This window comes from Cygnus atratus, chromosome 6 (genome assembly GCF_013377495.2).
Source record: "Cygnus atratus isolate AKBS03 ecotype Queensland, Australia chromosome 6, CAtr_DNAZoo_HiC_assembly, whole genome shotgun sequence".
Lineage (NCBI taxonomy): Eukaryota > Metazoa > Chordata > Aves > Anseriformes > Anatidae > Cygnus > Cygnus atratus.
This window is the reverse complement of record NC_066367.1, coordinates 17,474,373-17,545,000: the sequence shown is the minus strand read 5'-3', so window position 1 is coordinate 17,545,000 and position 70,628 is coordinate 17,474,373. Positions and strand designations below refer to the sequence as shown.

General features: G+C 37.1%; 1 protein-coding gene across 6 annotated transcripts; it reads right to left on the bottom strand.

Moving 5' to 3' along the window:
• Positions 1–13,082: 13,082 nt before the first annotated feature.
• On the bottom strand, positions 13,083–52,713 carry LNPK (lunapark, ER junction formation factor). 6 transcript variants are annotated; one of them, XM_035567470.2, is made up of 13 exons: positions 52,606–52,713; positions 48,721–48,802; positions 47,509–47,553; positions 46,134–46,321; positions 42,822–42,880; positions 39,658–39,698; positions 33,159–33,239; positions 33,019–33,070; positions 27,131–27,355; positions 22,625–22,730; positions 21,863–21,933; positions 20,406–20,576; positions 13,083–14,040 (listed from the first exon to the last, which is right to left on the bottom strand). In XM_035567470.2, the coding sequence occupies exons 2-13, from the start codon at positions 48,745–48,747 to the stop codon at positions 13,844–13,846; spliced, it is 1,263 nt and encodes a 420-aa protein (XP_035423363.1). In that variant the 5' UTR covers positions 48,748–48,802; positions 52,606–52,713; the 3' UTR covers positions 13,083–13,843. The 6 variants fall into 6 exon arrangements, with proteins under 6 accessions (XP_035423363.1, XP_035423394.1, XP_035423369.1 ...); XM_035567501.2 differs by having other exon boundaries at positions 47,509–47,550; XM_035567476.2 differs by lacking the exon at positions 52,606–52,713 and adding an exon at positions 52,182–52,348.
• Positions 52,714–70,628: the final 17,915 nt, after the last annotated feature.

The following is a 70,628-nucleotide window of genomic DNA, read 5'->3' as shown; positions in this document are numbered from 1 at the left end:
CTGGGATTAAGGAAAGTACAGACCACGCTGCATGTAAGAGTTTATAAAAACCACTGATAGGCACTTTAATAAATTAATTTTAGACAGTGATATGTTTTTGGCTACAAGTTAATACTTCTATTGCTTCTGAGACTGAATATCATATTTCTAGCATACCTGGTATTATGGGTGATTTAACTCCTTATTAGTCAGTGATTTATGATAATCATAGCTTGAATTTTGAGCATGGCCAAGCTCACGTCTGTGACAGTAGAAGACTGACATGTTCTGCAATGATCAGTTCAAGTCCCAGGACACAGCCTGCCCAGAACAAAGTGCTTCCAGGAGAAGAATCTCAGACCTCCATATTAGCCATGTTCCCTTTACCCAAGGGAAAGTACCCAAAAGACTGTTTGGGGTTTTTTGGTGCTGTTCATTTTTCCTGTTCCTCCCTCACTCCCTGCCCCCAATATTTTTTTATTCAATAAAAGCAATCAATCAGCTCTTCTAGAGCTCTTCTATTCAATTAGCTCTTCTATTCAATCAGCTCTTCTAGAGACATTCCATGGCACTCCAATGAGTAATCAAATGTAATACCTATGCTGAAGTGTGCTAGGACTATAAGACACCAAGTGGAAATGAAAACTGCCTTTTCTCCTCAAGATCTTCTGGCCTCACACAGGAATGACACCCAAAATTTACCAATTAAAAAAAAAAAAAGGATGAATGATCCAACACTGTTAAACACTCCCTATGAGGAGTAAGCAAGGGCAAGCAGTCCACACAAGTCCTTGCTCCATCCAGTGCCAAGAGTTCTGACAGCCAGCAGGTAGGTAAATGCCTTGCCCACAACCAAGGAATCGTCAATTAAGCACATAGAAATAATTGCTTTTATCAAAAGTGCTGACAAATTAAATTCATAATTACTTGGACAAATACTACATTAAAACAAAATTTGAGGAAGTAAATGATGCAGTAAAGTCAGATTCAATTAAAATCATGGTGATATCCTTTCATGGCTATACATAATGTCCTTGTCATTAAGAAATGAAAAATTATGGGTAGACATATCATGTTGTATTGAAGCACTTAAGCCTTTTGCCAAAGAGAAACCTGAAATCAATCTTGGGTGGATTAATAGTGCTGGAATTTTTTAGGACCTAATATTACCATGTTCAGTCCTCCTTGTATTTGCTCTACAGAAATATCCATGCAGACTATTCCAGGCATCACATTCTCAGTTATCACCACCACTGTTGTATACAACAGTGAATGTATGTAACTATAACTCAAAAATAACTTTTCTAGAATTCAGCCCCTGACCCTGGCAATGACTCCCTGCTCAAAACCTTTTTTTTACTCAATGAAAAGAGACTCACTCAACGAAATGCTATTAGACTAAATAAACCCCTTATGTGTTCAAGTTTTGTTTGGATATCAAAATAAAATACCAAGAAATATTCTATTCCAGTTTTGTATAAGATCCAAGGATAGGTTTTTATTAAAACATTTTTTTAAAGGTTAAGGTTGACAAGTAAAAACAAATGCTTTTTTCTCTATTAAACACATGCTTATTTACAAAATACATGCCTCTTGTACCCTGCAAATATATCATAAAATTTAGCCTGACATGGAGTCCTTTGGCTGAGAATCCTTATGAAATTATTATTTAAGCTGTTTTTAACCAGTTCTGTGGACAGCAGAAGTCTCAAGCATAACAAGTGAGGAAAGAAATTCTGCCCAAACACATTTTGCCTTCAGGACATATATTTCTTGACAGCAGCTGAAAGCCAACTCCCTTGATGAGCTGTGTTTCAGGCGGTGTCCAGTCACAGGCTTACTTGGTCAGTCCTGGTCAATGGGGCATCTGTAGAGCTGGGGTGTCACACTCCAACCTTGCTGCCAGGGAATTTTTCCCCATCTCAGCTTTCACCTTGATGGAGGAAATTAAAGTGGATCCAGCATTCATACTCTGATGAGTGCACTTCTGGAAGCCACTAGGCTTTGAAGAATTCCCATTCATCCTCAGTATGACAGCCTTGGGCAGAATCTGCAGGGAGCAAGATCCAGGCAGCACACACCCTTGTTTCCTTTGTTCCTCCCTGACCATCAGCACATCACCTGTGGAAGGCTCAGACAGCTCTTAAGCTCATTTTTCACTGCGGCACTACCATCTCAGGTGGAAATCTCAAGGCTTGACCCAGGACTCACAGTTCCAAAAGGACTGCTGGACACCCCAGCACCACTTTGAGCATTCAGATATTTAATTTAAACATGTCCATGTTTAGCAAATGAGCTTTTGGATATTTGATAACTTTACCAAGCTACCTTCTAAGTCCATGAGCAAAGATGATAGAGAATCAGCATTAGTGTTTGAGGTAAGGTAAAAGGAGAGCAAGACATTCTTGTACATTTGTTATGCATATTTTGGGGAGTTATAAAACTTTAGTTTTGCAAAGCAATTTTCTGACTTACACTGACAAACAAATCTGATTTGAAAAATCTTACATCAGCAAGGTTGGTTTGCAGATGTTATTTGCACCATTTATTTATCAAAAATAACTAGAAAATGTTTTTAAAACATCATTTCAAACTGTACAAATAGGAATGTGACATGGGCTGTCTGTTTTACTTATACTGTTTTACTGCTTCATATTCTGAGCAAACAGAGAGGCTATTTTCCCCAGGGGTTCAGGAGGGCATACTATTTCATTTCTTCAGAAAATTGTTTCTCTGGATTTCAATCTTTTTAGCTAGATATGACAAAATATAATATCACGAACACTTATGTTTTTTATCAACTCTATTTTCAAAGCATAAATAATAGATCAGTATACATTTATGTCAGGTGACCAAGTCTTATTTCAGAAATCAAATAAGCATTTTGCAATTTTTAAATGATGCTGTACATTTTCACAACAGATCATTATGTCTTTAAAATGCTTTCAAAAGACCGATTTATAAGCATAGACCGATTTTGAAAATATTTCACTAGTGTTAATAATACCTCGCTCAGGTGGCATTCAATTTTCTGAATCCTTGGGTTAATGAGGCAAATAAATCAAAATTAAATTGGCCTTGGAAAAAAAAAATCTAACAAAAATTGCATCTATCACATTATACATCCTGAGACCCATTCGGTCCTGCTCACAATGACTAACAATATTCCAGCGCCCAGAATCACTGCACTTACTCATAATGCATCTTGTGAAAGTTCTTAAAGCAGCTGAGATTTTAAAATCAAATTGATCCGACTTCCATGACAAGATGAACATAATGCCTTATTATAATATACTGGGAGTATTCTCCAGTAACTTGTACATAGCCTTCGTTAAGTAGTTTCCATCAAGTGCCCCTAGATTTCATCTGCTCACCATTTGGTCAATAATCTAACAGTCTCCCTCCAGAAGGATTTCACCACTGCAAACTTGTTTTAAGATAACCCTTAAAAAGAAAAATATATTCTGCAACCAGACTGTCATTCATTGTCTCTTTAAAAAAAAGCCCCAGCAACACAAAGCTATAGCCAAATAGCTGAAACAAACAAAAATTCTAGCATTTTTTGGGGAAAAACAAACAGTTCCACTCATATTGTTAGAGAAGGAACAGTGAAAAAATATTACATTCGCTCCTTTCTCTAAAATATGAAAGGAAATATTTTCCAGATATTAAAAAAGGGATTCTACTGCTGAGGAATACCAGTGCTGTCAGTTCTTTATTTTAAAGAAGATTACTATTATGTTATACAGTATTGTTTACAGAGATGAATAAACGATGCCTAAGTTGTTACTAGAAGTAATAAATTCAGCATGAGCAAATAAGAACCAACAGATACTGACAGGTAACAATGCAGGGGTGCTATTGTTACTTGCAGCCAGAGTCACCTGCCTGCACAGTGGCATCCTTTGGCTGAGGGAAACTCCCAAGGGAAATGGAGCCCCCACTGATGAGCTTCCACACCCTGCTGCTGGACCCACATGCACCAGGTGAGTCAGCACCACAGACAGTAGCTTGGTCTACAAACTGCTCTGCTTTCTAGCCTTTTTCTCCTCAAGATTTCCACATACATGCTATTTACAAGTGTTTTTTTTTTAAATGGAAAATACTGCACTTTTTTTCCCCCCACAAAATAAGCTAGTACTAGTAACTACTAGTAACATTCAAAATTAAGGAAAGCATGCAAAAAAGTTATTTTTGGACAGGTTGCAAGTAACACAACAGCACAGAAGCATGTTTGCAGAACTTCCCCAGGCAGCACCTTACTCATGGCTTTGCAGAAGTTGTATCATCAAGAGCTTGATTAGGACTAACTTATGTAACAATCTAATGCATTTGTTTTGCTTCTCCTCCCAGAGGAGGAGCAACGCTATCGAGTCATGAGTTTTCTAGCCATTGGTAGAAAGTCTGCCAGCACAACCCCTCCATCTTGATGGAACTTCCACTAGAAAAGCTTATGTTTATGACCAGGTGCAAATCCAGCGAGCACATGCAAGGTATAGTAAGGCTTCACTCAGTCCGCATTCCACACCAGCCTCTTCAGCCATCTGCCTCCTGAGCAACTGTCCCAAAAAGGCCAAACCTTACTGTGGATTAGGTATGGAGTTTTGAGAGCTTAAAGAAGCCATTATAAAAGGCGTCATTATAAAAGGTGTTGATTTCACCTCAATCTAGAACAGCACTCTTCCCAGCTCTCGAATTACAAATCTTCTTCACAGAGGAGAAAGTTCAGTATGCAACTCAAGCAAGCCAACAATGTTCAATGCCTGGCTGCTGAAGAAGCAGATATTTTAGAAGAACAAGGAGTTCTACTTCAAGTTATTCCTTTGAGTTTTGTTCAAGGTGGACAGCACTAACGCAAAGTCACCATGCAATGGTTATTCAGTTGCTTGCTTAGAATAATTTTATTCTGCTTAATTTTATTCTGATTTTTAGTCCACAGAACAGAAGACAACTGGCATCAGCTCTCACTTCCTCAGATTTCTACAGGTTTTGGGCTTTTTTTTTTTTTAAAGAATTTTTAAGTTTGATTTGGGTTTTTATAGTGCCTGCCAGTTAGGCACCACCATTATGCAAATATTTTATAACAGGTGAGATAGAAAACCCAGAAACTAAACCAAGTTTCCGCTCAAGAAAAAGATGAAACATTGAAAAGATGAAACACTGCTGGAGCAACTAAATCAGCCTTGTAAAAAAAATCAACACATGGTGACTGACATACTCTCATATGCTCTGAAAGACAGTTAAAAGCATGTAGACTCATATTACCATCATGCATGTGACTATCATGAATATTATTATGAGTGATGTGAACACTTTTTTTTAACTGCTTGCAGGATGGGGCTCTTTAGCCATAAATCAGAATATGAAAATTACTTTGGAACACAACAAAAAAGGGTTAAAGGGACTCGCAGGAAAAAAAAGGCATTGTAAAATAGCCAATGGCACACTGAACCAGCGTTAATTCAAAAGCCAAGATTCATTTGAAAACATCCACCTGTAAATCAAAGTCTCCAAAGATTAATTTCCACATTTACCCTATTTGCAAAATATTTAACTTAGAAGCATCCTTTTTTTTTTCCAAATAATTGCTTACAAGATGAGAACTAAAACACAATCTCAAGTGTAGTAAAGGTAATTGCTGCACTTACTGCTCATGTCATGTTGATGTATTACTATGTATCAAAGGTCACAGTTCTGTACTCATACATTATCAAATTTGAAAGAGCAATATTCGATTCTGACCAACCTTTAAACTGCCCAGAATGTGTGTGAAAATGGATGTAGGGCTAACTTGGGTTTTAAAAAAAATGAACCCATGTTTCGGAAGCTGAGGGGTCAATCAGCCAGACTGACAGGGTTAGGTGTCAGTTCTGTGCGTCTAATACTCCTTTAGATTATCAATGAGATGCAGTACACTGATCACAAGCTAAAGCAGCTGTACTAATGAAAATGAAACCGGCTGAAAAAATTAGGTAATACAGGCCCGTGACACAGGGCAGTACCTTGTGGACAATAATGCAAGAATAAGGACATAAATCACCATTTAGATACAATAAAACCTATACTAACCCCCCTGAAATGTGTTTGCCGATGGAATCACTGGCAAAAATCAGCATCTTCACAACTCCACGGTCCTCCCATGAAGTTGCCACACTTTTTTTTATACCAAGTCAAAGTAGGCATCCAATGCCTCTATTTCACTGCACATTTGCAGCCGTGTGCCAGGCTGACCTGTGAGGGTGGCTGGCTGCTGATGCCATCAGCCAGGAATTCTCCCAACTGTTAGCAGTGCAGATAAATGGGGCTTATCAGAACTTACTCAACCCTGAACAACTTTCTTTTTCTACCTATGCCACTCCAGCTGTGGGGATGGAGTTGCACTAAGGAAGCAGGGAGACCTCCCCCATCCTTGTTTGGTAGTATACGAGGGCCTTAAATAAATATGAAATCCAAGTTGATTGAGTACAGCTAGCACAGAATGAACTACTATAGAGAACCATCACCTTAAAAACCATGCATCGCTACTATGCAAAGAGCCAAAGAGCAACCTGCCTCTTATTCTCACCACCAATCTGAATCAGGTGAATATTCAATAGCTTTTTCAGAATCATGCTTTTCCATAAGAAATTACACAAACGGCAAAGGGAACATTTTTCAACAACTGGCTATATGATTTCATACCTTTAAGGATTTGCTTAATTTGGTAAAATACCAGATTTCAAAAGGTGGCAAAAGTTTAAATATTTCCTCAATTACAAGCAGAAAAGCTAAGAACAACATTTTCATGAAGTCTATCAGACCTTCAGAATTCACACTAATCAATGTCTTTGTCACTGGTTTTAATGGAGGTTCATCCTCAGCTGATATAACTTCTTATCAAGGCCATTACTAGGATTCAGACGATACTTCTGAATAAAGATACTATTTATACCGCATACTACATAAACACACAATATTTACAACAATTTACACAATATTTACAATGCAACAACAAGGCTATTACAACAGAAACAAACTATAAATATACAGGATCTCCTGTTTAAATAAAAACTATGTACAAAATATACAGGATATAAGTACAAACATCCCTTAAGAAATACCAACTTTCATATTACTTCTAAAACATCATGTAAAATAATTTTTTTTGTGTGTGTGTGAAATGTTGTATGCTAAGAAATTCAGAATTAAGTTTCCTCAACTGAGTAGAACTCCTTGACTCAACTGAGTAGAACTCCTTGAAGCAATGCAAGGAATTAGAGGGCAGACCATTTCAGGATAGATGAAAGGTCTGTTGTTGCTTGAGTGTTCTACAAATGTAGCATCTCTATTTTCATTTAGGCAGCTAAATGGAGAGAGAGAGAGAGAGAGAATTATTTCAATGTAAGTTACAAATTTAGAGTTGAATTTGAATTTACAAATTGAATACCCCAAATTGCTGGATCTCCAGTATTTGCCCCCCCTTGTTCTCTCCTGTATATCTGATTTCAGAATTTTGCTGCATGTACTTTTCTCAGGCAATTGCAATGTTCCTTTTGCATATTATTCTTGTCACACAACAGAAGGAGAATACATGATTTAACAGTGGAAAAGGCTTACAAAACACTTTAAAAAAATTAGTAATTGCTCACTGAAAATACTTAGCAGTGCAGTGCCAGGTGTGTACAGAAGCCTGGAATTATGTTTATTCCCACAGTGACAATGGTGAGAAATAAGCAGTGTTATAAGAACTGGTCAGGACCCTCCCTTCTATGTAAAAATTAAGTCCTGATCAAATTGATTTTATGCAACCTTGGAAGGGCTATATTATGATTCAGTGCTTCAGATTTTGCACTGTTGCCAAGTTAGATAATCTATCAAGAATCTTAGGAGTGTTTGCTTTTATCTCAAAACCCCAAGGTTTGGGAGCAAATTATTGTATAATCAATATGTTTCATTTTAAAACCCTTCTCTCTATCCTGCCCATCATACACCTCTGTAGGTCTTATTCTTGCAGAGGAAAGATTGAATGTGACCTGACAGGACCCCAGAGAGGTTCACAAATCAAAAGCAATGGTGAAGAGAAGTCAAATTCCTTGAGACTCATGATCAGAAGGGACAGTTTTTTTTTTTTTTTTAATTAATGCTGGAGGGCAGCAGTTCTTATTGTTAAAAGCTACAACCACCTCGTTGCATACACAAACTACCAATAGAGATCAAGTGCAAAGCAATTCCAGCCTACTCAGGATGCCGTCTTTTCCTCTGAAGAGACGGATTTCAGAGCATGAAGTACTCAACTTCAGACTACCAGACAATCTCAAGCACTGAACTCTTCTGATGGAAGTTTAGGTTTTCCTCTGACAGTTGTGAAGCATGGTGTGTGAACACACCAAGACCTCGAATCCAAAGCCCTGTGCCTATCAGCCCAGTAAGGACATAATCAAGAAGGTGAGGAATTAAAACCAAATCATCATCCTCCACAAACTCAAAAACTTCCAGTTCATGGTCTTTGGTGGAGTTGACAGAGGAGATCACTGCCACAGATTGCTAATTACCAGTTTTCACAAACATTTTAATTGTATCAAAACTTTCTGGCAAAAACTCTTCTATGAAGTATCACCCAGGTCCCATCATTTAATACATTAAGTCAAAAAAGACAGGAGAGGCAAACAACATGAAAAAGAATCCACTGGTAACCAAATAGCCTCCTATTGACCTCTCATTCTCGAGCTCCATTTTAAACCCCTTGCCCTCCGCAAGGCTGGTTGGCCAAATTACTAGGAACTTCCAAATTTCCAGTCTCTTCCAGAGTCTTTTCACAGTCAACTCACTTTCTTCTGAGTTTTAATATATTATGCTTGTAGTTTTTTAAAAAATGTTTGCAGTGTACAGATTATTTATGTGAAACTTCAGCAGCTCACTGTGACAAGAATCTAGACAGGTTTGCACTTACTACTTTCAGAAAGTAATCTAAACACAAGATGCTGAGACACTAACTTTTAACCACAGGACTGGACATGTGACTGAACAGGAAAAAACATACTATTAAAAAACAATCAGCAATACATGGAAGGAAGTGAGAGTAAAGATTTTGCTTCAAGGTACTGATCAAATGACATTTGCCAACAATGTTGCTAAATCATATCCATCAGGGTTATTTTCTAGTGAAACATTCACAGAAAGGCCATACCCCTGTGGATTGTCTTCCTCATTGCGGAAGACCTGACAAGCTTCTTCTGGAGTGAGGTTTTATTTATAAAGTTAAAAAAAATCTTTCACTACTCTTGTACTGAAGACTTGAAGATGAATTTTCAACAATTATTGAATAATTAACAGCTTCCTCTAACCTACTCACCCATTACCACGGATTCACAAGTGCACAAGTATTGCTAAGAAAATACGGTATGGAACCACAGACAAGAGGGAGAAGTATTCTTTTTTTCCCCCAAGCCTCTAAAGGTTAATGTGTTATAAATAGTAATTACTATTAGTTTCACTAATCCTAGAAGTTGAAAAAAGTTTAAGTTTTTGTTTAATTGAAAGGAGGAGCAACTTTCTGCTGTTGTCCTCAAGAAGTAGCTAGGCAGTGGTACTCTACCAAGTTATCAGTCAGTCACTTATTTTGGGATTAATTCTAAAAAGCAAACAAGCTTTTTGTTCTTTGTTGTTGTTGTTAATTGCGAAGACATACTGTTTCTGACATAAGAATTTACTAATCTGGGGTATGTACTGCCATGCAATAATAGCCAAACCCTGCTACATTTTCTAGAAATTTTCAAGGTCTTACCTTCTGTAAGTGCTTTAAGGCCTTGTCCTGTCAGACAAAACTTTCCAATCCCCTCCCACCTGCTGCCCCAATTGGGTTTACCCCACTGTTCTTTAAACCCTTCCATCGGCTGGAGTACTCAGTACTGCTGCAGTACTCCTGTACCACAGCCTTCTTGATCTTGACCTCGAGGCAAGCAAATACACCCCTAGTTACATGCTTTTGATAACTTCTAGACCAGTCCATAAATGAAGACAGCTTCCACATCACTTTTGTTTGCTTTTCCTTGCAAGCTTCTACTTTTCCTCCTTGTAGACTGAACAGCTCTTGAGACAAACCACTTTCTTAATAGAATTCCACTAAATGATCTATTTCTGTCAAAATGTCTAAGGGCAATCAATTATGTTCTCCTTCAGAGTAGGTATTACTGTAAGAAGTAGCATTCCCTTATTTCCCTGTTCTGAAGTGTTCTTAGTAACACTTAAATTTGACCAACTGACTCACTTCAATTTATTTTGAACTAGAGCACTCGTTTGTCTTTAATGGCAGATTGTACATAACCAAGATAATTCCTCTGTAATACAACTATTTGGATAAAAGGAAACCTCTGCAATTACTCACAGTATTTCAGAAGCAATAAAAACCTAGCACCAACAAATTTCCCAAGTACTACTTCACTACTCCACTTCAAGATTTTGTTCTCCATCCAGGCCGCAGGAAGAAAGGGAGCTTGTATAAAATTTCCCACAAGTGTGATTTTCTCTGGACCCAGCTTTCTAGTATTTTTGAAATAAAATGTGATTCAAGTACATACTAGGAAGTCAGAATACAGCCAAAACATGGAACCATAGTATTTTTCCTGTGCTTTCTTCCATCCCCCCCCACCCCCAATCATTCATGAGGCAGTCTGCAATTGGATTAAATATCACCAGCAATTAGCAAGTTTGCTCTGCATAATCCTACTTCAAGTTTTTCAGTGTCACAGACATGACTAAGTGTGGCTATTCAAAATCTAAGCTCTGTTTTCTTGGCATGTATTTTTAGATTTTGATCTAGTTCCTCTAGGACAGAGTATCTTTCTTACTATTGACTCTTACAGTAGACAGAAGCCAAGAAGCACCTGCTGCAGAAACAGAATCCTCTTCTCTTGTGTGTCAGGACTGGGGCACACATCCTTGGCAGGAGTTTTGGCAGGAGTTTTGTGAATGCTTACTGTAAATTGAGGAAAGCCTAGTCTATCATATATACCTCCTGAGTCTGAATTTACTTGCAGATTAATTCACCTTCTACCCTCATTTATCATACCTTTAAAACATCGAAAAATTAGGAAGTTAAAAAATAGATCTCTTTACCAAAATACCTGGATATCTTCAACATCTTTTGCAAACCTTCTGAAGCAATCAGGAGGGAATAAAAATGGGAACAATTTGCTTGGATACACTGTTCTTATTGCCTTTTTTTTTTCCTTCCTTTCTCCCCTAAAATCAAAAAAGCCTTTCAGGGAAACTGTGCTTAAAACTCACTTGTTCTCTCCCCCAAAATTCTAGGTAGCTCCTGGTCTCAAGTCTAGGGTTTTTGCTCTTTAACAAGTATTTATTTTCACGTGAGGTTAACTATCGTTACTTGATCCTTTTACTAAACCGATAGCATCAAGCATTCCTTTTGCAAGCTGCTAATGTCACATTTAAGAACATTTGGAGGAATAATGCTTCCCCTCCACACCTGATTCTCCTCTTTCCAAAAAAGAAATTCAGATTCCCAACAACCTTACCCAGCTGAAAGCATCAGTTTCCTTGACAAAAGCAGAATAGCTGACAGACATCTTCCAGGCTAATGAAAAAAATAATTAGCTCTAATATCAACAGATTATTTTCTCAGTCAATTCAATAGATATTATGTATTACAGCTCAGTGATTGCTTGTTAAGGAAAGGAAATAAAATTACTCTATAAAAAGACACCCAAGATAAGATTTTTCAAAGGAAATAATACACACCTAGAGTAATCTCAGATTCTGAAGGGACAGTAAGTAATTCACGCAATAAATGTATCATACACAGGATTGCGTGTCAAATTTTACTTGTTTCTAGTGCTTGTCAGTACATCCAACAACTAACTGGTCTGAACTACTGAAGTACCTTATGGTTTTCTTTCCAACAAAACAATCAGCCTCTGAACAGATAAACTAGTGATGTACAAAATACAAAGGAGATATTAACATCTGAAAGTCTTACAGAATAATGCATAAATATTTCAACTTTCAGGCAAAATTATTCCCATTTCTAAAGACATTTTGGAATGTAAAATACATTCTCTTAAAGAATGTATTCCCCTTTGTACCCTGTACCTCTCTCATATCCTAATAGAATATCTGAAGGAAAGAGAGCCCGTTTTCTTTTTTATTTACAACTAAGATAGTTACACACAAGACAGTTACTTGTTTTTACTAAATGTTGTTTATATAAATATAGCTAAACATCTACAAACACTCCTTTAATCACTTGCCTACATTCTGTTTAGAATTCTACTAATTAAAATATGAATTGCAATTTAGTTAGTGAACCAGAAAAAAAGATTTCCTCATTTATCTAAATAGAGACTCTCTCCTAAACTTCTATCCTGATGAAACGGTTGAGCTTTTAAACTAACCCTAGAGAATTAAAACAATTATTTGGAAAATAAATCATTGCTGTTCAGGTAAGAATTAATGTCTCTTATTAAGAGATGGTCACATTTAGAAATATGTTTTACTTGTAGAGAGCTTTTGATTTACTAAGATTGAGCCTTTGGCTGCCTTTACAACATAAAACCATTTTACTTTGGGACCAAGACAATTTAAAAAAAAGTTTGAAGTTTCCCCTTCCTTCCATATTGTAAAGTACATTGAGGACATCACACACATTATAAAACTAAAGAATCAAACTACACAGGCTCAGCATGTTTAAAAAAATAAAATCAGTTTGATTTAGATGTCTCATTTCTATGCACCAGAAACATGCTAGTCCAGGTTCCCAGTTGTTAAAAATAACAGGAAATGCACACAAGTCCTTAGCTTCAAAAGCTATATAAACACATACAACTTCAGTAATCCAGCAGCAAATGTTCATTGCAATTTTAACCATAAATACAAGCAACAGACTTTAAGCATAGTTGGAAAATCTTTTGGTAACCACATGTAAGCTCCCACTACCGATGAGGGATCTATTGATATTGTAAGGAAGCCACCTTAGCAACATATATACATGCTCCTTGTAACATGTTATATTCCTCCTGAACTTCTACAAAGCTTCTACAAAGTAACTGTGGAACTGCTGCATACAGCAGAACAGAAGTTCTATTAAGTTCTAGGAATCACAAAGCAAATCTTGCTGCTAGATGTCTTTATTTTCCTTTAACAAAATACACAAAGGCACAAAATTCACTTATATCTTGTCATTATTGTACAGGTATAAATAGTGCTTTGTATTCAAGTACAATCAAGTGCAGAGACTTTCTATATTTTATGTAAACACAAAACAGTTCCGTATGTACGTGCCTCTGGTTCATCTGCAATGCAAATACCAAAGGAGATGCAATTTTTGTGAGTGTCATCTAACTTAATTCTGTCAAAAAGTTAGACAATGAATAACATTAACACCACTGTAATGACACTTTCCATGTGCTTAAGTCAAATGTCGGATGACACCTCAGCTTGCAAACATCTGTATTTAAGATGTACTCAATTCAACAGGGAAGAATTAAAAAGTATCTTTAAGTTCACTAGATCAAACTTACTAGGTCAGTTGTGTTGTGGCCAGTTTGTGGCTCATCATTTGACAGCTAGAGGCCAAATTTTAGGTCACCTTTAATAAAACTTACTTTTAAATTTTTAAATATGCAAATTGAGCAACGGCTATGACTGTTAGACTTCAACCAACTATACATTCTGTGAGTTAACTTATTTAAAGACACATGCTTAATTTACAATACTCACTTTCACACATAGCTTTGACATACTGTGGCAGTTGAGGCAGTTTAAGCTCAAGCGAGATTTTTAAGTTGTACCATTTAAAAAAGCTCACCTGAATAGTAACAACAGGCATGAACAAAGCTAAAAACTAGCTACTGAAGGCACTTGAAGTACTTTATTCAGCTTTCACTAAAGATTCTTCACTTTGTTCGGTTGAAATAGCAGAATCTGAAATATAGTCTTCAGTTGTTGAAACATTTTCTGCTACTTCTTTTTCAACTTCTTCAGCTAGCCCATCATTCAGCTGCTCAGCACTTAGTGCTTTATCATCTGTCTCATTTGTCTCAATGCTCTGGGATGGTTCTTCAGATTCTGTGAAAAGAAAAATGATCAAATAACCATTTTCAGAAATGAAGATATAGCTAATACTTCTAGAGGGCCTGTGAAAATATTTTGTAATCACAGATTTCAACTAGTCACCACAAAGTTCTGAACTGCTAAAAATTATTTTTCTAAAAAGGAGGTCACAGGTAAAAACTATAAAATTGAAGAAAAAAGAAAATACTATGTAAAAAGTTCACCAGACCCCCCTGAAAATATTGCATATTATTTGTATCCGTTCACACTCAGAATCTTTCTAGGCTTGTTTGTTTAATGAGAGAGAATGCCAGAAGTAAGACATTATCTTAATTCAGCTTTTGCTTGGTAATGGAAGTGATAGCAACTGTACAGCTTTTTCTGTATAAGTTCAACCACCACACAGAGCCTAAACACTCTACTTGGTGGAAACTACATAGACACACACAGACACAGATTTCTAGGTTGGAAGAGACCTCAAGATCATCGAGTCCAACCTCCGACCTAACACTAAGTACTCCACTAGACCATATCGCTAAGCTCTACATCTAAACGTCTTTTAAAGACCTCCAGGGATGGTGACTCCACCACCTCCCTGAGCAGCCCGTTCCAATGCTTAATAACCCTTTCGGTAAAGAAGTACTTCCTAACATCCAACCTAAAACTCCCCTGTCGCAACTTTCGCCCATTCCCCCTCGTCCTGTCACCAGGCACATGGGAGAACGGACCAACCCCCACCTCTCTACAGCCTCCTTTAAGGTAACTGTAGAGAGCGATAAGGTCGCCCCTGAGCCTCCTCTTCTCCAGGCTGAACAAGCCCAGCTCCCTCAGCCGCTCCTCGTAAGACTTGTTCTCCAGACCCCTCACCAGCTTGGTCGCCCTTCTCTGGACTCGCTCGAGCACGTCCATGTCCTTCCTGTAGCGAGGGGCCCAAAACTGAACACAGTACTCAAGGTGCGGCCTCACCAGAGCCGAGTACAGGGGCACAATCACTTCCCTAGACCTGCTGGCCACACTGCTTCTTATACAGGCCAGGATGCTGTTGGCCTTCTTGGCCACCTGAGCACACTGATGTAAGGAGCCAGGTAATGTAAGGATGCCATGTAAGGAGCCAGGTAATTAGAAAAAAATACAGAAAAATCCAGTTCCCAACATCCCAAAACCGCCAACAAAAATTACTGAGTATTCTTAATCTTCCTACTGTCAGTTTTCTTTCTCCTCATCTGAACTCTGCTTATTTTCTTCAGCCTCCAATTCTATGAATGAGTTTGTGCTTTCTCCTGCTCTAGCCCCTCCACACCTAAGTTACATTCCTTCTTTACTGCTGCTGTTGAAGCTTTAGTCACAAAGAAAGTATAGGATGGGAGGAAGAGAACTCCATGCCTTCAACTCATGTGTAGTATAGTGCAAACGTTATTCATCTACTCAGGTTCAGTCCTTTATTCCTAAGAATTATGATCCAGCAACCTGTAAAACTGACTTGTTCTTAGCCTGGTCAATCTAGGGATTGAGGGAACCATGCATTTAGTGTGATTAGGAAGATGCTGAGCATCTACAATGGGCTTGAGGACAGCCCCAAGGACAATTAGCCACTAGCAGAAACTTCCATTGAAAAGCAGAAAGCCTGATAGGAGGCATGTTCCAACCACCTATATTCAAAGGAACAGGAAAGGGATGCTGCTCTCACTCTTATATTCTACTGAAAAGCATGGAGACACTGTTTCCCAAAAGAAAAAAAGTCAGGTATTTATTTTACATGACCTTTCCCTTCACTTTATTTAATGAACTTAGTGAAACTGCTGAAACTCTGCAGAATATACAGTTAAAAAACAACTTACATGGAAAATTAATAATTAAAGGTCTGACAAAATTAAGAAACTAAAGAGTAGATACTTTAAACTAGGAAGCTGTGGCAGTCACAGCAAGCAATGCTACTTGTTTGCTCCAACTGCAATCATGATCAACCCATATTAAATATATACAGTGATTTCATTTTAAATACACTGACTAGTGAAGAGTCCATTTGATCTTAATACTAAGTTATTTAAATTACTGCTTTAAGTGCAGTAGCTGAAAGATAAAGCTCTGAAAGTAAGCTTAAAGATGACAAAAGAAAGGTAGCACCCTTGATGATCAGTTATTAATACATGATTTAACTGAATGCAGCTACACATATATAATCTCCACAGCAAACAGCCTAAGGTAAGTTTAAGAACTGTATCAACGCAATCTTAAAAGCCCTGCTTCTGGCTACAGAAGTTCTGTTCCTAGCACTTCTGCTTAAAGCTCAGTATTTACAAAAGCATATGTACTTCACACTGTGAGAGGTCAGCTACCCCTCTTTTTGTTGCAGAGTATTTCATTGCATAACCAGTGGTATTGCAATACTGTATCGCTACTAGGTCAAGTAGAAGAAACATGTCTGGTATGCAGGTATTCACAAAGCCAGAAAAAAAAGCGTAACCAATTCTTTAAAAAAAGTTAAAGTCATTGAACTTGAGTTAAGCTGACAAGGATCTACTGAGAAATCAGAATTCTAGCCATACTAGCTGAAGGAAAAAGCATAGCAGATACTTGGATCTTTTAGAAGAAATAATGGCTTACAAAGATATAGCATACTCATGGTGTCCTGCAAAAATAGTGCAGATTTGGTAAAGAAGCAGCCAAATCTCTGAAGCAATTATTCCAGACCAGGTTTCTTCTTTGTTTGGTTTGTTTTTTTGTTGTTTTTGTTTGTTTGTTTTAAAGAGTAAACTGAGACGATTTTGACCAGAAGCTTATTCCTTAATACTTTGTCCTTGACCAGTTTTATTCCTGAAGTTTCTGTTCCACCTGTAACGTTTGCCCAAAGCCATGCCACTTTTGGTAGAACTCATGAATAAGCACACTTGGAACAACTTGGAAGAGTTTTATTTTTGAAGGACAGCATTACTGTGAACACTTCTGTTGAAGTACAAACCAGATTTTTGCATCTGCCTTTTAAATGGAAATCCTTTCAAACATACTAACTGTTGCTGTATGTCAAATCTTTCTTCAGATGTGCTAAAAGCATTAAATCAAAATATTTCATCAGATGGTCAAAGAACTCCATACAATCTGGAGACAGCAAGGGAAGTTGTCTTCATAAAGTCCAGATTTCATCACGGTGATCAGAAGTTCAAAGTAATCTAATGAAGACCTTTGAACATCAGCACTAGATATTCAATACAAAATACTCAAGCTGACAAATTTACTTGTTTTCAAAACATTGTTAAATAACAAGCCTATATCAAGGATAGTGCAACAGTACCAAACATAAGGAAGGCAAAATCAATCACAGAGTTAAAAGTAGTTCCTGGTGTTTTAATGTTTGGGTCTTATACAGAAAAATATTACTTCTAAATGCTCAGAGACCAGTCTTTGATAGAAAAAACAAGCCACTTAAAAAACGAAGTGAAGTATATTACTTCATTCTGGTATTAAAATTTCCGAAGTTACACTGCTGAATAGTGAAGCATGACGTCTGTGCCAGTAATCTGCATCAGACTGACAGCTGATGACTCCATATTTCCAAAGGATTACAAAATCCAAGGTTCAGTGCCAACAGCACTTCACATAACCATTCTTCAGTTCTCATATCTATAGGAGTAGCACATAGCATGCTTGTCACTGCATGAGCACACAACTGCAAAAAAGATTCAGCTTCATGCTCTACTCATTAGTAAAGTAGCTGACTAGTGAAAAAATATTTATAGCACTTCTGCATCACATTAGCTAGCATTTTTTTTTCAACCTATATAGCTATGGTTTATTTGAGTTATATAGAAGGTTTGGATATCCCCGTTGTCAACACTGTGGTGAGTATGGTTTCTTGATGTTAGTGTTTGTTTACATCTAAGCAAAGATACTCTATTCTTGCTATGACAGCATTTATATTACTACAGTGAACAAAAGCCTTCCCCAGAGCTATCCCTTCATAGCTTAAAATTACAATCAAGGAAGCCAAGTTATGTTTCAAATTAGGGTTCTGATGGAAAAAGTGATTTACTGAAAATTATATTCTCATTCGTAAGAGATTACTTTGTGGCAAGACACAGATAATGCACGATGACAAATGGACTGGGTAGCACTGGCCTATGTTGCATCAACAAGACATCTCAGATATTAGTTATGTTAAATATTAACACACACTATTTCTGGCTGCTTACTAATTACCAAAACAGAATGGTTCATATCATCTTGTAGATGAAGTATTCAGAAAAGAGCAGGATATTTAAGCTACCTAAAAAGAGAAGTCAGCATACCAGTTACTCATTTCTTATGCCTCTTCTCAAGACTTTCAATATAACTTCTTAGCAGGAAAAGAACTGGTGAATAATCCCCACAGTGCTTTCTTTTGTTGTTTTTCATTTATTATTTGTAATTAATGGGGCACACCAGAATACAAGACCACACCAAAAAAACAAGTAATTTTCAGTGTTAAAGGTAAGCTGAAGATTTCACATATACTGCAATAAAAACATTGTTTTATCCTGAAAATTCTGCTTTCATAAAAAGTAAAAAGTATTTTGTAGAATTTTCACTCTCACATCTCAAGTACTTAAGGAAAATCTTGCACTAATTCTAAAAGGCTTTACTTTGTTTTTTAAACATCTATAAACTGGCTCAGCAGCTCAGACCCATTAAAAGCATAGTCTGATAAACATTTCCTTCAATGATAATACCAGCTTAATTAGCACCCCCCTCTCTCAAAACCTCTAAGAACCTGCAGTTGAATAACACTTAGAAACCCTCAAGGCACACACCTCCAAGAACTGAAGTCTTTAAGGGCTTTTCCATTTGATTCACACAGAAGAAAACCTGAGTTTTGAAGACCCCAATAACAAACCATGGCTTTTCTACAACAACCTGTTTTTTAAAAAAAAAAAAAGTAGCCAAGAAGCTACCAATCCATACTCTACTCACTGAAAAGAGTAAGACCACTTGAGAGCAAAGGTGAAATTTGCATTGTCTTAGCTAGCTTCACGGATCTGATTTAGGTCTTGCTTCACTACTTTTATCGTGAAAGAACACTTAAGTAGTTACATTCACTGCTATATCTGTTGCCATTCTACCATAACTCTCCCTCTCCTCAGCTGTGCTAATACAATTGTTAGAATCAGGTATATTGACATATTTAAGGCAGACTGTAACCTGTGGCACAGGGACAAATGCAAGGAAAGAGAAAATGTCTTAATCCACAATACTTGAATATGAAGCTTTTCAATTACACCGAGTGATATGTCAAAATTAATTTCTTCCCTCCTGTATTTTGTTCCATCCTACAAAACAAGACACTATCCCCCTTTAGGTGACCCAGCAACGAGTTAGGGAACTACACTGAAAGTGACTGAGGACACTTCTTCACTGAAAAGCAGTTAAGAGAACACCATGACACAAGAAAAGAAACCAAACAAGTTTTCCATACAACGCACCCTTCATCAGACTGCACCCAGAGATGGGTACAGTTAGATAAGTCTCGTCTATCAGTCTCACTCAGCCTTCCCATGCCAGAAATTAAAGCAGATGCCATTTTGTACTCAGTATTAAAGATCAAACAGAAGTATTCTGCTACATTCCAACAGTTTCCTATAGACAACACCTTTACAGACTGAATATCAGGGCTGTACCCTCTTCAGTAACTTTTTCCCCACATGCTCCCTCGTTTTAAACTAATGCAAAATTCCATTAAGTATTCAACAGCACAGCCAACTGGAGATTCTTTGGTTTGAAATTATAATTTCTGAAGTCTTTTAAAACACTGCATCTTCCTGTTGGCTGTATACCAGATGCCTACTGTATCTGCAGACTATAAAATGTCTCAAAAGGAACTATGCTAAATTAAAATTGACAATTTGTGTTTGAACTCCCTGATTTTAAACAAGGCAGTTTTACTAGATTTTCCTGCCCTGAGGAAAACAGCAAAAGGAACAAAGGCAGAAATTCCAACACACCTTAATCAAATGACCTGCTGAACACAGTGGAAGTTAACCACTTCAGGACATATTCTCTTCTTAACTAATTTACAGCACTGTTTTCCATCTGTTTATCAGTACCACTAGAGTGAAGAGTTTTGTTACGCCATCACTTGCATGAGACATTCTGCTTAATATAATGAAATTTTAGGGTTCAAGAGAAGACAACAGCATCAAACTAAGCTAGAAGCAGGGACAAGATTTGAAAAAATATATACTGTACCTACTATGAAGTTGTTCTTATAAAAAACTCACTCAATATACATCATATGTATGTAACATTTAAACATATCAATGAAAGCTGGCACATTCAAAACCAATGAAATCTCCCTGTCCCATGCACACTGGACTTTAAATAAGAGCAGACATCATGAGATTAGCACATACCTTCTGTCTGCTGATTCTCCTGCGGTTTTCTCTCTCTTGACTCTGGATGCTCAGTTGCCGACTGCAGTTCTGCAGGTTGCTTTTTTTCAAAGCTGAAATCTGGTAGTCTTGGAGCCTGAGGTCTCGTTTTTCTTGCAGGATTCAGGAAAAAGCAGTAGGCACACCTAAATGCTACACAAAAGCACACCCAGTAAGTAGTCTCATTAAACAATTTAATATTTCACCTTATTCCTCCGCAATACCCTGACTGTCCAAAATACTAAAAAGAATTAATTAATAATAATGCCTGAGAGTATGTCCATCAAGTTTACAGAAATTGTTCCATATAGATCCCTTTTCAACTTCAGCATATATTTGCTTCTTAAATACCTGTTTGCTATCACCTCTGCTGCACTTTTACTTTTGTCCATCATTGTGAAATATTTGACCACAATGAACAAAATAATGCAATTCAGTACCACAAGATGTTGCCACACAATGTTCTTCTATTCTTTCCTACAAAAGACCTAAGTTAGAAGATAACTTTTTTTTTAAGATATCACTATGCTCACCCTTTGATTAAGTGGATGCTATGGACGCTTCATATTTCCCTCGCTATTTGCTCCTTGAGGAGCATTCTGCTCCAGTGATGCTTAATTAAGAAAAAAATTTTGTTCTGAAGTACAGTATCCCACATAATAGTTAAGTGAATATTTTCACTGAGACGGGGGGGATGATTATTTCCTGCACATTTGAACTGTGAACACACCTGAGCTAAGATGATACAGACTAAATATATTCAGATGCATAGGAAACTTTCAGCCTATACTTTTACAGTGCTGTGTATTTTCCTCGCAAAATTAAGAGAAACAAAATGAAATAGAAGACTCATCAACATCCCCTCATTTTTTAAACATCAGGCTTACACTTGTGGCAGAAAGGAGGCAAAATAAAACATCTGTGTTCAATAAAGAGCTGTGTCTGTCTTAAGTTATCGTTAGCCATAAATTCACATATAGCCCCCCTGGGCTTGTTCCCACTCCTTTTCTGATACCTCCCCAAGATCTTCTTGCCAAAGAAAAATTTTGTTTAAGTTCTGGTAAAAGAGGAATACTTTAATGTCAGATAGTTTCTCGATATAAAACCCTTCTGAGAACCATTTTAAACCAGTAGCAATTTTAAGGGATGTACTGGAGGAAGCCTATTTCTACTGAAGAGCTTTCTGCACATAAAATCCTTGGCCTGACGGTTGCAATAAAGTACTTCTTTAAATCTTAAAGCAAATCTTAAGATACAGAGCAGTAAGTTACCATAAAACTGTTCCCATATGAAACGACATTTCACAGTGTCAGTTAAATACTTAACTGCAACCGAAATGAAGCATGATGCATGTCAGTCATGAAACAAACCAACTACTACAGTCTGCTACAGATTAGTTCTCACCTATGTATTCAAGCCTGCTACACATTAGTTCTTACCTATGTATTCAAACTCCTCCTTCAAAGCCATACCATTGTGAGAAAAACACTGCTGACATATAAGGGCGTACCTAGAAAACATGAACACTATATAATTACATACCTTTAAGCAGTAACACATTGAAGCAGGAGATGCATTTTACCATAGATACTGACTAACAGCTTAGGTATTTACTCTTAAGAGGTAATTTCCACAGTCAAATGGATTTAGTTGGCCCTACACAATAACCATATATTTAAAAATAACTTTTAAAGTTGGTTTAGAAACAGTGAAAGATTCTCACAGTTGAACAGATTTTTAATATCAGCAGTGTCAGAAAATAATATCTAAACTATTTACAAGTTTATACTTCATTAGAATACAGTCAGTATGAAAAGTGATCATGTTTAACATGGAAATTCAGATACATCTGGAGAGTTCTGAATGCAATCTGAAAGCATTTATAAAGGTAATAAAGCTAAAGTGATAATCAAATAAGTTGTGGGGGTTTTTTTGTTAAATATAATGTATTCACCTACTTGAGTATCAAAAGATTTTTCTTTTTGTATTAGATGGCCAATACTGTTCAAAGTAGAGGCTAATCTTGTCAGAATGGTTACCATTTTCCCTACAGATTTCCCATGAAGCACTAAGAAACAGCCATATCATAAGAAAGTTTCTGACAATTTGCAATACTTTTAAACTTGAACCTTCTGCTTTAAAAAAAGTTAAGAAGCTCCATATTTATGTATATTTATGTATTCCCTTTAGCAGTATTTTACCTGTTCTGAGGACCATCACCAACCAAATATTCAATAACTCTGTCCACAATTCCTCTTTCTCGAGGAAGAATAGGTCTTGCTAAAGGAGGGCCTGGAGGATGAAGACCTAGGAAAACATGAACTATGTCAAATTGATTTTCAACTATACTACTGTATATAATCTTTCGCTGTGCATGCTAGTGCAATAGAAATTCTGCCTGCTTAATATGAATTACCATATTTCTTAATCTACAAGGAAAGCTGCAAGTTTTTTCAACCCACAATAGTTGAAAGTTCTACTGCTCCTTCATCTTATATTAAATCATTTTACTTTCATGCTTTAAGTTCTTTAGAAATTATTAATTTAATGATGTACTTAATGCATTAATAGCATTTAATGATTATTCACAATTATACGTTTCTTAAACAAGCAACTTAGAATTGAGTTTTCTTTATACAGTCTGAATTCTGCATGTTCAATTCTTCAAATTTACACCAATATATCTGCTAGAAATCAATTACAACACTAAAAGAACTAAAAATGTTACCAAAGAAGCCCCCACTGGTTTCTGTGCGGTTACTGGATGGCAGGAGCCTAACTGGAAACATGCCCAGTGTATTCAGTCTACATATTAAACCATCTAGCCACTTGATATGTTTGCATCTCCACATTTATTGGGAAGTTGGATATTTTCAGTTATGCTTAGTCTAAAAAGCCAGACCACCACTATTGATATAGATATTTTTAAATTCTATGTGTTTAACTACTATCAAAATAAAACTCCTTTAAAAACAAGTAACAACAATAGTTGCTACCACCTTCACCTCTATTTACATAGGGCAATTAAAGCAGATGAATGGCACACATTTGTCTTTCCACACACAGTTTTAAAACTTCTGCTCTACTACAAGATCATTACAAACTGCCAATGGCCATTTATGTAGCTTTCAGTCCTTACTTCTACCTTCCCTTCTAGCCTTGACACAGAAGCTAGGCATAACGAGCAACAAAATTTGGTAAGAAACAACACCATTCAAATAACTAAATAGCTAAAATCACTTCCCAAGGACACATTCCTGGCCAAAAGGCATTTTATACAAGTCAACAGCTTAGGTGGACTTTTATTGATGACATTCAGCTTTTGATTCTTTTTTCAATTTACTATCTGTCTAGTATTTTTCTTGGGAAGATATGTTTCACAGAATCTCCTATAAATGACTTAAAAATACAAACAGACTACCAAAAGAGTAGTTTTTGTTAATAAATTGAACTAATTCAAAAGGGCATTTAACTGAAAGATACCAAGGGAAAAAAACAGCGGCTTTCAAGCTTCTCAGACGATAGATTTATCTTTCCGGTAGCACTTAATGCATGCCCTGGTGCTGCTCCCAGCTAAAATCATAGCTCCCAGCAATACAGCTCATGTTTTCATACATATATGCACAGAAATAGCATGTATGCCACGAGTATAGAGGCAAAGACAACACAGCATGTCTTGCCATTTAGTATACTGATCCAAGATAGGCTTTCAGTTTAAACACAGCGTTAGATGTAACAGACAGCAATTACCATCTCAAACCTGATATCTTTTATCTCTCACAGATAGGAGCAACAACGGAAAAAGTTACTTATACCAGAATGTGCTATATTCAGTTGTAAAGCTGAAGTTCAATAGCTATGTATGATTATCTGGATACCCTAGGACAAATGTCAGAAACACAGTTTCAAGAAGTAGGACCCAAATATTTGGAGCAATGTCCTCTCCAAGTCCTACATGCAGAATGAGATTAATCTCATCCTTACCATTGCAAGGTTTCTGTCAGTTCTGGAAAACTGACCTGAACAGACTGTCCTGATCGTTACAAGTACAATAAATTTGGATAGAAAATACTGCAATTTACATGCTTAATATACTTTTTAAAATAACTCTTGCTTTCACAAACAAGGGAACTGAAGTCAAGAGATATAAATCAGGGAATACATTCCCAAATTATTCTTGTATTCTGGGAACAAGTAGTACTCAAGACTAAGAAAATCCTCAAAGCAGTCACAGGAAAAAAAAAAAAAATCAGTCCAACATTAGCTAGGCAGAACTCTATTTCATAGATTTTGAAAAAGCTGCCCAGAGAAGACTTCAAGCAAAATACATTTGCTAAAGCTTCACAATAAAAGGCCCAGTGCTTCCATTAAAAAAAGTGAATGGTCGATGTTTGACACAGGTGTGAAGGCAAAGATCTGAAAGACTAAAAATCTGCAATAAAATTAAAACACTAAAATAATTTTCCTCAATATCTGGTTAACACTCAAACACGTATTTAGTATTATATTCAAAAGATATTGTTTTCATATGACCTGTATATCACAACATATGAAAGTTTCTAGTAGTTAAAAAATAAGAAATATTAAGTAAAAGTACCTAGAACGTGCTCCAAGAAAAACTTCAATTACCTGCTTACTAATAACTCAAACCAACCATCTCAGTTCTCATGCTGTTATGGACACCAGTAATTAATATAAACATCAAAAGCAATCATCGTAGAAAGACTGGTCATTTTTGCAAATCTTGGCAAACTCTCAACTACCTGCTGGTTATTAATTTTCAAACATATGGGAGCTCCGTGGTAATACACGTTAAATTGATTCTCCTCTACAAAATATAGTATAATGAAAATGAATTATTAATCTTCTCCACTTTAGAGATAATTAAGGCTATTCATATTTGTTGCAAGCCATGCATAAACTTAGATGCAATGATATTACTCTTACAGATACTGAATTTACATACTTCTCACTACAGTTACATGACTGAAGTTTTATGCGATGGGAAGGTTTGGGAAAATTCAACAAAAAACAGGGCTTCCACATTGACAATTACAGCTGCTTCCAATGCTGCATACAATAGAAAAATGTGTTCGTTCCAGTGAAAAAGTGTGCCTATAAAGCATTACATATTTTAATTAATAGGTTTGGCAACTGTCCTTTTAAAAGCGTTTTTTTCCCCTCTAAACATTTTCTGCAGTAAAGGCTAACATTCATCCAGCTTATTCATTGTGCCTGAATCTTTTTCCAAGAAAACGAAAGAATATAGCCGATACCATTTTATCATATAGCCAGACTCCTAACCGAGAAGGAACATGTGATGTTAAACTCTGTAAGGAATCTTCAATAAGCAGGTTTCAGTAAACACCTTTTGAAACAAAACAACCAATTTCTTTGTGTGCGAATCTAATTTCTGGTACTTCAAGATAATCAGAAAGTATTAATAGTTTGCCTTTGCGGTTCATTCCAGGGATAAAAGCAAAAAATAGCAGTTTCATAATACAGGTAAACAATTACTAAGCAAAAATAAAGCTTAAAGGATCTTGAGAAGAGCTAAGAGACCACAACTCTCTGTGACTAGTTTATTCCACTATACCAAATATTTTGAACAGGCATGTTAATTTCAGCTACCCAAGGTTTTCCATTAAGAGACAGGGTGCCAATGTACAGTCCTACTTTTAGATTGTACCATGGAGGTTAGTAAGCAAGGAAGTACAGGAAGACTTTACCTGAAGTTAAAAAAAATCAGGGAAATGCAGCAGATAAAATATTCTTGATCATTGTATAAAAAGCAAAGAACAACTCCAAATTACAGTGGTGCTGAAAAAGAATCTTGGCAAGTTGCATCCCTTTTACTTTCAAGATGACATTTTTTATCTCCTTCATTGCTTTGTAATTCAACTTGACAAACATCTTGCAACAAATGGAAGTCCTGGCACTACCCTGTCCTGCTTCACCTTCAACAAGCAGAATGAGAACATCTGCCCCTCCCTCAAAATCTCTCAAATTTTAGAACACAAACTAAATTGCATAAGAGGAATGCTGTCTGATAAAGTCCATCCCTTCTGAACAGCAAACCAGAAATGAAGGGAAAAGCATTTTCAGGATATGAAACCAAGTTTTAAGGAACATCCAGATTTTGACCTGTCAGTAACACTTGACTATTGTACCAAACTAACATACCACTTTAGAAAAATTCAGCTACACCACAGACAACTTTTCTGGCACATTTGCTATTTTACACTTTAATCTATGAGTATAGATTGCATGAGTATACCTCCTAGAGTAAAAATTTAAATAAATGTCAGGATGCATGTTAAAAAATATGTGCAGGGTTTAGTGAGAAACATGAATGTATTCGGAAAGTGTTCTCCTCTGTACCTGATTTATATAACTGTAGAGCTCTTCTAAACTAAGAACATAAAAAGGTATGCTATATTGTTGACTACAGAATACTGCAAAGTTTTATTGCCATTTAAACAAAGAAGCCATAACAGTTAAATGAGCTCAGGCAATAGGTTTCAGCATCAAAAGGCGCCAGCTGTAAAGAGTTATGGCTAATTGAATATGGAACTCCTGCTTAATCAGATAACTGCTCTGCTATTTCCAAATGAAATGCCATTTCCATACTGTCTGAAAATGGCCTATTTTATTGGTAACCAGAGAAAACAATATAAACTGTAAATAACATTAAGTGTTCTGTTTACCCATTCCAGGCACTGAAGTAGCAGGGGATCCAGGGTGCCTCGGTAGAATGTTTGACTGCAAGGATGGCACAGCAGTTCTTTCCAGTGGCCCACTCAGAGCGGATGCATCCCTCTGCAGATTAGGAGATGCTGTTACTGGAACAAGTGATTTTGGAGAGCCTTGTTTAGGAGTTGCAGGTGTGGGTGTAGAAGCATTTCTTTGAGCTGTGGTCCTCTGACGAATTTCTGACAAGAATATGTGCGTACTGAATTTAACATTTAGCATTATAAGCAAGAAATAGTAAAAGCATATTAATACAGCCACTCCAATCAGCCAGAAATAACCAAGTGAAACAAAACCAGAAGTGTCCATAACTAAAGATCACCAAGTGCCTGGCTGAGCACACCATAGAAATAAAGCCAGTACACAATGCAATGTTTTAATAGTAATGATTGGTAACTGTATATTTGGGGTAAAAGCCTTACAGAAGACAATTAGCAGATGCCTACCTTATAATTTTGTACTCTAAAGCAGAACGTTGGAGATACCATCAGGAAGATTCAAACCACAAAGTATAGATGGAACTGACTACTTTTTTACGCTACAGCTTAAACGTGTTTCCAAGCATTTAGTATGGGTGTATAACTATTCAATGTCTAAAATACCCAGGCTAAGTGCCCAGAGCTGTTAGGAAGTTTGCAGATAAACAAAACAATTCTAAAATGATAACAAAACATATGCAGATCATCATAAACAGATTATATAGTTTTGTTCACTCTCTTCAAGAACACTACCAACAAACCGTGTACTCAGATTGTCACAAAGCAAGAACAGGCTCTACTGCATTGTTCCCTTACTTTTACCTCTTCTCAATCCACTATCATGGAGTTACTACTATGTCACTACCATGAAAAACTTTATAGGTTTCTTCAGCTCTTCTTACCTGAAGCCAGAGTTCTCATTAACGTCAATGGGAATATCATCCCAGTAACACATTCCAGTTTGGATATTATAATATCAAGTCACATAAAGTTGAAGTTTCATTATATTTATACATGAGTTTATTTACCAAAACAGTGCCCAGGAACAGCCATCCCTACCATCTATTTCTCATCCTTCTCGTACCTTAACACCTCTAGAGAGTCTTTGAAATACACTATTGCAACATCACATTGAAATTTACCCTCATTTCAGGACTCTGGACATTAACATGGTTAACACAATGGCTCAGGCTATCTAAAGCTATATCCCAAGAATGTCTACACCTAAGGCTACAGTACCCTCCAGAACAACAGTTTCTAGTACCCACAATATTTTGTATGAACTTGCTTAGTTACCTCTACAAGAAATGGAATTTCATATTGGAATTGGACTTCGAATTCATCTCCCTGAGTTTCAAGATTAGAAATATTTTTCTGCTGACTTTGCAACAGGCTAGAAGAGTTTCAGTTCTTAGCAGGCAGTTTACAAGTGACCACAGGGAGATAGGTATGCTGAAGTCTTTTGGAACAATCTCTGTCCCTGGAAAATAAAACACTACCCCACTAAGCTTTCGTATGTGCTGGGGGGACAGTAAGCATGTGATGAGAACTTGTACTGCATAAGGAAGAGCTGCTATCACTGAAGTACTAGGTTAAACATAAAAGTTCAGTTGGAAAGTTGCCAACATCCAGTGCCAAGAAATTGCAACAGATGTAGGCTATGTTCTTGCCTACTGATCTGTACATATGAATAGCATTAGTAAACACCAAAAGAAAGTAAAGAGACTAGAGGTTTCAGTGAGAAGACTGCAACCACACAAGTCTTACTAAAAACCCATCTAGCTCAGTTTCATATTGAACAGAACAAATTATTAGCTTTCCCCTTCCACACCCTCATGGACATTGCTGCATTAACTGACGCAACTTGATCTTCCAATTTAGATCACCCAATGGGTATGAAGATCCTGTATGTTTTTAAGTTGATATTAGCATGTGAAATTGGGCCCCTTGTTATTATACTGCTCACAATCCAGAGAACAGGATAAATTAGTGAGCTGGTTGCAGAAATTCCTTAAAGGTTTCCTTGGTGACTTGTTTCAATTTTGAAGACTGCGTTTTAACTGAGAATTCATTTATGATAAACTTCACTATTGACATTTGAGAGCTTTTTGTGAGAGACTTTAGTAGTAATATTTCAAATCTGCCTACACTAAAATAACTACAACACCCTCTCCATTTACTCATTCACAGCTCTGGGCAATTCTGACCAACAATCATGACTAATCTACAAAAAATACACTGTATTAATAATGAACCTCCTGCAAACTTTCAGGCTTCCATAATTAAAGTCCCACAAGTTAACTGAGTAAAGTATCTAATTGGTTCTCTACTCACAACATTGCTACTGCTAAGGTAATATGAATGAAGCTTTGCAGTTTTCCAAGCTTCGCCCCCCCCATGAATTATTTTCATGCATCTGCTAACCAACTGTTTGCATAACTTAAAAACAGACCTTTTATTCTTCAAGAGTACTGCAGTCCAAGTTTTGTACTTACTGGCACTGAACAATATTGATACATAGGAGACATTAATAGGTCTACTTAAGGAATATTAGGATATTGCTACTGGTGAGACCACTTTATCTTTCATGTTTACAAGCAAAAGTATTCTATTTCTCCCTCACTTCAAAACTCCCTTATTTTTATACACCATTTGTGTAAAGAGCTAGAGCACAATGCAGGCCAATATGTAATTCACACAGCTTGTTGGCTTTAGTGGTAAAGATCAACTAAGAATTTTTTCTTCCTTTTGGTGCCTTTACCCAATCCACAACTTACAGCCATCTGTTATCGCATTATTTTTAATTCAGATCATGCAGCGATCTCAATCACAATATAGCCCCACTAACAGTTGTATCAGTACAGTTAAGGGAGCAGGTATCAACAATAGGATATTGTTGTTCTATATTCATTCCACTGCCAATACATACTCTTAACCTATTTTCTTCATGTAGCCAGAGTACTGAATGCTAATTACCTCTAGCCCTCAAAATATTTCTTACTAGATAGTTCCTTCTGGACTTCCACGTGTTTTCTTATGCCAAATCTCAAGATTTACATGAATCATCTGTTAAAACAATCAAAAAATTTAAGATAGCAATTTTAGAAGTGATAAAAATCACAAAAACTGCAAAAAGATCAAAGCACACAAAAGCTGTAATTGTTTTTCTGAAAATTAACTACTCTGTAATGCTGACTGATTAAATATTTGTACTAAATAATTTGTTTAATGTACATTTTCATTTCAACTGGTAAGTCAAAAATGTACCAACTCCTTATCAACTGCTTCATATACAGTAAGTTCAATCTGATTATACATTGGTCGTTATTTACCCACTTTTCAAAAAAGACATCATTACAGAGCTTAAGATAATTAGTTCTGCTACATGACCAGTGTCTCCAAACTGAGACAAAATGACCAAGGAAGGGTTAATGTTAACTTGTAAGCTTCTATTTTAATTTCCAATTACTAATTCTACTGCATATTGCATATATGAAATTACACCATAACCACATTAAGGTGCTATCTTGTTGTGGTAAGTTGTATACTGCACAGAACAGAACCTAGTATTTGTTTGGGGCAGATATTATTTAGTGTAAAGAAAATAAGCTTGTACTTTTTTGATACTTAGAAATTGAATGAATTACTGTACATACCAACAATGGGTTATTTAGATAAGTCTCCCCATTTTCACAAGCTAAAGGCAAATACAGTGTCCCCCTGAAATACAATTCTGAATAATCAACTTTACATGAACAACAGAGAAGGAGCTCTACATTCAATGTGTTGAGAGAACAGACTGGAAAAAAAAGGATTTGTACTGTACATGAACAAAATCATGCTTATGATAGCTTACAAAGTGTTTTCCAATATCCTTGCCAAAGTTAAACTATTTTTGTTCAGAATGAAGCAAATTGTTTACATTAATATGGATGCACCCAGAGAAGTTGCATGTTTATGTTTCAATTTTCTGAGTTGTCCTCACTTAGTCTCTTGTTGATACCATGATACGGTCCAGGAGCAGTATTTACATTCCTCTCAAATGGAACTAAACTGAAAGGTGCCCTCCAAGCTAATGTGTATCAGTTCCATGTACCAGTCTACAGCTAGTACTAAGTAAACCCCCATAAATACAGTGTAGACAGCCTCCTTAGCAACAACTGTTTCACTCTACAAATCTACTATTTTACCACCCTTAATGTAGACCACTGCCTACCATGCCAGGGTTTTGGAAATTTGGAAATACTTCCAACTCTCTCGGGCTTCTTTCAGACTCCTATTACAAATCAAGTCAAAGTCAACTGTGCACCACATGCTGGATCCAACTCACTTGTGTTTGGAAACTCTGAGACCTGGATCAAAAGCATGTGCACTGTACTTGATAAACACAAGCATACACAAGAATAGTTAACTATCACACAATATACAAATTGCTTGTCACCATTGCTGCGTGCATAGCCTGGGGCAGCAGGGAAATGAACAATTTAAGAGTTTCAAAAAATGCTATCGAACTCTCAATGCCACCAGGGTGACTAAACACTTCTTACTGTCTATTTCATTTATAGCTAGTTATCTCTAGATCTCTAAGTAGAAACAGATGGCTCCAGGCAGTTTCACCCCCTAGTCAGCATGGGAAAGACAGGCAAGGAGCAAACCTGAGAAAACATTGCTGTGCCTAGGCCACCAGAAGAGAAAAAAAGCTTTACTGCTAACATACCACATTTTAACTACTCACTGCCAATGTCAGAAAGGAAGGATAGGCTAAAAGCGTTTTCATGACAATTTAAACCTAAACAAGAAGAACAAAACAGTGCATTTGACCATGCAGCTTACAAAAGAATATTGCTCGTAAATATAGGTGCTGTGCACCCACCAAGACCTGCATTTCAGAAACAGAAAAAGTGAAAAATTCAGTTCAGTTACTTCAAAGCCTTCTGACAAGAACTAGACACGGAAGTTTACAGTTTTAATATATGCAATGTTTCTTTTATGGAAAGTGATGTACATCAGATTGTTTGATTTGAGCATGAAACCCTACAGGTTTAAGCTGCTTAAGACATCAAATTAGTTCTTACACTTTCTTGAGACAGATTTTTGTAGGTAATCTGTCTTCATTATCATTATGGAAAGTGGCCTTTAGACTGAAAACAACTATTAACACACTACAACTACAGCATGCTATACTCAACTTTAAGAAAAACCTAAGTATATTTTGTTTGCATAAGTTTTTGTTGTTTGTTTGTTTTAAAAACTTACAATACACATTTTCAGCACAAACACTTATTTGGACTTTCCAGGCTAGAAACCTGAGTGCAACCTAGAAACAAGACTACCTTGAAATGCAAATATTTTTTCTTATACTATTTTATATAGTAGCACCCTTACATGGAAGAAACTAGTAAGGAACCATTCATTTTTAGTATCTAGATGATACACGATTTCTGCACTAGCTTTGTGGTATCTACCCATCTGCCATACAAAAATAGCGTAAGTGTTGCATTAGGAAAGGTCCGACTAGACAGAAATGGTAGCAGAATTGAAAAGCTAAGTCAATGAGCATCATATAAGATTTGACAGCCACTTAGCATTCAAAAAAATCCAAAAGTGTGCCCCAAGAACTTCGTTTTCTCTCTGCTTCAGCATCAGCATTAAACATCCTACTGTCTTGAATAGCATCAGCCTTTATTAACAGATCCACTGCTTGAAAAAATACAGAACAGTAAAAGGCATAGTCTAATAAACAGTCTATTAACCCTAAATAGAGGTCAATCAATCTACAAATCTTATTATAGACTACTTCTAGAGTGCAAATTGCTATGAAAGATGAGCATCTATGCTAAAGAGCAACCATTCTACAGGGTTATTACCTTGTCCAGGTCTTGGGGTTGCAGATGTTCCAGCAGAAGGCAGTTCAGCTTCCTGCCAATTAATTTAAAATAACATTATTTGAATGTTCAGTTCCATGGTACCTTTTATATCAAATCAGTATTGGTATCAATATTCTTACCTTTGCATTTGATTCTGGATCAAACCTTTCAAGAATTAATTTAGCAGTCTTGTATGTTTCCTTCTCCATCACTTCCTCAAGCTGGAAACAAAAGGTTCCACATGTCAAGACAGAACTCTTCGAAGTACTTTCTCCACCCCCACCCATCTACAAACAACATATAAAAGTTACCAAAACATGAAGCTCTCTGCCCAGAGAACCAGTACTGTGTGCAGATACCTGCAGATTTGGTGTACTCAGAGATGAAGCTTTGCTTTCAAAAAGTTCAGCAACTCTAACAGGCTACTTGTATTTAACAGCTTTATTGCAAGGAAACACCAAATATTGCTAATTGTTTACATATAATGAGGAGAATAATTACATGCACCAACTTCAATAATGGAATGTGCAAAAATCTATCAGCCATCATTATTGGAAGTTATTAGACATGACAAGCGAATGACAGGCAATTCCTTAGATTTATTTCCTCATAGCACTTAATGCTATTAATTTAAGGAAGGTCGTTAGCCAAGTGCTTTACAGAATAAAGTCTCCGTGCCAATTAACTGCTGTCAGCATTGATTTTAGATTATTTATTAGCAGAAGCAATTAGCTTGCTGCAAATGCTGTGAAAACTCACTAAGTAGAGAACAGCCATGGAATTTGCTCAAATAACTTTAAAGGCTAGATCTCCATCTTTACAGCAATTCAAACTGCTTTTCCGAAAAAAGGGGAACATGTTAAGAATTTAAATAAAAAATTACTGAGAACTATGCATACTTCAGGGAGTGTAATTAAAGCACTTCATTATTACAGCTTTTTATTTACAATGCACTCAAGTGGCTTTATAGCTAATACATGGGCTTAATTAAAAAAGTAATCACTAGAGAAGTATCATTTTAGTGGTTAACAGCCAACATCAGAAGCTTAACTTTAAAATGGAAATAGTTGAAGTTATGACAAATAGCTAATATATAGAGAAATTATAATGCATTTTACAGTATCTTAAGCAGACCTTTTCTCCTAGATATGCTGACTAACGGCCACGTTCAGCTAAAAGTGGTTTTGTTTGTTTGTTAAGTTTGCTGTTGGCATAAACTGCAAAACTGAAAAGGTCAGTGGTCAAAAAATTAAGTTGCCTCAAACTCATTTATCACTGCTAAAATAACAAATGGGGCATATTAACATGACTTTTAGGCCATTATTTTGCTAGTGAGAAACTAAGATTTCAACCATTCTGTGTATCCAGACCTTGTATTGGTTTTATATTTAGGCAGACCTCAGAATTACAAATAGACCTCAGAAGATAAATAAAATTCACTCCATTTAATGGATACACAGTATCCATTTAACAGCCCACTCCTACACACAAACAGAAGTTTAAGACAAGGAATACTACACAGGCTGTTAATTAAGGACTGTTAAAGCAAAAGGGAACGACTAGGGAAGTAGAAACCAATTTCCTAAACTCATATTTCTGCAGGACTTTGGACTTAACCCACTAACTTTGTAAAATAAATGCCACACAGTGTGCAGTAAGAACAGAATTAAGGGTTTAACAGGAAAAATAAAGTATTTATTGCTTATAAAAGTGCAAACCATAAGGCAGCCCTTCATATGAAGGGGTGATGTTAGTGAGGTGAAGCTGCAAAGTGGGTGTTAACAATCAGTGTCAATATGGCCCCCAAATCAAAATAAAGAGCCCTAAGTCACTTTACATCAATGAACGTATAATGCATGCATGTGCCTTTATAGCAGCATTGGAAAGTGAGAAAACCTTCAGCAGGACAAAGAGACTTGTAGGAAAAAGTGAAAATAGAATGTTCCACCATCACCTGACACTTGCCTTACCAAACAGACTTCTTGACATACTAGTATTTGATACGGTGGTAGTTTTTCGTGGATACATAAATTTTGCAAAAACGGTAATACATTATTTTGACGAAGAAAAATCTAGCTCTCATCACTAGATTCCAATGTCAAAGTTATTCTCACCCACATCATTGAATTATTAGATAATTCAACAAGTTATTCTTCATATATTGGAAGTTATAGACTTATAAATCTAATAGAGCTGAATCTAAACAAGAATTCAGGTTCACAACCTAGTCTTCACAAGTTTCTTGAAAACTCAAAAATTCTCAGGACTTCTATAAGCGCATACACAGATCCTGTGGTTTTACTTCTAGAATATACGTTTCTAAAACACATTGAAATTTGGCCGACAATACCATAAAAGGAATAAAGCAGATCAAGCTTTCCTTAATGATTGAGCAAATTAGTATAACTGCTGGAAACAAATAAGGGCTTGTGTGTATAAGCTTTAAATACTAAGTCTGAAGTCCCAAAGCATAGAATGAACTTGCTTGTACACTGCTGCAAGTTTATTTATAAATGCAACTCAAAGTACTGATTCCTGGATCATTCACCATTCTGAAACAACCTCAGAAAAGTAAGTTCACCTAGTGCTGAGCAATGGAACACACTGAAGTGCTCTACTCCTGCTCTTTTTCCCATACTACACTTCTCCGAGATCCAAAACTTTTCCCACAAAAAAATTTTCTACCTTCTGCCAAAAGGATATTCATGATCCATTATTAAGTTTAAATGTTGAGTAACCAGAATCACGAGTGAAGTCTCTATGAAGGTTAACACCACCCTAATCATGTATTTTCAAACTATTTCACAGAATTAACCACATCTTAATGAAGAAGTGTGGTTGTGTACCACATTCTCTCCTATGACTAACTGCATGGATGACCTCCTTTCCAACTGGCAACCAAAGAGAATTCCTGCAGAAACTACATCAGTTTCCTATATTGAAAAGTAGTATGAGTAACATTTTAAGCATCTTGCAAATGTGATTTAGCAACTGGAAATTCGAAGTATTGGCACCGTGCAACCTACTTAGCCACCATACCAACATGCGAGTTCTTAAATTTAATTACTTAGTATGTCAAGCCTCACTATGGAGATGTTATTTCTTTATGTTCACACAACCCTACAAAATTCATTTCAGTTCCACATGAAAGTTATGCAAGCACCCAAAAAAGCTTCCTTAAGATAAAAATAATTTTAAAAAATAGTGACTATTTTTTGTGAACACTAACGTGTAAAAGAAGTATCTCACCTGATATCTCAGTCAAAATTTTTAATCGTATTTTGAGCTTCCTATTGCAGTACTCTAACATATATACTGGGCAGACAAGACTGGGCTTACACAATGGTCAGTAATTACTATGCTATCTTAGCAACTCTGTCCTCAGCTAAGAATTATCCCATCTTTAAGACTACTACTGCTGGTAAAGTCTCTGCTAATTCCCACTTGTAGCAGCTTAATACATGTCCTGTGCCCTTGCTTTTAATCTGCTTAACCCTCTGAACTTGCTCATCTATACACATTCAGGCTTAAGGGCTGACAGCCTCATTAACTGATGGAGAAGTAAGGCCAAAGTGACACCTACAGTATCACAAACACAACCAGAGTATCCCTTATGATCAAGGAGGGAAAAAGTTGCATCTTGTAGTAGTGCCTTAACTACAGCTAATGCATTCAATCCTTCCCCCTCCCATTCCACAAAGAAACACTCAAGTTTTAGACCACTAAGAAAACAGAATTGTTGAAACTCAGCCTTGTGCAAGAGAAATATTACATAGACTGAGTCAAAGTACAAAACAGCTAATATTACTGAGTATTTCAAGTTGAAATACTTGTTTTTGTCAGATATTTCACCCACATTAACATCAATATGATTATGCTACCAAAGACTGAACTTTTACTCTTTTGAGCAGAACCGAAGGTTATGTGCAGCTCATGTTGCACAACCACCAGGGCTTTATACCTAGTAGGTGAGGAGCTTACTGTGTTGTTGGTACCCTTCAGCATCTAAATAGTGTCACTATGGAAAAGATGGGCCACATGCCTGTAAAACACAAGTACTGTAACACTTTTCAAAAGTCCAATTCCCTTTAAAAATTTCTACAGCAACTAGGTAGCTGAATTTCAATGAAGTGAAAAAACATAGCTGTGGTGGCAGGCTGACAGTGCCTAGGCAACAATGTGCAATATAAATCATCAGGAAATACATATTATCTATTCCGCATACTTTGGGGATTACAATTATAGATATCTCAGTAACTATTTCTATTTGCAAATTCAGTAGCTAGTTGGAATCCAACAGGAAAACAAAATCCAATCCCTCCCACTTCCAATTATTCTGCTTGAATTTTTTTTGTTCATTTTTAAATAAAAGTAGGTATTGCTACAGATGGGACTATAGGAATTAACACACAACTAAATCTCAATATTATCAAAAACAAATTATTATATAATGCAATTTTAAAAGTGTTTTTATCTAATATACAAATCATATCCAGTCTCATTACCTGCATCCATTTTCAGCTCATTTCAGCACACCAGGGTTCACGTATAATGATCTAATTTTAATGCTTAAATACCTTTAAATTATGATGGAACTCCCAAGAAATCAACTGAGTCAAAAATACCAAAACCACAAGAGGTTGCAGAAAGTCATCTCCTTCTGGTTCCTTGCTAAGAACCAGAAACCCACAAGCTCAGGAGATAATCATGATTTTTTTATTCCCTTCAGGTCGAAAAATAGCTGAGTTAAAGGTTATTGGACTTCTCAGAACTGTTTCACTAGTTCTAAGATGTTTGTCTTTAATGATTATAGCTTGACATGCATATAAACCAATAGCAATTTATATTTTCAGGTTTAAACTCTCCATAGTTACACAACTTCTACGTTGTTCACAAAGCATTTGTGCAACTATTTAACTTTTAACTGCTGCCTGTTGTTGCTTTGACTTCATTACTTTTTTTTGATATTGTTTTGACTTTTGCATATCCGAAATACAAATTTACATCATGTTTCAACAGCATCAATTTCTAGAGTAAAAAAAAAATCCTTGATAGACCAGCTTCTCTGACTAATCTACCTCCTTATTCTCTAAAAAAAATGCACACACAAAACCAACACACAAATATTCAGCGTGACTAGTTCTAGAATATGAAAATTATCACGATTACAGAAAAGCACTTATTTAACTGAAATAAAGAATTTACTCTTAAGACTCCAAGAACGGTTTTATTCTGTTGTACTTTTTCTGTTCTGAATATTTTCCTCCAAAGCAACTCAATAACTGCACAAATGGGAAAGAAACTAATTTCAGTTAACCTATTTTCATAAAATAAGATTAAAAACATAGTTGTCATTCATTCATTTCATTCTTACAAAATTTAAGCCTCTCCAATCCCTTTTTATCACCTCTCCAGCCAAAGGACACTTCCATTTAATAGATTCCTTTAAATAAAAATAAGTAGATCTAAATATTAGCAAATCCTCTTTACCAAAGGACAATGACATAATTAGGTTACAGGTTATCATTCTTAAATCTATATTTACAAAGTGCTAAGAAAAAACACCCGAGTGGAAGACATGTGAAGTCTATTTGCTTTGTGAAAGCCATATAATATCAGACTCTTACCAAAAAGATTTTTGGTAGTTTTGTCGTAAATTCAGTTCATTTGGCTACCACAGCAAACAATCCCGAAGGAATAAGGTAAACGCTGAGATACTCATTAACAATAAAGCCACATAATGCAACTTTAGGAGGATGTCTTTGAGGGCAGGGACTTTTTGTCAAGGGGGTTTTCTTGTTGTTTTTTTTTTTTAAGTTCTGCCTGAGAGGCAGGAAGGAAATAAAGAACTTCCTTATGGAGTGAACAGCTAGAGATAAAACAGCTTTTAGTGTTATATAAACTGTGCAAGTTATCCAAGACTTGAAATCTTTTCTATTCAAAATTTGTCTTGAGATCATGTGTCAATCCAATTGATGCAGACCTGGCACATACCAGTTTCATACTGTCAGCTCATCCACACAGCTCACAAAATAGATGACCTCAAGAAGACCAATCGAACTGATCCAAGACAAGATACATTTTCAACAGGAAAGAACGTAATGGAAGAAATATAGTACAAAAATAAGATGGAGGAGGATGGAAAATAAATGCTGAAGCATATTGGATAAACAATCTGTTACTTGATCAAGAAGTGAATCCAGAAGTCCTTTTTGTTATTTACAATAATTAAATGATAGAGTAACTATTAAAAATACTAAGACTCTGTTCTTGAATCAGTACATATTACACTTCATAATCTTAAAGTAAAAGATAATCAACAAGAAGTAGTTGAAAGAACACATTTTCTGACTAAACAGAATCACTTAACAGATGTAGCAACAGTAAAACAATACTTTTAAGTTAAATCACAAGGATATAATTTATTCTCATATGCAAACAGCCCGTTGTGATTTTGACCACAAAAAGGTTAGGAAAATCTTTTGCAATACTAGAAAATACCTGAAAACAGAGTAATGGTAGTAGTTTTCCCCCTCCCTCCTCCACTCTGCATTGATATATTACAATCAAGCTGAACCAGCAGAGATGCAAGAACATTTTAGTGAACCGTTAACTAGGTTTCCTTGAAGTTTTACTTACTATTTTTTTCTTTTGAGATTTTAAATCTTCCAGCGCATCATCTAAAAGAAGAACATTGTACACATTAGTTTTCAAATACAAAGAAGAGATAATTGCAACACACTGAACATTGACTTTGCCCTGTGAGATCAAGAAAAATTACCTACCCACCACAATCAAATCTACATCAGTAAACTTCGTGGAAAAACAAATGAAGTTTTATGTGAAAATGAATGATCTTAAACCCTGTAACTGCTCATAAATTTTAGCCCACTTATCATTTTACAGTTATAACTATTAAAAAGTTTTATGTACCATTTCCTCATTAAGGAACCAATTCTAGCTAGTGCCCTGCTTCGACCTACATTAAAAGTGCTACAACAATGGACCAAATACACTTAATCTCAGGAGTCAAACTACAAAAAAAAAAGCTTGAGCTCTAAGTATTAATTTATCTAGGTACAGATTTACCAGCTTCAACATTTCACGTAAGCATCTTACACATGCTATTTTCAAATGCCAGATGAATTTTAAGCTTCGAATCTGGATCTATTTTACCCTTTCAAAATTCTCAAACTACAGCAAAAAAAGCAGTTTTGTAGGCTACTAGGTCAGTTTACTACTAAAAGTAAGAGACTTTTCTACAAGTAGTAGGTACGGCACCTCCCTTAAAAGGGAGAGAGAAAGAAAAGATCAAATGCATATGGGATTCTCCTTTAAGTCAATGCTTACAGCTTGGCACCCATGGAAAATTCACTGTAATAAACCACTGAGTAATATAGAAGATACTCTGATAACATCAGTTTTCTACTGCCTCCTTCACGCACACAAACCTGTCTACAGCTTTTCCTCCTCCTCAGTGCTATTAGACCTAGTAGTTCACTAGTAGGCTACCCCTTTTTCAGTTTTCCAAAAAAGCGTAAGACAAGAAACAAGACCAAAATCCACCAAGTTAAATACATACACATGCATACACATAAAAGTATTTCTGTATATTTATTAGGTGTACTAAATATTTTTTAAAAAGTTATTTCAGGAAATAACTTATAAGAACACTAAGTCGAACTCTTCCAGAATGTAGGAACCTATCCTGATACAACGCACCATTCTATGAAATATAGAAGATACTAAAACGGGGCACATACAAAATTTGAAAGTTTATGCTACAAAAGAGTAACTAAAACAATACCTTATTAGTAAACCAAATAGGACATGGAACAAGACCTAGTTAGCACTGGGCTAGACCACAAAAGATACACAATTCCAGGAACTATGCATCTTTAAATTAATAAACTAAGGCACCTCCCTCCACCAAATTTGATATTTACATTAGAACACAGCCTCCCAGGTAGCCCAGTGTAGAGTCACACCTTGCACTTCAATGTAGTATGGTATCATGCAGCCAGACAAATAGCACTGTAAGGTTGGTTATTAATAATTAGTTAAACAGAAGTTGTATTTGGTACAGAACTGCCTAGAACACCTCAAGTATAGCCTCCCACAAAGCAACACAGTAAGTTTATAGTGTGGGCATTTGTTTCTTTACATCTTGCTTTCAATGAACATCTCATGAAACACCTGTCCTATCAAAGGTGGCCAAATGGCAGTTATTGCGAAGTACTCTCAAGAAACCAATGTATCTCATCTTAAATCTACTAAAAAAAAATCATACTAGAGAAGCCAACACCCGCAAGACACCTAATTTATTTTTCCCATACTTTGGGACAGATCAGCCTAAACCTTCCTCTACTGCTGCCTGCCTGACCAGCCTTAGAGAGACTAGGGAACTTCAGTTTGTACATCACCTGTCCCAGAGTTTCACTATGAATTTTATTCCTTCAGACCATGGTTCCCAGAACTGATGTAGTTATTCAGTGTAGACCTTTACAGTATTAAATTACCATCTCTAATGACTTGACACATTATATTAACTTATTCCAGAATAAAAGATTAGATTTGAGCTATTTAGTTGCCACTTTGCTCTCCAAAGTGTTTTCTCTTGCTTTACACAGTGCAAGAGTTACAGCAGTATTTTATTTCTTTTCCAAATACAGGACTTGTAACTTTGAGGTAAAACACTTCACTTATGCCCAATCTCTGGAACAGTGCAGAAATAATTCCCTTCGGCATGTTCTAACATGTACTAAAACCCTTTCTACACATGCCCAACAAAGGCAGTAGACTTGCTTGTATGCTAAAAATAACAATGAAGACCTTTAAGCAAACTAGGAAAAACATACTTGTTTTCTTATGTGGCCATGAAATAGAAATATATATTCATCCTTATAAATGAATCATGCAGCACCACAAAATATATGGACAATTTTATTCGTACATAAAAATGTATGTCCTATGCTTGCATATCAAGTGTAAACATTAAATTTAAAGAAATTCCAAAAGTGATGTTTAACTCGTAAGCTGTCACAAATTAAATCGATCTTGTTGCTCTACATGTCATAAAACACTGAGGTTTTTCTGTATTATTGCTCACATCACCATGAGATATTGTTACAGGCTGGACTGCTTTTAAAGAAAATCTCAAATGAACTCTACCACAAACAAATGCCACAGATGCAGTTTTTAAATTTCACATTAGAATGAATCAGCATGTACCTGAGCAACTACACACACTTGAACGACTCCATTAACTTTTATTTTTAAACATGATGTCACATTTTCCTTAGTTCTCAAAACTGTACAAAAAACATGCTTATACCTTTTCCACTTATAATAAAATGAGCATACTTTGGAGAATTTGGAGAGGAAAACGGCATCTTAAATTAAACACCTGCTTTTTATCTATTCTAATACGTAGTCTTTATGTAGAAGAGAATTGCTAAAATACTTGCATTTTGCAAGTATTTAATAAACCACTCTTATCATTTATATTTCCTTTCCCTCACTCCACTCTGTTTTGTCCCATTACACTTTGAAGAATCCAAAGAGGGAAGAAAGTTTCCATAATTTCATAAGCAAAGTGGGAGATTAAGCAGTTTCCTTCATATTAATTAAAAGAGTTGTGTGGTAGAAACAACAGTTTAGCTAATGCTACTCATTTCAGCATCCATCAAGAGGCTATTCTTCTTTTCCTGAAAGCCAAATTATCCAAAGTATTTACATTTTTATAGTAAGCATCATTCCCAACTAGCTCCACATACTAAAAAAAGACAGGAAAATATACTTACTATTCCTTTCTGTCCTTTTGGAAAAGAAAAAAATGAGCAGTGTTCTTATAAACCAGATTCTTTAAAAGAGAAAGAAGAACAGTATTAATTAAAATATTAATCATTTCTGAAGTCATTTAGCAGGCAAGACAGTTCACACAGAAGAGTTACCACATGCGATTTAACTCTGCAAATACAAAGAATAAATCTTCAAACAATATTTAAGCAGAAAACTACAAATGAAATTAGTAGCTTGTCAACAAAACAAGAACATTGACCCAAATAAAATCCAACTGTCTTAAAATTTGATCAAATATAACTATAAGCAGAAATACTAAGGAAACAGCAGCAGTAACATTATTGCTTGCTAAAATGCTCAGTGAGAAGTTTTTAAAACTCAAGGTACGTGTAGTTAGCTGAAAATTACTGAGTCACTGCTTCTTATTTGACAGATTTATAAGGCAAGTTATCCAAAAAACAAGCTTATAAGCTAAAGCCTAAAATTTAAGGCACAGCAGGCACGTAGGAACAATTCAACAGTGATAAAAGTCTTGAGATACAGCTTTTGTACATATGCTTTCCCAAAGTTATTGGGAAAGTTAAACTGACCTGACTCCCACTGATTTTACAAAGCTCTGAATTTAGTCACTTTCCATACAGTTTCAGCTGATTTAGCTCTAACTACATAGCAGTTTGTCCATGCTTAAGAAGAATTTACTTATCTACATCCATTCTACATTTGAAAGGTCTCCCTACAATCCTTAGGCTTTCTTTTTTAAATTAGAAATGTTTATAATTATGAAGTAGAAGCCTTCCCTGGCAAGTTACCCAGCCTAATCTAAGAAGCAAATCTCATACTTCAAGCTCTTCCAAGGATCTTATTCAAAACCTTCTTTGTGGCACGCACTATATAAAAGTATAAAAATCCTAAAGGCTAGGAAGGTTCTATGAGTAACAGCTAGTAAAAAAACTAAGCTAAGTGATACAAAATTTTAAATAGTTTTGACTAATTAAGAAGAACATCTTTTGCATTTATATAATGGCTACCCAGTTTAAAATGCTTTTAAGTATTAACAACAAAACCTGAACTAAGTTGGACAACACAACTAGAATGTAAAAGTAACCTATACAAGGTGACAGAAACACACACAGTTTAACTCTATTCCACTTTTAAAGGTGTATTGTAATAACAATTTTAAGAATACAGATGGATAGCTTTGCCCACTTCAACAATGCAAGATATATCTTTCCATAAAGTAATAAGAGTATGGTATACAGGCATGATTTCTTTGTGTCATCTATGCTTAATGCAGAAAGGAATCTTCTAACTTAAGCTGTATTCTAAGCAAATACATACAGCAGGATTTTATGAAACAAAAGACTTCTCTTAGAACTTTGAAGTGAAAATTGAATAACAGGCTCTTTCAGGCCAATTTTAGAAGTTTAATATAAAACATTTACCTGAGAATTAGGACAAGATTAAATAGTTTATTTGAATTAGATCGTATTTCAAGAAGCACACCCTTCTAAAATGCTACAGTATTTCCTCAACTTTACAGACATTTCAATGTACATTGAAATTAACGATGCTATATATTCCTAAAACTTAACTCTACTAGTAACATGCTGAGACACTGAGGGAATGACCTAAGGCAGAAATAAGTTGGTGACTGACTGCAAGCTGGAAAAGGCAGACATATTCCAGTCTGATCAGGGCTGGAAAAAATCTCTAGAGCAATTACTGGGTGGCACCAGGCATTCAGCATGGAGTCACCTCTTGACCAAGAGCAAAGACAAGCTGGCAGTTGCTTGCCATTCATGTCTGCCAAAAAAAGCTGAAGAAGAATAGCTTAATAGAAAAATCACAAACAGTCACAAGAAAACAAGTCTAGTTCTAGATGTTAGTAAACTAATATCTAATTCAGAGCTTTATAGAAACCCATCATTAAAAAAGTGAAGCAAAAATTGAGGAGAAAAACTAGAGAAAATCCAACGTTAAAGTTCACACCACAGCATTAAAAGCCACCACGTTCAGTAATAAGCTTTTCATTCCTACACAAGTCCTAAAACACTTAAAAGGGAAGCTTCCTCTTCTACATGCCTTCCCTGTTAGAATGAGCAAGCCTTGCAGGCTAACAAATACTTCCAAATCATTGTATTTAAGAACACAATCAATTCATATTACTGTCAAAGATTAATTTGTGTTTTAATTTCCAGATTAGTTCTTTCCGGACAAGATATTACTGCCCATGCATCTTCTCCAGAGGATTCTATAACAGCAATGTATTACTACATTATGCATAACAGAACATACAGAAGGCATCTTCAAGTATCTTTTAACATGTTACACCGTGTGACCCACAAACTGATCTAATCAAACTTGCAAAGCCTTAAATATATGTTTGACTACCCTTCAAGTCTAGAGCTAGGGCACTGACAAGTCAGGTTTTCATACAAAGATACTGTACAAATATGGCCAGTATTTACAATGTTCATCTAGCAAATCGCTAAATACGCTGTTCAAGTTGTTGGTTGGAAAGCTGCTCAGTAGACAGACTGCTTCTCCTCACTGATGGCTGGATCGAGGTGGGAGGCAGGGAAGAAAATGTTTGGTGAGGTGGGAACTCAAATTGTTATTCTTAAGAAAAGAAATTCACTTAGAAAACATGCCACTCATGAGAATGAACAGCCAAACAGATCTAGGGAAGAAAAAGCAGAATTTTCTCCCCCATTCAAATCCAAAGACTTTATGATAGTCTGCTTAAAGAAAACAGATCCTTGATCTTACAGAAAAACAGCTACTTACCTAAAACTGATCCTCAGCATACTTAGGCTGATGACCTTTCAAGTTGCTTCTACGTTAACATTCACCTAATATCTAAAAGTAAATTTCTCCATTCACTCTTGTACATTTTACCCAATTTTATACGCTGCATTTCACACACAGGCAACATACCTTGTGTTACTTTTCCAAAATGACAGTAGAAATAAAACCTAAGATAATGCTCTTCTGTTTATACAACACTAACTTGCAGCTGTTCAGGTACAGCTCTCTCTCTCTAGCCCTAGTATAATTTTGATAAGCCAAGTAACTTTAGATGCTAACATCTTTTGATGGTAAGACTTAGTTCTACACTAAATCCAGACCCAAGAGAGATGTTTCCCTCAAAGAAAGTGTCTGCCTAACTACTTGGGTTTATTTTAGAAGAAAAAATTCTGCAAGTTATGACAACTCAAGGATTGTCAAAAACAAACCCAAACCCCTGCTGAGACATATTTTCCATCTCCTTTTATCAAAGAGACAGCAGTTAGAAAAAAGGCATATTTACTTACATCAATGGAAATGCAAAAAACGGAAGTGTCATAATAAACCTTGCTGTCCATTCATCAGGAAGACAACAAAAATATACAATGAAAAAGGTGATGAGATAAAGAACCGAAGAGTAGAAGAGTAGCCTTCCAACACATAGTTTCTGTAGCCTCTGATTTTTTTCTCGAAATTCTTCTAATGTCTGTATTTCCTGTAAATAAATAGGATTCAACCTTATTAATGAAATTAGTCTGTGGTTTTTATTAGGTTGCCTTTAAGCGTTTGCTAAAATTAGCCATGTCAACTTGATACTTGATTAGAAAAGTCAAGCAGCTTTTTGATAAATGACAATGCCTACCCAGAGATAACTTTTACAACATAAATGTGTCATGGTACTACAGTTGTTACATGGGCCACTTGCATTGTATTAGCAGTAACATATCGCTACTGGGAAGAACTATCACAAATTATCACTTTTTCTTATTTTAATGATTTAGTATATTTGGGACAAGTGAAAAATGCTAATATCTTATGAATGACTGTCTTTACGACACGCAAGTATTTAACTGGCGTACTTTGCATCCTAAAACTTTCAACAGGCACCTGTGTGATTTCCAACGCATTTAATACTTTCCTGCTTAAATGGGAAACTGCTGAAACTTCACTCACTCCACACATGCATTCATTTCAGTATTTTCTCACATTTACAGTGAAATCCTGAACATCTGAATGATGCTTTTGCCATATTAATACGTGATCAATGAACAGTCTACTGTGTTACCATTTTGATTGCATTTCAAGTGACAATAGGAGTACTTACGCTTAACAGTAAAATGAAAGTATCAACAACATATTTCAAAACAGTTAATTTCCCCATGGAGTGCAGACATCTGTCTCAAATTCTGACTAAAAATCACAGTTGATTAACAAACTGACTATGCAGTTATTCCATCCCCAACCTTACTACCACACAGTTACAATCGCTACACTTTAAGCCATACATTGAAGCTTTTCTAATGAACCTGATGAAGGGAACTTTCCTTTAGTGACATTTTCTATAACATGGGAGTTTAACCATTAGTTATAATTAAATTGTGTAATAACATAAATCATATAATAATGACACATTCACTCCCATTTCAGGCTCTCTAAATAAGTACTTAAACTATAGTTTCTCACTATCTACTATACAGTGTTTACTGTTTTTTAAATGATTAATACTAAGGGTAAAAAAAGGTAGCACTCCATCTGAAGTTCAGTCTATTACATCCAACTGGAATAATCAAAATAGTTTAAATTCCATGACACTATCTTACCTGAAGTGAAAGAAAAGCATTGCCAGCAAAAAGTATGCATATTTCTAAATAAAAATCAAATCACCAAGAAGCAAATACATACCTTATCAATTTTTTCTAATACTTCTACAGTAGAAGGCTTTGCCTGCTTACAAGGGAAAGAACAAAGATGTTAGTCTGACTAAAGCAGTATTTTGAGAATTAGCATAGGTTAAGTTTCCTAACAAAAAGACACTCATAATAGATTAATATATTAACTATTTTACGTAAAGTAGAAGTCCCTCCTACTTGAACAGTGACAAATAGAAGACACTAATGCATCACTGTCTTACAGGTGTCATTACTATTGGCTGAAGGATCCAATCCTACACCACAAAAGTTGAAAACCTACAAAGTGTGTACAGTAATTATGGATGTGCAGGTGGAAAATAGAACAAGGAGAGAATTGATGAGAGGAAGAAAGAGGTAAAGTGAAGATAACAGACAGGAAGCCTTGATCTAAGAACTTTTAAGCTTTTTACTAATACTCATTCTGCACAAAGACGTGCTCTAAATAGATTATAAGCAACTGTAAACAATTACTCAGCTCCAGTAAAATTCCCCTTAGGAATAACCTTGAACACACTCAAATCTTCCCCAACTTGCTGGGAAGTATGAAACTACTAATTATCTTAACCCAACCTTCAGACCACAGATCTGAAGATTGATTATAGCCGATGCTACATCACTGTAGAAGTGGAAACCTTTTTTCCTATTATGCAAAATTGACATTTTACCTACACTCTCGCCTTTAAAGGAGTTGCATATGGGAGGCTCTAAAAAAAAAAAAAAATGCAGACCTACACTCAACAACTCACACCTGCCAGCAGAGTCAAAAGCCTCATGACTTTCTCAACCTCAGTATACTATTCAGTAACATATAAGCCAATAAAAAAGACAGTAAGGAAAGACCTGTGTAAGTATGAGTAGCTGCCAAAATATTCCTTAAAACAGACAATGATATTCTGAATCTATCCATTTTGACTAAGAATAGCCACCAATCTTCAAAATCACAAATACTGCTGTACCTACCCTGATGAAGTACCACAAAACCATTTAGATTTACAGTTAAAAACATAATTCTGTAACTTAAACTAGCATCAAGTGTGGGAGCTCAAAGGAAATAAAGCACAGCCATGCAGGTATACAGTTTGGGGACATTGATTGTTGTTGTATTTCCACACATCTACTTCACTATTAGACTTTTAAGTGATACATTAATGGATGAAGTACAGCTAAACTAAAGATTATTACATCGTTAAAAGATTGTACTTACCCTCCATCTTGAAATTAATCCACCCATCTTCTATTGTGAAGAAGTGTTGTTAAAGCTATCAATCTTCTACAAGAATTCACCGCTAGAAGTAAAGCATTAGGGACATAAGACCAATCTAGCAGCACACTACAAAAGTCATTATTTATTCCAACACCTAAAGAAATCAAAACAGTGCATAAAATCATTGCCTAGTTATCTCTGTCCACATGTTATTATAAAATCCACTCTTTGTTTCGTAGGTGTCTCGTAAGTCTATCAGCCTTGATGTGGACAAACTTATTTATGGAAGTATTTAAACAGAGGGGAGTCCTCAAGAACAAAGGAACAAAATAACCCACCAAAAAAGAAGCCAAAATCCTCTGACAAAAACAGTTTTTAAAACTTATTACTAAGCAGGATTATTTAAAAAATTGATTTCGAGTTCCTCAGCTACTCATAAACACAACTCTCAACATCCCTTTTCAGCTGACACTACTGACACCCTTCATTAACATCCTACTACTTGTGAGAAAGAGCTCTTCTTCCAAAAATCTACTTCCTTTTCAAGCTTTCATCAACAAGAACTTACTGAATAGCATCACTATTCTCCCTTTCTATGATCAGTTTTAAGTTTAAATCGTTAGTTTCAAAGTGGGCTACTGAGATTTCACATGCTCTTGGAAAGCAAAACATCAGCAAGCATTCCCTGCACACAATGCACAGTGCAGTCACTGGCATATCAAATGGCCCTAGAAGCAATTCCAAGGATGCAAAAGTATTTCACTCTACACAAATCTGGAACCCATGGATAGCCCTAATTTAATAAGCTGGGTCTAGGTTCCTGAAATAAGTGTTGCAGCTTTCCATCAGTAAGTAGTTGGAATAAATGGACTTTGAAACTCAGGATGGCACAAGTTCTTTCCAGTCATTTAAGATTTTATCCACTGAATGAAAAAGGTACTGGTTCATAGCATCCCTAACAGGAAACTAATGCTCAATCCCAACTGGTGTTTGAGCCATTTTAACTCTGGAATGAAACAGTAGAACAAAACAAAACAAAAAGCACTGCCCAGCTAGGCAGAAATAAGTGATTATTAGTGTTTGTTAAGTTACCTTTGGCCAAGAATTGAAAGATAAAGAAACCTTAACTCAATCCAAAGGTGTTCCCGAGCTGTCTGAAGCTGTCAGAACAAATTAATATAATACAGGATACACATTGCTTGCTAACACTACTGTATTACGGTAACCTCTTCACCTTGTAAGAAAGCCAAGGCCTCATTGGGCCTATAGCTCTGGGTTCCAGTCTTGAAAACCAATCCCTGAAGATAAGCAAATCCATATTTGAAATGCTGCCAAAATGAAGCTAGAACAGATGAACACATTAGCTCTGCTGTTGCTAAATTACTAGCACAGATGGGTGAGGTACAGAAAAAGCACAATTACCCCTTGGTCTTGAATAAATTCTCAAAACAATCGCTACTACAGCAACTCACCACAGTAAAACACCAGCAATGCTTTCACTTTTCAACATTCAGTACTGCTGTTCTCTAACACTGACAATTTTATCTAATTCTCACTTTGCGGATACACACATTTTTACAAAAGCATCATGGTAGATCTGAGCTGACGCTTTCTTCACAAGTATTTCTACACTGAGATAAATATCATCATTATTGCAAAACAATATGAAAGCTATGTCACCTAGTCAATTAAGAAGTCTGCAAATCTAGCATGCCGTTCCCAAGTCTAGTCTGCTTCAGTAACACTCCCACTGCTGTTAGCAGCACGGGTAGCTCTGGTATTTATTTAGATGCACAGAAAGAGACAAGGAGATAGATGCTCACGTGGCCTTTGCATGTGCCTATACCCTCCATGCTACAGTTGGAAAACCTCTGCAGTAAAAGTGTTTGAGGATCTTTGAGCAAAGATTATTCATAAGCCATTAGCAACACTGACCCTTCCCAGTAACACATTCACCGTGGTATCTACATACGCTTTTCAAGACATCCAGCAAATATCTGGAAGGGAAACAGGCTTGACAAGTGTCACCACACACATAATTTTACATGAACCACAACGCTGACAGGCTTTATGCAAACTGCCCTGTAAGTCAGTAATACTACCACAACCCCTCCCCAAAGGGGTATTAACAGATTACAGCCACTAAATTCACATTTATGGTTTAGTCACTGAATCCTTCCTTACGAGATAAAGAATTTTCTATGGTAACTATGGAGTAGTTCAGATGTTTTCATTCTTCCTTCCCTTCCTCCACTTTTTTTTTTTGACATGACCACAACACAAATTGTCTTCAATTGCTTCAAACTTCCCTCATTCCTCCTCACCTGTCACTCCACACATCCACCACTGATATCCTACTTTTCATGGTAAGAGCCCCTCTTCCACAAGCATACTTTCTTCCCATGCACTAGCCATCAAAAAGTTACTGCACAGCACTTTTCCCTCTGGAAGAGCACATCTCTTCAGCACAGAGCTCTTTTTCTCCCCACTCACTGAGCACAGCTGTGAGTAGACTTAATTCCACACACGTTATCTTTGATGTAACGCACAAATAAGATAGCTGAGCCCTAGGCTTAAAATCAACAAGTGTTAGAAAAACAATGTAGAAGCTTAAGAAAACACTGTAATCAATTTTCATTATCAGAGTCTCAAAAAAAAAAAATATGGATTTCACGATAGCATCTCCTCTACCCCAAAAACATGGGACTTAATTAATAAGAAGCAAGAGTAGAAGTACCATATAAAGGGTAGTGAAACGAAAAGTGTTTCTCTTTCAAAAGAGGGATGGATCATGCATGAATACAGAAGCCATCCACCAACCAATTCGTCCAGATGGAGAAAATATCTCATTAGCCTTTATCAAGTCACGCAGTCAGGCAGACTGCTTTCCTCTGCTAACAGCATGAGCCTCAGCCAATTTTAAAGTTAACACAGGGTCCAAACAACTTCACGTACCCTAAAGACTCCCCTTAGAAAAGGCCTACAAGCATGCAGGACGTCTCTGCCACCTTCAAATTTCTTCAGTCTAGGTTCAAAAAAGTTTCAAAATTGAAAGCTTTCCAAAAATTAAAATCTCCAAAATAGTTTTTAAAAGCTAGAATGTTGAAATTCAAGACTGAATAACATCAGATGAAGTCATATTGAAAGAAAAAGAGCTAGAAGCTTTTGCTACAGACGTGTTACCCCCGAAGGAAGGGAGGCGTGTTCTTTAAGTGATGTAGCCTGTAAGCCTAGTAGCTTTATTTTATGAAGAAGTTTCATCAGGTGTTCACCATCACACCCAAGAATGGGAGTGCTACCTTCAAACTGAATCTCCACTCGTGTTCACGAGGTTTCCACCCCAAATTGTCCCTCTCCCACAACCCACTGCCCCCAGAAGCTCCCACAGCCCCCATAAGAAGCTCCTCCAGCTCCGAGTGGCTCGGGCAGGTGAACACGCAGGCCAAAACCAAGAGCATCACCTGCCGCTCACCCGCCTCGGCGCCCCTCGGTTACAACACGACGCTGGGCTCTGGGGCCTTCCCGCTGCCTTCCCCCTGCTCCTGCCCGGCAGGGCCCCGGCGAGCCCCCGCCCAGGGGACACTCGCCTCCCCACGGGGCACCGAGGAAGGGCCGGGCGCTGCTGAGAGCCCAGGCTGCGAACCGCCACCCATCGGCGGGCGGGGCGGCGGCTGGGCCCGGCACGGTGCGGGAGGGAGAAGCCCCGCATCCCACCGCCCCCTTCGCAGCCCGCGCCACCGCCCCGCTCCCGGGGGCCGCCGGCTGTCAACGGGCGGGGGCGGGGGCGGGGGCCCAGCCCCGGGAAGCGCCGGCCGCCCCCCAGCGGGGCCAGCCGCCGCCTCCGCCGCCTCCTCCTCCGTGCCGCCCCCCTTCCCCGGCACGTACCTGCCGCGGGCCGCGCCGCGCATCCCGCCCCGCCGCCGCCCGCCGAAGGAGGAGGGCACGGGCCGGGCCGACGGAGCTCCCATCAGGCCCCGCGCGGCCCCGGCAGCCAACCAGCGCCGCGCCGCGCGCTGGGCCCGGGGAGGGGCGCGCGGCCCGGCGGCCGTTGGCGGGCGGCGGCTGTTGGCCGGCAGTGGGCGGTGGGCAGGGGGCGGTGGGGGTGTAGTGTGGCCGCTGCGGCCTGAGGGGGGGCGAGGGTAGGCGTCTGGGGATCCCAGCGTTTCGGGGAGAAGCTGCACCCGTTGTGTTTCTTCAGTTCACATTGCGGCAATGACAGTGCGGGAGGTTGTGTGGAACGGGCTGCCGTTTCCCTTTTCTTCCTCGCACTGAAGAACCCGCTTGTCCCTAGCTCCCCTTCCATCAGTTTTATTCTATGGTCTCCTCTCCTGGCCAACACCCCGATCACGCGTACAAAGTACAAAAGACTGAGGAGCAGAGAGTACCGGCGCTCTTTGCATTCACAACTTCTTAGGTCCGCTGCTGACAAGTTTTATGACTAGTGGGAGTGTGTGCAGAGATGTGAGAGAAAGGCAATACGGCCTTCAGGGTGCCCTGAAGTGAAAATTCATACACAGAAGCTGCATACCTTCAGCTGCTCCCTGAATTGTTGAATTCACTGTATGAAACAATATATCTCGACATGGCCCATGACTTTTTTTCCGTATTTTGATGAGTTGACCTTGGCTGGCAGATAGGCACATGCACAGCCTCTTGCTCACTTTCCCACAGAGGGATGGGGGAGAGAATAGGAAGAGTGAAAGTAAGAAAGCTCACGGGTCCAGTTACTTTGTACGTTTAGTAAGTGAAGGAATGAAATAAAAGGGATACAAGGAAATCTCTCACCACCTCCCCCAAGTAGGCCGATGTCCAGCCAGTCTCTGAGCAATGTCTACCCTGGAAGACAAAGCCTCCCAACGTTCTTCTGCTACCCCAGTTTTATTGCCAAGCATGATGTTATGCAGTATAGAGCAATGCTTTGGCCAGTTCAGGTCAGCTGCTCTGACTGCGTTGCCTCCTAACTTCCTACCTGCCCCAGCCTACTCACTGAGCGGGCAGAGTGGGAAAAGCGAAAGCCTTGATGCTGAGCAGCTGCTGCTCAGCAATAGTCAAAACATTGGTGTGTTATCAATGCTGTTTTAGTCACAAAATCCAAAACACAGCAACATAGGGCTGTTATGACAAAAGCTAATTCCATCCCTGCCAGACCCAGTATAACAATTTTAAACATTGCGGGGAAAAAAAAAAATTGTACTCAAAAAGACTAAGGAAGGCTTTTATGCCTGGGGAAGACAAACAAGATATCCCAGCTACATTTCAGGCAGCACAGTCAACTTCAAGCTTTAAGTAGTGGAGCTGCTGAGTCTGGTCATCTGTCAGGCATTCATTTTCAGTTTTGACATTGGGAAATTAACCCCTTTAGTTTCTGCCAGTGCTCAGAGTGAATCCTACTACCCTACATTATTAGCTAGTTATAATATCAACTAACTAGCAGCTTTAGCTGTGAGCAACAGTCTAGAATGGACTTCAAGTAAGTGCATTCAAAGTCAAATAATGACAGTCAGTGCAGAGACATTGACTGTACTAGAGATGCTCTGCTACCAGCTGCAGAGGTCACAACTGTACGCTCTAGATCTGTAAGCTCTTTCCTTTCCAAGTGGAAAAAGACTTGGTGACTGAGCCTTTCCTTCACTTCAGCTTGTTCTCCAGAGCCATATCTGCTGAAATCCTTGTAGCAATGACTGTCCCCATGTTGCGAGGATGTCTTTCTTTTTGCTTTCAGATGAAATACAGCTATAATCTACTCCTGGTTTTCATATTTCAATGTGATGTGCTCCTGGACAGAACCTAATTTAAATCTTTAAGCTAACATCTTTATGCGTACTAACATCTTTTCCATATTCTACCATAGTATCAAGTTAAAATAAACTTAGATAATGCTAGTACCATGTTTAAAGTTTCAAGGGTTGGGTGTTTTTTTGTTTCTTTTTGTTTGTTTGTTTTGAAATGCTACAACCAATACTAACATCTCTGAGAAACCTCTCTCCTTTTTTTTTTCCAGAATTGAAGTCCTCCTCCATGAAGTTCTAATCACTGCTATACAATTATGAATCTATTTAATTGGTAGGTTTAAAAAGATATTGTTAGCAACCATTATTGAACTTTTCAGACTGAAAAGTCTCGCAGCTATGTGATATTATGTGATAGTATGCAGCTACCCTAGAGCATAACTAGCCTAGATCTACCTAAAAGAAGAAATTATGCCCATGTAGCTAGTGAGGATAATAAAATTGAATATAGAACCATAATTTCAGATCAGTCAGAGTAAAATTTTCATTAATCTGGTTCAAAACTGCCCCCTACAGAGTAGTTAAAACTCTAAATCTTTTCCTTTCAAAATCCTTCATTATCAGTAGGATTGGCATTTAATGTGATTGTACATAATGACTCTAACAGCAGAGAACATCTCCAGAATTTTCCCCAGCATCATAGATAGTACTTAGTAATTCTATAGTCTCTCCATATCCAGAACACTGAACAATCAGTAATAAACTTCTTTTTAAATGTTTTGCTCTCGCACCCTGAGACTCTTTTTTGCCTTTGGGAAGTGTTTTCCCATGGTAACATTTTTAACACTTATACTTTAGCAATATACGCAGTCTAGCCTGATATATTTTCTAAATATATATATGGTTGTACACATCCTTAAGAAAATACTATTTGGACAAGAAAAGCTCAACATTGCTTATTTGTGTTTACTTGAGGTTTTGAATTAGGCTTCCAAAGTACATTCAGCATTCTTTAAAGTAGACCTGTTCAGATTTTTCTGGCTAGTGAGGCCATGTAGTTTAACTCATTTAGATGCTGGGAAAATTTAAATGTTGAAACAGAACCATTGTCTACATTGCAATTGGAGATGCTACGGCAGCAAATGAGTGTATGCAGATAGCTTTAAGATCACCAACTCTGCTCCCCTTTGCGCCATTGACTATGGTCTGCATGTGCTGCCATCTCACCAGTATTTTCACAACACTATTAGCTGATAACAGAACAGTTTGAGAATTACGTGCCATTCATTGCATGCTGCATTGCTTCGAGCAAAGCTGGAGGAGTACTGTGCCGCAGTTCCTCTGTTTCGGATAGCTGGTGCTGTGCTCATTGCTCTACACCACGGGGGCTTCCTCAAGAGCACAGCATTGCTTCAGGCCACTTCCTCATGCACGGTAGGCACCTCAGAGGTTAAAGCAAGCCTGAGCTGTTAGGGACGCTGTCCAGGCACTCCTCACTGCGGCTCTGCTTTCCACCTGCAAAGCTACCCAACTAAGGTTGATCAAATGGACTTGCTGTCAGCACTGGGTTGCTGCAGCTTCCTCATATGCCATCCCCAGCTGAACGTGCCCCAGCCGGCTGAGTTGGCAGAAGAAAAAACTCGATCATGCCAGTGTCGGTCATGTTTCTCGGGGCCTGGACTCTGCTTCTTCTGCATCTTGAGCTGAAAGAGTGCATCCTGCTATTTCATAAATGACAAATACATAGTAATTAACATGAATTTGTGAATGTCTTTTGTAATCCAGCTTTGGTAAACAAACGAATAAGTTAAAAATATATTTGATATAATTACATAGGAATATTTTATTTTTTAGAAACTTGGGAAAACACATATAGAAATAACTCTTGTAGTTAAACCTATACTTTACTCTAAACTGACAGAACTAATTGAGAGGACTCCAGACTATTTTCTTTTCTTGTTTCGTTGCAAGTTTCAGATAGGACTGGGACTGGAAAGAGATCTAGAGATATTTTTCAGACTACAAAGGACTGGCAGAGCCCTCTCAGAAGGAATGGGTAAGCTAAAAAGTGTTGAGGCTTGAGGCCATGAGACAGATATAAATTGAAAGCCACTAGAAAGGCTTAAAATGAATTAACCAAATAATTTGTGTTTAATTTGTGAGATTTTACTCATTTCAGAGTATACAGGAAAGGTGGTGCTCCCAAAGTAGGGTGAGTTCAGTGCCATATTTTGTCATGATGTGCTTTAAAAATGTGCTCTGAAGGACTGGCACTGAGGAATATATCATAGATTTGATTTTTTTGTTTGTTTGTTTTTGTTTTTTTAAGTAATAGTGTATGCTTAGTTTGACGTTCTCATCCAGCTGTAATATTTGCAGTGTCAGATGTCAGTATTCTTATGTTTGCCTCTTATTCCCTGAGTTTTTTAGTATTTTATCATGCAGAGTCTTTCAATGCTCCAGCACTTTCATGAAGTCCTTTGCATCTGACTCTTCCTGATAATTATTACCTGAAAAAGAAATTCACAATCCACCAAGTCAAAATATATCATTTGAAGTGAATAGCTCATTTAAAAATCTTTGAACAGTTGTATGGTTGGAATTGATGATCTTGAAGGTCTTTTCCAACCTAAATGATTCTATGATTCTATACAGTCATCTAAAAAGCTAAGATCAGCAATTCCATTCCATAAATTATTCTTGTTGTGACCTTTTCTTTTGATTTGTAATAATTGTTATTATTAATAATACTATTATTACTATTACTATAATTGTTATTACTCTTATTACTTACTATTACTGTTGCAATTATTACTATTGCTATTATTACTATTATTATTTTGCTGTTTATTTTTCTGTGGAAAAAAGGAAACATTTAAAAGCTTGAAATAAATTTTTAAAAACTGTTTGTGTCTTTAACTTCTTGGTTGGTACCCTCAAGTATGAATTTTTCTGTACTTGAAAGGCCATCAACTGTCATCTTCATTTGATTACTATGAATCTCTGACAGTATGTTTGTGAACATGGTTAAAAATTGGATTATTTTTGCAGCACAATTATTCAGGAAGATGATTATTCATAAAATATTGAAATATATGCGTTAATTCTGTCATTCAGACCTCATCAACAAACAGAAGAAGCCTAGTATGAAATTGTCACATGAGAAGCAGAAAGGTGGTTTTGCCTACATTTTAGATAAGTTGTGCTTCAAATCTTGTATGAAGTTTTAGAAGCAGTTATTATGCACATATAAGTTCATACCCTTTCCTGATGGGCATGACTTCAAGCATCTGACTCTTTAATGGTTATAATGAGTAATATATGTTTATAGTTAGAAAAATGACTGTATAAACAATAACTCAATGTTCTGTAAAAAAACATACTAAATCAATTTTCCCTAGTCTCTAAGTGAAAGCCTGATTATTCTCACTGAAGGTATTTGAGCTGTACTAATACCTAAGTCAGCTATATTATTTTTGCTTCCTGAAGCAGTTTACTCTTTAAACAAATTAGGGTTCTGATTCAACAGGATTCCTCCTCTATAATAAACACATAAGTACATCCTTAAATTTTATTAACATCTACTTCCTTGAAGCTAAATAAAATAAAGAATGCTCTCCAATAGCCTTTTTAATATGGCTATGCCTACTGGGCAAAGTGCGAACAAACCCAACAAAATGAGGGCCAAATTATGAAGTAATTTGAATGAAACTCCTGTTGACCTTAAGACGATTTTTACTTGATTAAGAATAATGGAATTTGGAACCAAATGAATATGATTCAGGGGGCAAATGGGAATGTGCTGTTCTTTGCACAGTGATCCTCCCTCCCAGGGCACTGTGTGTACGTACAGAGCACAGGCAAGTGCAGGAACAGTGTGCCATTTCTATTCAACCTGACTGCGTTTTAGTGCTTGCTGATTAGTCAAGCTGGAGGAGACAGGCAATGAGAAGGAAAGTTCTAATTAGTACATATATTTTGCTTTTGATAACTGTTCAAAATGGTAGATAGAACATTACCTGCATTAAATGCATTTCATACATACTACTGATTGTTACAAGAACTTACTTTAATGAAGTATTAAATTTGCATATAAAATTGTTTTCAGCAAAGTACTGAGAACTGGATCTGCTAATAGGCGTTGTTCTGGTTGGAAACCAAACGGAACCACGTAGTCCCAGAATGCCAGAAATAGGACAATAAATATTTTTGGCACAGTTTCAAAGGTGCATAATGCCAGACATAGACATGTAAAAGTAATGGCAAGCTCTACAAAGATTATAAAAGAAATAAAATCACAGTTCGTAATTCGTATAATCATGTTAAATAGCAGGCTTATAAACCAATTCGTATAATAAAATCCACATGTAAAACTATCTGTGATTTCATTCAGTTAAAGATGACAAATATTAGAGCTCCCCTTGAAAGCAGATATATATCTTGCAAGTTGAAGGACAAAGAACAGTTGCTTTGTGTTCATGTTTAATGGTATAACCTCTGTTGGTCTTTTCACACACACAATTTTCAAATAACTTTTCAAAGAATGTGCAATTTGAAAGCATTCAGAATTTCAGAACATATCTCAGCTACTGAGTATCCTTTACCAAAATTATTACAGCTCTAAGTCTTAAATATCTTAAGACCTGAATTTATAGTGCCTTCACATGCAAAACTCACAGTGATCAACATGATTTTCTCTTAGTATATCACACTAGTAAATGTCTGAAACAAAGCTTGAATGAATGATATTAAAAGGATCTCAAAAACATTATCTTTCTTAAAATAGATCTATTTCTTTAAATACATGTAAAGGATGGAAAAAAATCCTACTGTAATCAGTCCAGTGACTCCAAATGATAGGATTCAAGGTCATTTCAAGCCTGCTTTGATGACACAGAAGTGCTTAAATTAATATGTCTTGAGTTTTCAAAACATGTTTGGGAACATGCATTTTGGAGCACTGAGTTTGGTTTCCACTGCACATTTTTGGGGTACACTTCATGTTCCAATCATAAACCAACATATACGCAACCAACGGACAGGAAAGTGAAAAGTAAGGGCAATGATACAGCTGTAAAAACTCAAAGGTAGAATGCAGATGGAAAGTTGGGGAAGAGAAAAATGTGAAATAAAGCTTACGTTCCTTAAGCAAAATAAACCAGAATCAAACGTATTAGAAAATGAACTCTGACTCATTTTTCAGCACAGACAGCACACCAAATTGAGTCCTACTGAGAATAAAGAAGGTTACAAGGAAATAGAAAATAGCATGTAGTGAAGTCTAGTTTTGTGTTAGGGCAAAATATGTATTTCTGTTTGGTCTGAGTTATTTTATTAATATACATTTATCAGTAGTAGATCGGTTATTTCATGCCAGAAAAGCACAAAAAGCACTATAATCCTTTTTATGCTTGTCAGTGACTTCAGTTCTCTATGATGGATAGGCGTGTTTTATACATTCATTTAATTATCTTCACTTTCAGATAGACAGATGCTAATCTCAAACATCTTAACGTACATTGGAAACTTACTTATTCTCCTCTCACTAGCCCTCTCTCTTAAGAATGTATTCCTTAAAACATCACAACCTCTCTTCATTTTCACGGAAGATCTAACAACACAGTGCACCAACAATATCAGCAAAAAAAAAAAAAGAAAAAAATACTTGGCAAAAAATAATATTGTGTTATTGATAGCCCATCTGTCTTTTGTTTGTTTTCTATATTTAAGATGTAAACTGCTTGGTGATGTCTCTGTTCTACACTTGAATGCCTCATGGCTACTAAATTGATTCCTGGAAACTTCCACAGTGCAACTATCTGCCTCCTATCCTGTAAAGTAATTTGCTGAATTATACCAATATGATAAATGTTTTTTACAGATCATAACCTTTCCTATTTGGCTTTCTTACTCTTTGATTTATTAAAAAAAAAAAAAATTCAGAAAGGTTTTGTGGGTTCTGGTGGGATACTGCAAGAGATCGTTTTCAGAAAGTACTGAGTGTCTAACCTTTGGAAATCAAGTCTCTCTGAAGTGTCTTCAGCTTAGCATCCAAGAGTGGAGGAGTCCATCCATACTCATTAGGCATTTTTTTAATCTTGATCTATGCATCTTCTGATTTTTTCCAATATGCTTAGGAAAGTAACTTCTGATCTATGCTAATTATTTTCCTTTTTTGTTGTAATATAACTAAAAATTAACAGTAAAAATAAATCACTACATTATTGCTGAGAAAAGTGCAGGCACCACACATATTTCTAACAATCTATAAATGCATTCCTACAAACTTGTTTATTGGATAAGTCTGGCCATAAATTGGCCAGGACACAGACCTTTATATGAAAAAAGCAGAACATAGAACAAAAACATTATAAGTCCATAGTATTAGATTTAAAGTAAAGTAACCACAAACTCCTAAACATGTATCCCAAAACTCACAATCTTTATAATGAAAGGAAAAGACCACATCATATAACTGTCTTAGCCAGGCAATTCGGCATTTAACTTGTTTATTTTTCAGTTAAACAAAATCCAAATATCTCTAGGGAAGACAATGCTAATAACAAACATAACCACATAAGCTTTGTATATGAAATTCAATTTTAGCTTTAGTAGGGCCTGTCAAATTGGAAATTGTAGTAAAAAGCCAATAAACCTTAATCAAATTCTATCACACAGAGAGATTGGGCATTTTGTTTTTACCCAGTTTGCTCCAGAATTTCTGATCTGATTGTGAGTCCTATAATGCTCGCATATTCCTTTGATATTTTTCTTAGCTTTTCAAGTAACCTACTGTATTTTTTTAATAAGGAAATTCCATATCACTAGAAGAAGCCCTGCTTAATGGGCACATATGAAGACACCAATGAACGTTTGCCTTTTGTTTTTGTGGTGAAGTTGAGAGTCGTGAGTGTTATCCTTTCCCCACTGAAGGGACTACCACCCATTCCCCTAAGACCATAACCATCTTTCACGTGGAATATTCATCTACAGTCCGCTGATTTTAAATTTCTCCTGAAAACACTTCTTTAGCATTACTTACAAAAGTATGTGCATTGACATCTATTGATTCATTATTTTCTATGTAAAATAATTCTTTGCTTTTTCATGCTGTGCTCAACTACTTGTATTACACTGCAATCATCTTTCTTTCTTCAACAGGTACTTCCCTTAATTTTGAATTTACAGCTTCTCTATTCTTTGATCACTGCATGAAATTAGACCCTAATCCTTCATCAGAGACTAAATGGGATGTCTGTGTGCTTTCCCAAAACATTATTGGGGTTCTGCACAGTTGTGGGCATCCAGGCATAATGCAGGGCTGAGACCTGAAGCTGTAAAATTCCTTCATCAGTAATACGTCTTCTACCTACCAGAGCAGTTGTAAAGCACATCCTGGGTGCCATCAAGACAGAAACATCCAGTTAAACCTGCCAATTAAAAGGTGATGGATAGGCCTTGTTCTGCCTTTCCATTTGGTTTCTCCAGTGCTGTGCAGTGACTACATTTCTGCTTTCTTCAGTAGCCCCACTCACCTTCACACCCATGTTTAGCGAAGTATGGTGCTGGAGACATGGCTGCCCACGCCGGGCAGCGCAGCCCCAGCGGTGGGCCTGGTCCCTCGGGGTGCTCAGAGTCCATCTGCAGGGTGTTCCTGCTCCTGGCAGCTGTCTCTCAAGGGGAAATACAACAGCACAAACCACACATTTTCTGTGCCTACTCCATCTCATGCTGCTGTGACACAGATCTCATGGGTTACTTGGCAATTTTAATCTCTTCTTTCTGCTCTTGCCCTTCACAATTTTTGCAGACAAGCAGGTTGCAAAAAAAGTATATGGTTTTTATTTATTTATTTATCATTTCTTCTGTATTATCTGAGCTGTGCATTGGTCCAGGACATTGTTCTCTTTATCTAATTTTTTAACACCTATGCCTTCAAATGTGACAGCTTGAGTTGGATGCCACACTGGAGAAATCCCACACATTCTGACTTTTACGTAAGATTAGACTATATAAAGATTGAAGAGAGGCAGTTAGAACTGAAAATGTAAAGCATGTCAAATATGGTAGGCTCATCTTCTCTAAAGACATGCTTGGGTGTTCAAATGTTTCTTCACTATCCCATTGCTACACTGAAAGTATTTTCAGTGATTTATTTAAAACATATTACATACAATTTTACATTTTGAGATAAATTCTGTCTTCAGATGAACACAACCAGATCTGACTTCAGCAGCATTTTGTGCAAGGACATCTACATGCTCTGTACCAGATCTGTGCTAGAGGACAAAGCTGCTGTCTAGACAGACGTCATGGAAAAATGCTCCATAAGCTTCAAGAAAGAGCAGCAAGGCAAAAGCTAGCAGCACCCTGATCCTTTATGCCAGACCTCAGACAGGAGAAAGGGCACGTCACTGGTGCTCACAACAGTCACAGCACTCACAATTTCCAAGTATTTTCATTTGTGAAAAAGTCTGTGTCCTGTCTACTTGCAGCTCCACCAAGCAGCAGTTCCTTCAGCTCCTATTACAGCTCCCAGAACATTAACTACAAACGACCACGAAAGCAGACAGCCCAACAGGAGGATCAGAGGTGGGAACCCCTCCATGCACAGCACCAAAACCGCACCAGTGCCCTCAGCACCCATCACCCACATGGGGCCTGAGCTGGACTTTCCTGTTGTGATCAAATACCATAAGGGAGATGCTCATTCTCTGTATGCAAAGTCACACTTGTCTTGATTTCAGAGGTGGGCGTGTTATGAGGAGCTGATAACTGGTTTGTCGTATTTTTTAAATCTTTGTCTTTGAAATGAGAATTCAGTGATCCATCCAGCTGCACATAATTAAGAGCAGCAGCTCAGCATAATAGGGTGAGGAACTTTTAATAGGTGTTTATAGGTTGAAATCATCAGCCTCTCTTTTAAATAAAAGAAACAGTAGAAGAAATAGTAAGTGCTAAAAGATGACTCCGAATTCAGAGTGCCCTTTGAAGAGCAAGATCTGTTATCCTCCAAGCTTCAGAACGCCAGACCTTCAGAAGACCTGCAGGTTTCAGTATCACTAATAAGGAGAGTGGGAAGCTACTTTTAAAAAACTTACTCAAAAAGAAAGAAAAAAAAAGTTGCATTAGCATTTTTTAGCTGCTTGGAAGGTTAAAAAACATTCCAGCAAAAGGGTCTAGATTAAGGTATGCAAGGCAAAAAACAAATATTTCTCCATAAAATGGCTACACTAGCATAAAGAGAAATACTTAGTAGGCTTAAGGTGGGAATTTAGGGAATAGTTTTTTGGGTTTTTTTTTGGTTTTTTTTTTTTAAACAGGAAATACTGTTTAGGCATTTTATATAGGGGGTTCTGCATTTGTGAAGGGATAATTTGCTCTAAAATATGTGGGCAACCAGCCTAAATTCTCTAATTGAGTAGTTTGCTTATAACCCCAGGCCATTAGGTGAATGTAAACTATTACAGGCTTAGTAAGAAAATAGTCCCATTAGGATTTTTGTATTTGTATGTGGTTGTGGGTTAGTACGACTGTTTCCAAAATGATGGATTAATGAAAAGGTCTTTTTTTCTGAGTTAGCAAATATCTGCTTTGAAATACCCAAACTCAAATTAAGCTGAAGTGTTCTTTTTTTTTTTTTTTTTTTCTGACACAAAATACCAGATCAAGGTTTAACTATAAGTTTCAATGTGAGTTTTCTAGGATAAATTTTCAAAATAAATATTCCCACAGAAATACATAGTTCATTTTTTGCTTCATATTTCACAAAATCCCTTTAATTTTGAGTGCCAGCTATTAATGCAATTAAAATGTCCTCTGTCCTATAAGAAAACAATGGTCTTTCTGGAAACGTACTTAGCCTTCATGCTTTGTACATGTACTTCAGGTGCTTATGTTAAGATATCACACAGGCTGCTTTGTAGACTCATATTTCTATGAGGAAGGAGACAATTTTATATGCAGCTTCTTTTATACTGCTAGTATTAAATCTTGTACTTTTCTCTACACAATATCTCTCTTAGCTGAATAGTCTATTGCTTTTCCTGTTCCCAGGCAAATTTTAGTCTATCACATTTTATTTTTCATGGCTGCTGTATGTACATGATATGGTAAGGTATTAAGAAGAGGAAACATATCTTTAATTAAAAGTCATAGGAATAAATGACCTACATATAAACACATGAGAAGCCAGCCCTAAATTCACTGATAGTTTCCAGCACCCAGCCTCCCTCCCACAAAACCTGAGAACCACGAGTTATGAGGAACTCCGAAATCTATGAAGTGAGCAAAGTGCTGCAATAGCTCTGGTGCAAAAGAACATAAAGAAAAAATCCTTCTGTCAATGGCACCTAAACCACAGAGGAGAGATGTGAGTTCTGGGCAGGCAGTTCTCTGCATGAAGTGAAGGAGAGGAGCAAGTAGAGCTCAGCATCCCCTGGACCCTGGAAAGTATTCATCTAGCAAAAGAAGTGCCACATCTGAAACCTGACAGAGTTGTCATGTAAATTGAAAATGTTGTTGATGTAATAGGGACTGGAAGGTTTAAAGGAGACATGCAGAGATCATTCTGCAACCAGGACAACTAAAACTGAAGCAAAACATTGAAAAAGAAAGCTACACGTTGGAAAAAAAAAAAGTTATTGTAGCACACAAATAATCAGATTGCTCGGGGGATTAAAGGGAATAACCCCAAGAGTGGCTTCCTATAGAATTAAGAAACCATGTAAAGGGGATTTATTAAAAATAGAATGGTCACATGGCTTGTTCTGCTTGTCTTATAATGTCAAAAGCTTGTAAATTGTTTCTGTTTGCCCATTATTTCAGCAATATAAAGGACTTTGTTCAATAAGTAAAAGAATGATAAATAGGAGATCCCTGTTTGGAGGATTTAACAAAGCTAAAAGCACAGTGAAACCAGTAAAATAAAGCACAAATAAGAAGGTGAGCATACAATAAAGAGGCCTTAGAAGGCCTTGTATTCTTTTTTTTTTTTTTTTTTTACCTTGGGAAAAAAAATCCATTTTTCATTAATGTAATAGCTTAACACTTGGTGCTGAAATTTTCAGGCCTTGGTCAGAGGCAGATACACAGGCATTGCGTATGAACAGTGCAAGCCTGAACATCAGAGACAATGGACAATCAGGTCTTCTAGGAGGTGTTAGAAACCTTAGCTGTAAGGAGTACTATTTGCAGTACTTAAAATGAAGATTGAAACTCATGTGCAGATGGCTTGATGGTTGTAACTATACAAATTCAGGTGCTTTCCTGGAGTTGTGAATTAATTTTCAGCTGTTCATTTGTGTTTCCTCTTCTGTCATTGTGTTCCTGGCAAGCTTAGCCTTCAGCTCCAATTTAGGCTCCAGTTTATGCCATAGACCAATAGTGCTGATGCTGTAGGTTGTCTCTCCTGAAGAAATTAGAAACCAGCCCTGAATGTGGAATATAACTGAACATTGAACCCTGAATGTAAAAACAAATGAAAGTTTTACTGACTTCACCAAACACCACGGCACTTCCTGCTGTACAAAGAGCCAGCGCGGGTACTGGCTCTTTGCAAGAAGGCTGCTGCTCTGACGAGGCTGAGGTCCTGCTTAAGAGCACTCACACTCTTCCCAGAAGAAAAAGCCGGCTGTGAGCCCCTAGCGTGTTCAGTGCCACTAGTATTGAATTCCCTGGGCTCTGTTTCTTCCCACCCAGTGTCCAGCCTTGAAAAACAAGCTCTACAATGATACAGGAATGTCTCAGTGTCCGTACACATGGCACAGATGTCTTCCTTACTCAGTTATGCTACCACCACCTTTCCTGATCCCCACTTTGCCATACACAGCCTGGCTGTCTCTCAAGTCAGCAGTAACACACTGCAGCCTTGAAAATATGGGGCAAGAGGGGAGTTCTGCAGATGCTACAGTGCTTAGGCAAATTCTCCTTGGCCGCATTCACATCCTCCTTTCTGTTTGCTCTCTTGACTATCCTTCTAGGAATGTTTGCAAAACAGGGAATCAGAAGTAAACATTGCAAAATGCATGCAGTCTGTCTGTGTGAGGGTCATGTTTCATAAGCAGACACCTGAAAATTTTCTAAGGGACTTTAATTGCACAAGAAGTCTGAATCAAAGCGTTATAACAAAACAGCCTTGGAAAGTAAATATCATGAAGCAAGATATAATAGAGGCACTGGAGACTACATTTTGTCAAGAAAATAAATGGATAGTTATTACCTTCAGAAGTTTTGTGAAGGAACTCCAGATGCTGAATACTTCTGAAAATCAAACCTCTTTTCACTGTGGAAAGATGGAGCTAGTTGCCTTCAATCACAATTTTTTTCTGATTCACCCCATAGCATTTCTCAGCAAAGAGACTGCCCAGGAAAAGCTCTAAAGAAAGTAACTGTCAGCTGTTAATAATTTCTCAGTATAAGAAAGATTTGGCCAAGTAATTATGTGGAAAGGAAGAGGATTTCATGAGCAAGTAATTTTTTAAATGAATCCTCCTTTCTATTCCTACAGAATTCCAAACTATCTTTCCCCTTTCCAGCTTCTCCATTATCTCGCTGTGCAGGGGTTTGGGATGAGCTTCATCTCCAGTGTCAGTGGAGGAGCCTGCAGAGTGAAGCTGCTTTTCTGGTCCTGAATGGGGAGCTCTGCCTGGCCGCAGGAGGAACGTGCTTCACAGGACGTACTGCCTTCCAGCAACTGGGAATGCTCTCAGTGATGCATCCCATCTGCTGCTGTCCATCCACGGTCATGTTCCGCTCTTAATCTCTTCTTAGACCTTTTGACTTTACATCTTAGTGTTATAGCAGCTTTAAACTGTTCTCTGTGATTATGTTAGGAGTACAGTGAATTCACAAGAGATTGGATTTTAAAAGTACAGGCTGGACATAAACTTTACCTACTATGCAGTTGTATCATGGATACATGAACTGTATCTAGCTTAAACCCGGGGAAGAAAGCCCCAGGATCAAAGCCAGACCTTGTAGACATATTTAATTATGTATTACTGGTAAAGCAATAAAAGCTTACAATATGGTCTCTATTCACAAAAAGGACATTGTTTTGTCATGTTCTTCTTGTAAATTCCTTAAGCATGACTCAAAGTGTCATTTTACATGAGATTCATAAAGACAAATGTCAGTTCTACATGGGTGTACCAATGTGTTACAGAATTTAATCAAAAGCAAATGTGTACGTTGAAATCGTATGTGTCATTAAGAGCATTTTTGCCCATAAATTGGAACTCCTATTATGGTCAACAGACTGAACTCCTATGCAATAAAGCTGCACTAGGCCTTCTGCATTTCCTGAAAAAGTATACCAAATCATTTCTAAACACAGTTATTAAACAAAATGTTCTCTAAGGGAACTATTATCTCAGGGAAGTACTTTGGGAAGAGTCTCCATTCTTTGCATTCCCGCTTCCGTTTCGAGTATTGTCATAGAAAAAGTCTTGAACAATGCATGGCGCTACAGAATGTCCTAAGAGGGTTGAGTTTGGGTGTTTATGGGAAAAAGAAAGTTAAAGTACCCAGAGGGTCAGAAATTTCTGCTGAAAGACTGGGAGACATCTTAGTGGGAAAGAGTAGGACAGCAAAATGAAGATGGGTAGATGTTAAAGTGCTGGGAAGTAGAACACTGATGACACGCAGAATATTAATTTTCATAACTGTCATAACAAGTCATCAATGCATCACAACTGTGCTAGAGAAGATAATAGCTCACTTTTCTATGCTGACTTATGGCAGCGCAGAATGTTGATAAGCCAGAATCTTTAAAAATTTGAATTACAGTCACACTAATGGTCAAAGATGAACTTACAGGAACTAGGGATGCTGAGATAATTCTTGATGTGGCATATTTAATCTTCCATCCCATTGTGGCTATGTACCAAAGCACACATAGCTGTACATCACTTAATTTCAGTTAGCAAGTAGACACACATAAACCAGAATTTACAGTTAAAGGGATAACAGTGAGTAAATAACACTCAGATGAAGATTACAATGAAGCAATAAGCAGCTGAAAGACAAAAGGACCCAGGGGTTGTCTAGATTTTAATGGATAGTTAGAAAATCTAAAAATACTGCTCACACAGCCAGGAAGCAAACTGATAACATACATTCAAAAAACAAAGACAATCACACATTACTGCTGTTTTGTAAAATACTTTTTCAAACACCCATTCCACAAATGTTGACTCCGCAAATGAAACCAAGAGTTTGTCTTCCGTAAAAGAGATAGCCAGTAAAATCAGTTTTAAAATATTATTAATACTAATGATCTGCATTTGATTCTTTAAGAGCAAAACACATTCAAAGCTCGATTCTTAATTCTGACATACATACATCTCAGTTGATTCCACTATAAAATCTTTTATTGCAAAACTGGGTGAAAGTCAGATTCTTGGTTTGCACTTGCTATTTCTGTTCATGTCTTATAATTGCTCGGGGGAATTTGACACTGAAATTATCTTCTCCAGCAGCTTTCCCACACACAGGCGTGTCCTACTGGGGTGGAATATCTGTCCCCCAGGAAAATGCCATAGGGCTCATATTCCCTTTACATGCCACCATCCTGCTTGTCCCACCGTTCCATTTCCCTTGTCTCCCACCATGTGCCTTTCCCCAGACTTTCAGGGTAATTGACAGGAACTATAAGGAGGAGGAAACATTTCAGTCAGGGATAGTCATCTTCCATTCATACAAAAAATATCCACATTCAGAAGACTTTTTCCATTGATGGAGATGAAGATGGGACCTTGCTCAAGAACAGTAATTCCGTGGTGCCCAAGAGGGGGGTGAACTGGTTCCCCATTTACCCACTGAGGACTGTTTCTTGCTTTGCATACAGCTGTTGCCAGCAGTTAGTTTTCTTTCCCAGCTTTGGTTCTCCACACTGGATAACTGGAGTTTGGGCTTTGTGCTGACTCTTCCTACACTTCTTAAACCACCCTCCCTTTCTCCAACACGACGCATCTCCCTCACCGGTACATCAGCACTGCTGCCCTGACAGACAGGGGTGTTACTAAATATTCCACTGTTCCCCAGTTAAAAATTCAAGGCAGAATTTCATCTGCAGCCATGTGCTCTTGCACCAATGTGGTGTGCATCCATGGATGCAGCCAGCACCAGAGAGGAGCCAGGTCACGGTACGGCAAAGGCACGAGGTGGCTCACGCTGGGGGCTCTGATTTGATGGATTTCTGCATGTGTTGTAGGGATAGATGTTGCTGTAACTGCACAGAACAGGGTGGTGTTTTACCTTTCCTTTTAGAGAATTGTCGCATATAAATCATGAGTGGTTTTTTTTCAGCCTTTTTCTTCTCTTTTTTCCCTCCAGCCTGAGTTAGAATTCAGTTCAGGTAAATGTAAATTATCCCACAGAAAACTAAATATAACAGCTACCAAGGGAGATTAGATGACATTGTATGATGTTTTCGTAAGTTGCAATTAGACAGCCAGCAGATTCACTTGTAAATACCAGCCTTTAAAGGATAAAAACTCAGTGAATGCTGCTTTCAGTAAAGTACACTGGGAAAAAGAAATAAAGATAAAAAGAAAAAAAGAAAAAAAATATTTGCCAATTTTGCTAGAAAATAAATTTTAATTCCAATTTCATCATATTTGCAACCAATGTATGAATGCAGCTTTTTAGGAAACACTAAGAGTTCTTTTTTCCTTGAGCTGAAAGAAATTATCAAAATAGTATGATCAACAAATGAAATCTTCAAGGAGATTTTGCACAAAAAAAAAGTATATTTTCTGACCAATATACACAACTTATCCCCTACTTTTTACTGTTAAGATTATTTGGAAAAAAATGTTTAGGACATTTACCAAGAAAAAGTACAGACCCCTTGGGATTCAAAAGATTAGGGCTTGGTTTCTGGTTTGGTTGTTGAATATCCATGTCCTTGGCTATTCACTCAATGCCTGTCTATGGATTTCCATTTTTCAGATAAGGGTAATGCAACTTGTCTCTTTCACAACAGTACTCTGAGAATTTATAATTTTCCAGAGTTAGTTTTATATCTTCAGCTGAAGAGCTGCATAAAGAAAGAACAGATTCTGTTCAAAAAAAAAAATTCCTGCTTATTTCACTGAAATCACAGGAAATTTAGGGGGCTTCAGAAGTGTGATACTGTAATTAAAATGTATTAAGTAATGTATTGCATAGCTTCAG

What these genes read in the sequence shown, in the direction of transcription:
- LNPK (XM_035567470.2), bottom strand. Translation starts at nt 48,747, where the DNA reads ATGGGTGGATTAATTTCAAGATGGAGG. An exon ending in TATTAGAAAAAATTGATAAG is followed by an intron (nt 46,322 to 47,508) that starts GTATGTATTTGC and finishes ATTTATTTACAG; the next exon opens with GAAATACAGACATTAGAAGA. An exon ending in TTTTTTGCATTTCCATTGAT is followed by an intron (nt 42,881 to 46,133) that starts GTAAGTAAATAT and finishes TCTCTTTTAAAG; the next exon opens with AATCTGGTTTATAAGAACAC.